The sequence below is a fragment of the Globicephala melas genome, chromosome 1 (assembly GCF_963455315.2).
Source record: "Globicephala melas chromosome 1, mGloMel1.2, whole genome shotgun sequence".
Lineage (NCBI taxonomy): Eukaryota > Metazoa > Chordata > Mammalia > Artiodactyla > Delphinidae > Globicephala > Globicephala melas.
In genome coordinates, this window is record NC_083314.1 from 130275581 (window position 1) to 130338138 (window position 62558).

At 37.7% G+C, this 62558-nt stretch overlaps 1 protein-coding gene across 1 annotated transcript; it reads left to right on the top strand.

Annotated features, from left to right (window-relative positions):
• The first annotated feature begins 1558 nt into the window (after positions 1-1558).
• Positions 1559-41445, top strand: C1H1orf141 (chromosome 1 C1orf141 homolog). Its single transcript, XM_060287815.1, is given in 8 exon segments — positions 1559-1633; positions 5085-5242; positions 19899-20011; positions 26941-27012; positions 34217-34355; positions 38906-39059; positions 40803-41223; positions 41226-41445. Coding segments are annotated over 8 exon segments (1296 nt in total). The 3' UTR covers positions 41390-41445.
• Positions 41446-62558: the final 21113 nt, after the last annotated feature.

Consider the following 62558-nt stretch of genomic DNA (forward strand, 5'->3'; position numbering starts at 1 on the left):
CCTGTGGGAAATCTGGATTGAGTGAGGTATATAGGTTTGGAACTCAGAAGAGAGATTTTCTTTAGAAATAAATGGTATTTACTTCCAAACCCATGGTTTGGGTTTGGAAGCTCATCCTGGAAGAATATATGGAATAGTGGAAAAGATGGCTGAACATTTAGGAACACTAGTATTTAGGAAGCGGTCTGAGAAAGAAGAGCAAGTTGAAGACATTGGCAAGGAATGTTCAGAGAAGGCAAGAAGATGTGGCTGTTGTCACAGAAACCAAGAGAAGGGAGACCCATAGAAAGGGGTGGTCAACATTAGCAAAATTTATAAAAATTCAAATAAGGTAAATAAGAGCAGAAAAGTGCCCACCTATGTATAAGATGGTGACCCTGGTGACTTATGAGAGCAGATTTAGAGGAATAGTTTAAGAGGAAGTCAAATGATGGCTGACTGAGAAGGACAAGGAATGTAAAAAATTAGAAAACCTAAGTATAGACAACTAGCTTAAGAAATTTGGCAATAAAGGGAAGATGGGAGAGAATAATGGCTAGTGAGGTTAGAGGAGGAATTTTTTCCTTTTTTCCTTTTTTAAATAGAAGAGACTTAAGCATGCTAAGGAGAAGAAATTGGGGAAGAAAACCAATGAAAGAGGAAAGAGGTGATAAAAAATGGAAGTAATTCTTTTAGGAGGCCAGAGGTAGTAGAACCTAGAGTATTTGGGAAGGATTAGCTTTGGATGGGAGAGGAAACACTTCTATTAAAATTAAAATACAGGTGAGATGGGAATGGATGCCGATGAGACTCTGGTATAAGAAGTGGAAGTTGAAGAAGTTCTTACCTGAAATAGGAGAGACTATTTGCCTTGCCTAGGAAGATGGGTGTCACAAGAAAAATGTCTGCCAGGTGCCAACTTACTCAATAAATTTGGTAGAATACCTAGCACAGTGTCTTTCATGTAATAGAGTTAGTAGCTGGAGGCCAAATGAAATGTTTATCATTAAATGAAAATGTATGCTCATAGAAATAGGACAATGAAGCAGAATTTATGCCCATAGAAGTATAAATATGAAGCAGAAGTATGAAGCCAATATGCTGGTTTAAAATAGACATTAAGGGCTTCCCTGGTGGCGCAGTGGTTGAGAGTCCGCCTGCCGATGCAGGCGACACGGGTTCGTGCCCCGGTCCGGGAAGATTCCACGTGCCGCGAAGTGGCTGGGCCCCTGAGCCATGGCCGCTGAGCTTGCGCGTCCGGAGCCTGTGCTCGGCAACGGGAGAGGCCACAGCAGTGAGAGGCCCGCGTACCGGAAAAAAAAAAAAAAAAAAAATTCCTGGGGCCCACATGCTTCCGGGAATTCTGATCATATGAGCTTCTATCTAAAAAACTTGGGTACCTCTACAATTCTGTGGTTTATTCCATGATCTATACAGTTCTTTTCTTTACCTAAAACAGTATTGTAAAAGTGGATCTCTTAATTTATGCCTAAATAATTGATTATATGTTTAAATTTAATTGCTTTGGAGATTTATTATTTTTTCCCCTACTTTTAAAATAGGAATTTACTGACTGACAATGGCAAAAAAAATCTTAGAGAAGTTAGATATCCTGGATGAGCAAGCAAAGACACTCTTGGCCATAAGAGCAAAGGTTTGTAAAATATAGGCTAAAATTCAATTTTCCATTAAATGGTTATCATTTCAAATGTGAACGATTTTTACTTCTTAGTTAATGATGCATTAGTATAAGGCTACAAACCAATTTGTAAAAAACAATTATATTAGTTGAAAGAGTCATCTATGTAATACTATAAATAATTAATTAAATATACAAGGTAACTTTTAGCTAGCTGCTGTATTTGGTTGTGATGTATCTAACCTGCTTAAAAAAAAAAAAAATCCTGGGTTTCCCTGGTGGTGCAGTGGTTAAGAATCCGCCTGCCAATGTAGGGGACATGGGTTTGAGCCCTGGTCCGGGAAGATCCCATGTGCCGGGGAGCAACTAAGCCCATGCGTCACAACTACTGAGCCTGTGCTCTAGAGCCCACGAACCGCAACTACTGAAGCCTGTGTGCCTAGAGCCTGTGCTCCACAACAAGAGAAGCCACCGCAGTGAGAAGCCCACGCACCGCAACCAAGAGTAGCCCCCACTTGCTGCAACTAGAGAAAGCCCACGTGCAGCAACAATGACCCAACGCAGCCAAAAATAAATAAATAAAATAGGTAAATTTAAACAAAAGAATCCTAAGCAGTCAAACAGTAAATGTGACTACTCCTATAGTTCTTACTAACCTGTTAAACATAAAGACTTGTTTAGCTGGTTCATTAAAAGGACGAACATATTTGGTATAGCTACCAAATTAGAAATAAAGTTCATAGAAAATAATTAAACTAAAAAGGGTGAGTCTCTTATAAAATCCAATATAAAATATTAATAAAGAATACAGTTCTGAAACACCGGATTTTTTACCATATGTGAGCAATTTAATTTGGTTGCAAAAAGACTTGTAAAATAATATAACAATGTGAATAAATGAGGCATATATAAGGAACAATAGAGTCTGAGAAATCAAGGAACACATCACAGAGAGGAACTCTTAAGTAAATGAACATATTTGTAATTTGAAAATGAAAACGTTGGTGTTTGAATAATAATTTGGTTTCTTTTTAATTTTTCATAATTATCTCCTTTCATTCAGAAAATAAAGGAATACTGAAAATGGAATAAATTAATTCTGTTATAGCTATCAAAATTTTGAATAGCAAACCAGGGGTAACTTAACTAAAGCTAACCTTTTAGACTTTGACACCCCAAAGTTTATTGCTTTTTTATTTTTTGTTTAAAATGAATTGTAATATACTTTAAAAAATATAATCAGAGATAAATCTATTAAATTTGTCACGAAATTCCCTTTTACATAAAATTTTAAGTTATAATTAGTAATAATAATTCTTACTTTTCCTGGGAGCTTCGTTTGGGCAAAGCACTTCTACATATTTTCTCATTTTGTGTTACTATTCTTGTGTTACTGATAGAAAATTCTCTGGAGATTCTTCTGAAAGTATATATAATCATTTTTAAAACCTTTTCTTAATTTTCAAATTATACTTTTGGAAACAAGTTAAGCAACATATAGATATGTATAAAGAAAATTATACAAAAGGAAAATTATATAAAGAAATATTAATAGTCTTTGGCCTCTTCCCTCTAATCCTTTCCTCTGAGACAGACACATTTTAGCAGTTGAGGTTTATTCATCCACATCTTTTGTACTCTTACAAAGATATACAAGTATGAATATCTGTATGTATACATACATTTATCTTTACTTACAAATATCCATAATATAAATATACATGTACATATATACATTTATGAAGGTGGATTATCTATTTTTTTCTATTGACAAAAACATGAAATACAGTATATAAATCACTTTGGTAATTGTTTTTTAATCTTTTAAAAACTTTTATTTTAAAATAATCATAGACTCACAGGAAGTTGCAGAAATAGTACAAAGAGTTCCAGGTACCTTTCACCCAGTAGACCCTGTCGGTGACATCTTACAGAGTTGTAGTTCAATAGCAAAACCAGTATGAGTTACATCCAATATTGACACGGGTGTATTACTGTTAACTAGACTACAGACTTTATTGAGTTGTCACCATTTTTTAACCTTCATTCGTTTGGGTCTGTAGTTTTATGCAATTTTATCCCACTCCAGATTTACGGAAATCACCGCAATCAAGACACAGGACACTTCCATCCTATAAAAGTACTCCCTCATGTTACTTCTTTATATTTGTATCCATGCCCTCACCTCAATTCTCTGTCTCTAACCCCAGCAAGGATGAATCTGTTCTCCATATCTATAATTTTGTAATTTTGAGAATGGTATATAAATGGAATTATTCAGTGTGTAAAATTTTGAGATTGAATATTTCACTATGCCCCTGAGGTCCATCTAAGTTTTTGCATGAAGCAATAGCTTTTATATGATAAATAATATATAAATTTTATTGCTGAGTAGTATTCCATTATATGGATGTACAGAGTTTCAACTGCTCACCCATTGAAGGACATTGGGTTGTTTTCAATATCTTGCTTTTAAAAATGCTTGCTTTTAAAAATGAAGCTGCTAAAAAAAATAAGATGAAGTAAGACTGCTATGAATATTTGTGTACAGGTTTTTGTATGAACGTAAGTTTTCATTTCTCTGGGGTGAATGCCCAAGAGTGTGACTGCTGGTGCAGGGTCTGTCTCTCCAACTCAACAAGGTCAGAGCCACAAGCTTTGGTTTAATTTCCCCCTCCTTGTGCGTCAGTCCAGAAACTGCCTCCAAGAAGTAAGCTAGGCTATTGTAGGGTTTACCTAATTTGTTTCCCTTTCTTCAGGGATCATAGTCCTGCTCTGCCTGTTTCCTCATGCCTGATTGTAGTTGTTTTCACATACTTTGGCTGGTTTTACTACTTGTGTATAGCAGGACAATTCCTGTAGCACTTAATCCCTCACTGGCAGAAACAGAAGTTCCCATATCCTTTGACTTCTTTTTCAAGTTTTTATCTCTTTATGCCTCTGTGCTGTGCTCTGAGAGAATGTTTTAAAGAAGATTTTCGGCTCCTTAACTCACTCTTTAGCTTTACGCTTTTGCCTCTTCAGTCCATCTGTATAAATATTTGAACAAAGTTCTCTTTCGATTGCTTTCTTAACTCTATTTCTGGCTTATGTTCCACCATGTGTGTGGCTCCAGGGAGAAGAGCAGGTTGGAGAGAGCTGCCAGCTATAGTTCCAATAACTCTATGTATCAATATTGTCTTTGCTAAATATATAGGTCATTCTTAAATTCTGGACTTTGGATTTTGGAGGGAGCCTTCATGATCATCTAGTCCAACACCCTCATTTCATAGATAGAAAAAGAGTTGGTACACAAGGCCTCCAATTTTCAGTCTGCATTATTTTTCCATTGTTGCCTGCCACATAAATTCTGTGTGTGAGTGTGTGTATGTATGAAGTGAGATTAATTTTGTCCTTTCCATACCGGATTTGCCTTCTATGAAAAGTGCTCCCTTTTTCACTGAGTTATGTTTTGGATTTGCTGCAGAAAAACTGGCTTCAGAGTGAAGTAAAGAAAAAGATTTCAGTGATACCCCTGACATTTGATTTTCAGTTGGAATTTGAAAAGGATATTGCTACCTCCATATCTGAGGCAGAATCAAAGATCACAAAAGACAGATCATATGGCATTAAAAAAACAAAAAGGTAATCATCATAACTACCTCAAACTTTCAGTTTGAACTTTTAAAGCATTATTTTATATTTGTCTTAGATTATGCAATCTATATTAAATGTAAGCTTTGTCAAGCATGTATATTTCATAATGGTTATGAGTTACAATATGCTAGATTAGCATTCTGAATATTCCTAGTTTATAAAATATTAATTACAATATTTCACTATTGCAGATGATAATTGTATATAGTAATTATAATTCCAGATTTTTAAAGAAAGACTTCTTGAGCTTTACTATATCGCCCCAAATTAATGTCAGGATTTATTTCAAACTTTAACCAATATACTGCAAAAAAAAGTAGGCCTAGAAAACTAAGTAAGGCAGTTTCTCTGTGTACTTACAAGGGGTAGCCTGAATATGTAATAATTGGTCTTTCACTGGCATTGTGTATGTATGTAATGCTATATAATTTTCTAGGCATCAGAAATGTGGAGGAGAGCCCAGACAAAAGAAATACTCAGGTACAGAATCAATAGGACTTCAAATCAGTTGGACATTGGTGGTAGTGTGTTCTTACCTCATTTATTCTGTAGTAAATCATTGTATTAAGTGCAGTTTTACAGATGCCAAACCCAAGTCTTGATGAGGTAAAATAACTTGCCCAAAGTCACAAAGCTAACACGTGGCAGAAGCTGGATTTAGACATAGCAGTCTGATTTCCGAGCCTATGCTTTTATCACTACCACATTCAACAGAATGATTTCCAGCTTTTGGTCTTGGTGACTAGATGTACTTTGGTGTTTTGTACTTAGGTGGAGATCATAGGATGAAAAGCAGATTGGAGTGGATAAGAGATTAGAGTGAGAAATGCTGAGCTTTATTTTGGATATGTTAAGTTTTAGATGCCTGTGGGGCATCCAGGTGATGGTGTCCAGAAGACAATTGGACAAATATGTCTTAATCTAAAGTAAAACAAGATCATTTGGACTCAAAATACAGTTTACTCAGATTTTTGTTGTGTATGATTTACCAGGATGTCAGAACATGTTTCCATTGTGCAGCCATAAGAAAAAGGAGTTTGTTCCTAACACAAATAAATATTAGTGGTTTATGTAATTCAGCTTTATCACAAACTTCTTTTACTACTATTTTGTTTTTATGTACAGCCGATAAAAGCCAATACTTTTACTTTGAAATCATTTATAGAACTATCCATGTTAAAATAGAATATTTTAATAATACATAGAAAAAGTTGCATAAAATGGAAGTTGGGCATGTAGAGAAGGGAAAAATAATGTCTTATTATATATTATGTATTATATAATTTTAATTATATATATTTTATATTTGTATATATTTATATTTTTGAATTTATATATATGTATACCATTATGTGATAGCATAATATATGGCTAATGACCCATTAGACACATTTAAAGATAACATGCAGTGTGTTTTATGACAGTATTTTCTAGGATGATACTGTTGCTTTCCCTTTTCTTTCTGTAGTTTATAAAGGCATCATTGATCCTGTCTTTAGTGAGGATATCAATAGCTGAGTAATGTTCCTTTTGAGTTGCTTAAGTCTGGCTAAGTTGAAGTTTGAAATCAGAGTCCAAAATAAAGACAAACAGGCACATAGTTTCAAGATTCAAAGACCAAGTAAATTTTGCTTGCTCGGTGCTCAGAGGACCAAAACTATCACACACACACACACACACACACACACACACACACAGACACACACAAGTACAGGAAAATGTCAAGAATTTACATAAGAATTAGGGTGTAACCTAGGCCAAAAGAAAGAAAATTTGGTTGAAGAAATTAAGAGGATCTAATACATACAGATAAGTCCAACTGGCAGCATACCTAGGCTCCGAGTTTTGCTTTTAAGACCACTTCTAACAGTTGCCTCTCTTCAAGTAGCTTTGTGGCAATTCTGTACTGTCACTCATGCTTGAATGATTGGCCCTAAACCAAGTTCAAATAAAGAATTCTTACAGACAACTTCATTTTAATTTTTGTTAACAGTAGCTCTGCTATCCCATACAACTGTAATTTTAATTTATTGATTTTATTCTACAAATGTTTACTGAATGACTACTATACTCTAGGCATATGACAGCAAGAGTGAAATATTATCTCTTCAATGGAGATTCAGATAAGCGAACGGGCAAACACCAGTTGCCACAGAGAGATTCCTAATGTGAGGATCTACAAGTTTCCTAGAGGAGGTGGCCCCTCAGGTGAGACCCAGAGAGTTAGTGAAGAGGCAACAAGATTTAAGAGAGAGAAATTGATTCCAGGCCAAGGCAATAACATGAACAAAGGGTCAGCCAGAGGCAAAGGAAAGCCCAGCTCATTTGAGGAACCAAAAGTAGTTCAGTGTTGCTAGACTTGAAAGGGATATGGGGTAGAGACTGGAGATGGATTGGTAAGAAATGAGGCTAAAGGGGTAAATAAAGGCCAGATCACCAAGGCCTTATGAGCCAAGTAAAGCACTGTGGCCAATCTCCTTCAGTGAGGAGCTGCTGCAGGGTTTAAACAGGGCAGTGCATACTCAGATTTGGATTTTAGAAGTATCATTAAATAGCAAAAGAGGTCATTAAAAATTATGGGGGCTCCTCAGAGAACCGAACCTTTTATTAGAATTTATAGTATCTCCAGAAACTGCCTGTTCTAGGAAGCCAATCATCTTGCAGTGAGTCCTTTTTCAGCCATAGAGGAACGATTACTTAAATAACAGAGCGTAAGGCGGTAAGTTTTTTCCCCATATCAACAATGATATGCTGATTACACTGGCTATATTGCACAGATTTAATTCCTCCAAATCTTGAGATGCAGCTCCTGGTCTTATAAGTTACGTTAATTATAACAGGATACCAGCCTCCACCAGTGCTCACAAACCTCACTCCTACACTACGCCAAGATGTCAGATCTGAGTCACACAGCTTTCAGCTTAGCCTAAACCTTCCATCATAACCACCACCACCAGTACCATAGTAACTCCTGGTAACTGCATGCCTCTTTCATTTTTGATCTCTGGTCTCTTGCTATTCAAAGTGTTGTCTTCCATCCAGCAGCACTGGCATCATCCAGCAGCATTGGCATCACCTGGCAGCTTGTTTGAAATGCAGAATCTCTGACCTCATCCCAGATGACAGCTGCAGTTAACAAGATCCCCCAGGTGATTCCCATGGACAGTAATGATGGAGAAACCCTGCTCTAGCCCAGTGGTTCTCAAACATGGAGGACTAGTTAAAACACAGATTGGGGGCCCCCACTGGCAGAGTTTTGATTCTGTAGGTCTGGGCTGGGGCCTAATAATTTGCATGTCTAGTAAGTTTCCAGGTGATGCTGACACTGATGGTCCAGGGTCATCATCCTCTAGCTGGATGAGTCCCTCCTCTAGCTGTGTCCCACTATAACCATGCTGCCCAACACTGACATCGGTTCCATGTTTCTCCTTGGCTTGCTTAATATCATAGCAACGCTCAACCTGGTGCTACCTGATTTGTAGCTGAGCTTTGTTTTCAGAGCAGTGGTTTTCAACCCACCTGCATGTTAGTATTACCTGGGAAGCTTTAAAGTAATTGGATTCAACTTTAATTAGTTTGGAGTAGGTCCTAGGCATTACTATTTTAAAGATTTTCCCAGATGATTCTTACATAAAGCTAGGATTGAAAACCATTAAAATGCATAGGGCTTCTTTTTCAGTTACTCCCAGAGACATCTTTTCCATGTAACTATTATCTCAGGATTTCTGCATTTTTCTCGGATAAAAGGGAACTGATAAAGGTGATGGCCACAAATACCCAGAATTTGCTGGAAGGACTTTCCTAAGATTACTTTCCTGATACAGAGAGAGTTTTATAATCATTCAAAAATCTCAGTCTTTTGCCTTTCATTTGTATATAGTCTTTAAGATTTGTCAATAAACACCAAATCTACTCTTCTTTGCAACTTTTCATAATTGGACCTTTTACAGAAGAGCCATACTTCGGCTTCCCTGGTGGCGCAGTGGTTGAGAGTCTGCCTGCCAATGCAGGGGACATGGGTTCATGCCCTGGTCTGGGAAGATCCCACGTGCCGCGGAGCGGCTGGGCCCGTGAGCCATGGCCGCTGAGCCTGTGCGTCCGGAGCCTGTGCTCCGCAACGGGAGAGGCCACAACAGTGAGAGGCCCGCGTACCGCAAAAAAAAAAAAGAAGAGCCATACTCATTTTAGAAAATTACCTGGAACATAAGAAATGTTTAAAGAGAAACAGAGTGAGTTCTTCAACACCTAAGCATTCAGTACTGGATTATCAGATGAAAATGGCAAATTTACCATTTATTAAGTGGTAAGAAATAGGAAACAATTTAGGAGTAAGTAGACAGATTTAGATTAATAGGGTCTTCTCATTAGAAGAATTATTTTCCTAAAAATAAATTCAAAATAATATTCCTTTCAGAAATATTTTTACGACAGAAGGATAAACTTGCATAAGGAAAGATAATGAAATATAGAGAATATGGTAAGAGCCTATAGTGAAATTTAATTGGTCAAATTCCACATGAGAAGCCCGCACACCGCAACGAAGAGTAGCCCCCGCTCGCTGCAACTAGGGAAAGCCCGCGTGCAGCAACAAAGACCCAACACAGCCAAAACTGAATAAATAAATAAATAAGATAGTAATGAGATACACGAGCCATGTTTACATATGGCAATCATTTCGACGATAAAATCCTAGGTAAAGTGTGACTTATAATAGGTAGGTGGGTTGGGGAGGGACAGGAGCAGAAAGGAGAAGGAGGCATTTAAGTAAGTGAAAACAGAGATTCATGCCTTGCTTGCTGCTACCCACACAACTTCTCCCTTACCTGGGCACAGGTTCTTTAAAGGCCCAACGAGGATTCTGGGCAGGTAACAGCCCTGCCTCCTCTAGCTCTCTGTGGCGAGAGCTTCACTTCTGGGCTGGATGGTTCCTCTTCCCTCCAGCTGGAAGAGGACTCCCACTTATTGCTCATACCTGGAGAAACCTGAGACTCTCCCGCAAAGCTTCTCAGCAGTGGCTGCTCACTTCAGAGTATTTGGAAAATGCACTGAGCCCTGCCCTAGAGATTGTGATTTAACTAGTAGGGAAGAGTCTGGGCATAGGTAATTTTTCAGAGCACCCCGGATGGTTCTAATATACAACTAGAGGTTTGAGAACCATTTCTGGAGGCCTCTTCATTTCTCACTCCCTCAGCTGCCATGTGAGACCCTCTCATGACAGCTTGTTTACCACTGGTCACTGCAAAAGAATCTTCTCTCACTGCCTGATACTATCTGAGTCCCAAATAGCCTGACCTTCATAGGTGCTGCAAGAACCCACACTCACTGAAATGAGTAAAGAGAAACCACAGGTCATTTAAGGGGACTCACATGAAGGATAGAGATGAAGCCAAACAATCAGAACAGGTACCTGACTCCTAACGAGGCAGACTTATGGGAGGAAACAGAAGAGAACTTTAGAAAATATCTCTCTTAAGGACAGTAAACAGGAGAAAAGGGTATTTGAAAAATAATAGACATTTTTGAATCAAAAACTGAGTAGGGAAATTAAAAATAGAATACAGATGAAGACTGAATTGGTAATCTAGAAGATCAAATAAAGGCACAATCTTATAAAAACACCAAAAAATGGAAATCAGAAGAGAGACATGTAGATACATTCAGGATACTCAGTATGAAAATATATATTTAATACATAAAGCAGGAGAGTAAGAAACAGATGGTGAGGAAATAATCAAAGAAATATAAGAAAAAAGTGCCCTTTGTTTAAGACAGACTTGAATCTTCAAATCAAAAGTGTTACTAAGTGCTAGACTTATGGTAAAATTACCCAATTCCAAAGGCACAGGAAAAAAGCAGTTAATTACAAAGGAAAGGATAGCAAATCAGTTTCACATGTCTCATCTGCATCTCTGAGGCTAGAAAATAGTAAGCCATTTTCAACTTCTAACAAAATGGCAATCCAGGAATCTGCTATTCGGATGAATCATCATTTATATTTGAGAACAAAAGAAAGACAAGTTTTTGGACATGAAAGACTTTAGAATGTAAACTGCTTATTTATTCTTTCTGAGGGACTTGGAGAAATATTTTTATCCAAATTTAAATTAAATATGAATAAAATAAAGATCCAAACTGGGTATCTTTATTACACAAAAATGCATTTGAAATTTTCCCATGGTGTCTGAATGAAATTCTGGACTTCCACCTCAAAGTGGCTGTTCTATAAAAACATAAAACATTCCATAGATTACCATGTAAGTGGTCCATAAGAGATTTCAAGTTGGGAAGAGGCAGCTTTAGCTCAACCCCCATCCTCCCATCTGAGCTGTACTTTTCTCTGGGTTTCTTCCTTTGTTTGCCAGTGGCACTTCAATGGTCCATCCCAGACACATGCAGCAGCCTTCCTTTAATTCCAGCCCATGCAGCACAAATCAAGGCCTTTACTTGTATTCCCTTTAAGTCAACTGCAACAGGATGTAATTTCACAGGGAATTTTTCTAACTATAAGACAAAAAAAGTGGGAGAGGGAAAAGGATGAATTTTTAAACATTCAAGCAGCCCCAAACCAATACAACTTACAAAAACCAGATTTATAAATTTATGCTAGTGAACTAACCTACCAAATTTATAACTCCAGTTTCATTCCTCATATTGTATGAAAACCCAGTGCTGGGCTTCCCTGGTGGCACAGTGGTTGAGAGTCCACCTGCCGATGCAGGGGACACAGGTTTGTGCCCCGGTCTGTGAAGATCCCACAATGCTATGAGATTAGATATCAATTACGGGAAAAAAATCTGTAAAAAATACAAATACATGGAAGCTAAACAATACACTACTTAATAACCAAGAGATCACTGAAGACATCAAAGAGGAAATAAAAAAATACCTAGAAACAAATGACAATAAAAACACGACGACCCAAAACCTATGGGATGCAGCAAAAGCAGTTCTAAGAGGGAAGTTTATAGCAATACAATCCTACCTCAAGAAACAAGAAACATCTCAAATAAACAACTTAACCTTACACCTAAAGCAATTAGAGAAAGAAGAACAAAAAACCCCAAAGTTAGCAGAAGGAAAGAAATCATAAAGATCAGATTAGAAATAAATGAAAAAGAAATGAAGGAAACAATAGGAAAGATCAATAAAACTAAAAGCTGGTTCTTTGAGATGATAAACAAAATTGATAAACCATTAGCCAGACTCATCAAGAAAAAAAGGGAGAAGACTCAAAACAACAGAATTAGAAATGAAAAAGGAGAAGAAACAACTGACACTGCAGAAATACAAAGGATCATGAGAGATTACTGCAAGCAACTGTAGCCAATAAAATGGATAACCTGGAAGAAATGGACAAATTCTTAGAAAAGTACAAACTTCCAAGACTGAACCAGGAAGAAATAGAAAATATAAACAGACCAGTCATAAGTACTGAAATTGAGACTGCGATTAAAAATCTTCCAACAAAAAAAAGCCAAGGACCAGATGGCTTCACAGGCGAATTACACCAAACATTTAGAGAAGAGATAACACCTATCCTTCTTAAAGTCTTCCAAAATATAGCAGAGGGAGGAACACTCCCCAACTCATTCTACCATCCATCACCCTGATACCACCATCACCCTGATACCAAAACCAGACAAAGATGTCACAAAGAAAGAAAACTACAGGCCAATATCACTGATGAACATAGATGCAAAAATCCTCAACAAAATACTAGCAAACAGAACCCAACAGCACATTAAAAGGAGCAGACACCATGACGAAGTGGGGTTTATCCCAGGAATGCAAGCATTCTTCAATATATGCAAATCAACCAATGTGATACACCATCTTAACAAATTGAAGGAGAAAAACCATATGATCATCTCAATAGATGCAGAAAAAGCTTTTGACAAAATTCAACACCCACTTATGATAAAACCCCACAGAAAGTAGGCATAGAGGGAACTTTCCTCAACATAATAAAGGCCATATATGACAAACCCACAGCCAACATCATTCTCAATGGTGAAAAACTGAAACCATTTCCTCTAAGATCAGGAACAAGACAAAGTTGCCCACTCTCACCACTATTATTCAACATAGTTTTGGAAGTTTTAGCCATAGCAATCAGACAAGAAAAAGAAATAAAAGGAATCCAAATCAGAAAAGAAGTAAAGCTGTCACTGTTTGCAGATGACATGATACTATACATAGAGAACCCTAAAGATGCTACCAGAAAACTACTAGAGCTAATCAATGAATGTGGTAAAGTAGCAGGATACAAAATTATTGCACAGAATTCTCTTGCATTCCTATATACTAATGATAAAAAATCTAAAAGAGAAATTAAGGAAACACTCCCATTTACCATTGCAACAAAAAGAATAAAATACCAGAAATAAACCTACTTAAGGAGACAAAAGACCTGTATGCAGTAAACTATAAGACACTGATGAAAGGAATTAAAGATGATACAAACAGATGGAGAGATATACCATGTTCTTGGATTGGAAGAATCAACATTGTGAAAATTACTACCCAAAGCAATTTACAGATTCAGTGCAATCCCTATCAAACTACCAGTGGCATTTTTCACAGAACTAGAACAAAAAAAAAATCACAATTTGTATGGAAACACAAAAGACCCTGAATAGCCAAAGCAATCTTGAGAAAGAAAAACAGAGCTGGAAGAATCAGGCTCCTGGACTTCAAACTATACTACAAAGCTACAGGAATCAAGACAGTATGGTACTGGCACAAAAAAAGGAATATAGATCAATGGAATAGGATAGAAATCCCAGAGATTAAACCCACACACATATGGTCACCTTATTTTTGATAAAGCAGGCGAGAATATACAATGGAGAAAAGACAGCCTCTTTTCTGGTAAAACTGGACAGCTACATGTAAAAGAATGAAGTTAGGGACTGCCCTTGTGGCACAGTGGTTGAGAGTCTGCCTGCCAATGCAGGGGACACAGGTTAGATCCCTGGTCTAGGAAGATCCCACATGCCGCGGAGCAACTAAGCCCATGTGCCACAACTACTGAGCCTGCTCTCTAGAGCCCGTGAGCCACAGCTTCTGAACCCACATGCCACAACTACTGAAGTCCTCACGCCTAGAGCCAGTGCTCCACAACAAGAGAAGCCAGTGCGATGAGAAGCCCGTGCGCCACAACAAAGAGTAGCCCCACTTGCGGCAACTGGAGAAAGCCTGCGCGCAGCAACAAAGACCGAAAGCAGCCAAAAATAAATAAATAAAAATTTAAAAAAAAAGAATGAAGTTAGAAACCTCCCTAACACCATACACAAAAATAAACTCAAAATGGATTAAAGGCCTAGATGTAAGGCCAGACACTATAAAACTCTTAGAGGAAAACATAGGCAGAACAGTCTATGACATAAATCACAACAAGATCCTTTTTGACCCACCTCCTAGAGAAATGGAAATAAAAACAAAAATAAACAAATGGGACCCAATGAAACTTAAAAGCTTTTGCACAGCAAAGGAAACTGTAAACAAGATGAAAAGACAACCCTCAGAATGGGAGAAAATATTTGCTAATGAAGCAGCTGACAAAGGATTAATCTCTAAATTTTACAAGCAGCTCATGCAGCTCAATATCAAAAAAACAAACAACCCAATCCAAAAATGGGCAGAAGACCTAAATAGACATTTCTCCAAAGAAGATATACAGATTGCCAACAAATGCGTGAAAGGATGCTCAATATCACTAATCATTAGAGAAATGCAAATCAAAACTACAATGAGGTATCACCTCACATCAGTCAGAATGGCCATCATCAAAAAATCTACAAACAATAAATGCTGGAGAGGGTGTGGAGAAAAGGGAACCCTCTTTCACTGTTGGTGGGAATGTAAATTGATACAGCCACTATGGAGAACAGTATGGAAGTTCCTTAAAAAACTGAAAATAGAACTACCATATGACCCAGCAATCCCATTACTGGGCATATGCCCTGAGAAAACCATAATTCAAAAAGAGTCATGTACTACAATGTTCATTGCAGCACTATTTACAATAGGCAGGACATGGAAGCAACTTAAGTGTCCATCATTGTATGAATGGATAAAGAAGATGTGGCACATATATACAATGGACTATTACTCAGCCATAAAAAGAAATGAAATTGAGTTATTTGTAGTGAAGTTGATGGACGTAGAGACTGTCACAGTGTGAAGTAAGTCATAAAGGGAAAAACAAATGCCATATGCTAACACATATATATGGATTCTAGAGAAAAGAAAAAGGTTCTGAAGAGCCTAGGGGCAGAACAGGTATAAAGACGCAGACGTAGAGAATGGACTTGAGTACACAGGGAGGGGGAAGGGTAAGCTGGGACGAAGTGAGATGGCATGGACATATATACACTATCAAATATAAAATAGAAAGCTAGTGGGAAGCAGCTGCATAGCACAGGGAGATCAGCTTGGTGCTTTGTGACCACCTAGAGGGGTGGGATAGAGAGGATGGGAGGGAGATGCAAGATTGAGGAGATATGGGGATATATGTATATGTATAGCTGATTCACTTTGTTATAAAGCAGAAACCAACACACCACTGTAAAGCAATTATACTTCAATAAAGATGTAAAAAAAAACAAAGCTGTCATCTCCCAGTACTTCCACCAGACTTTGGCTTTCCTCTCATAAGCACACTGAATCTTTAAGAACATTTTGCAAAATTAGCATGTTTAAGACCTCCCCAAAGAATGTTAAAATGACCATAATTTAAGAAATTGAAGAGAAGAAACAGACAACATAAAGGCACAATATTAGTAATGAGAAAGGAGCTATGACGATGGACGTAGAAGAAATTAAAATAATTATAATGAGTACTTCATATAACTGAGCTGCTTTGAAACATGAGTCTGTTAGTGGATAATCTGGGAAAATATGAATGGTGAAAATAGAATCAAGAAGAAAAAGAAAATGTAACTAAATCAATAACTAGAAAATTTTGAGAAATTGTCAAAGAACTGTCTTTTACAAAAGCAGTGTCTTGGATTTCCCTGGTGGTGCAGTGGTTAAGAATCTGCCTGCCAATGCAGGGGACACGGGTTCAAGCCCTGGTCCGGGAAGATGCTGCGGAGCAACTAAGCCCGTGTGCCACAACTACTGAGCCTGGGTTCTAGAGCCCGTGAGCCACAACTACTGAGCCCACGTTCCACAACTACTGAAGCCCACGTGCCTAGAGCCCATGCTCCACTGCAATGAGATGCCTGCACACCGCAACGAAGAGTAACCCCCACTCACCACAACTAGAGAAAGCCCATGCGCAGCAAGGAAGACCCAACACAGCCAAAAATAAATAAAATAATTTATTAAGAAAAAACAAGAAAAAGCAGAGTCTTGAAGCTGTGTCAGGGTGACTACAACGTTTCAAAGAAGTATTTAAATGGTTTCTGAGCATAGAGATGGAATAGTTCCAATTCTTTTTATAAAGATAGCTTTGAACCTCAAGTCTGACCACAAGAATATAAAACCATTGCAGTATCTCGTTTATAAATATAGATTTTTTTTAAATCTAAAATAAAAATATTAGCTTAACTGTTTCACTGCCTTTCTGAACTTGGGAACATAAAACATAAAGCAGTTTTATGTTTATTTCTCCAATTTCACTCTGATCATTTTTGGTTATTAAAAGTCTGACCAGTTTAGTATTTTGATCCTACGTTTTAGTTGTGGTTTCCCCTTCCCCCATATCAGCCAGTTTAGTGACCTGAAATGAAAAGGGGTATGGCCAGTAATTTGATTCTTCCTGTCCTGACCTGTAAGTGGGAGATGAGTGTGGTCTTCCTCTAGCGCACCTCCTCTTCTTCCCTCTTTTAATCTTTTTTTTTCTTCTGGTATGGGATCATTGGTGTGCTAGAGCCAGCTCCCAACAATTTGTTAGAGCTGATTGTTGAATCTTCAGGGATTTTGTTAGATGGTTATTAAACACAGTCATTATTTAAATTAAATATGTAAGCTAAAAATTCAGTGACATACTAAAAAAGATAAAACTCATCACCTCCTAATTATTTTATTACATTTCACTATTATCTAATGTTTTTTGTTTGTTTGTTTGTTATTTGAAAGCCCAGTGTTTGATTTTATTTCATCCAACAGAAGGTTCTATTTGTGGTAGTGAACAGACAGTGGGGATTAGGGCTGAGAGGGGGCAGAAAAAGGAAAAAAAAGCCACATCCACTACCACGCATAGGTTTTCCCCTGAATTGCCGCGTGGGGATGAATGAGTGATTCTGGAATTTATCACCTTCTCTCTCCTCCCTTCCTCTGGCTTCCGCTGGGTCTCGATAATGCCCATGTCTTCAACAGGAGGTCCCAAGGCGCGGGGCAGTGGGGAGATCCCTGGGGCAAAAGGCGTCACCCCGCGGCTGCAGTGAGCAGCGGGTGCCTATCGAATGTAAATAATTCTTATAACAACCCCAAGAGGTAAATACTACCCTCAGTTGGCATATGAGGGACTGAGATTCAGAGAAACTCAATATTCTGCAGAAGTTTACATAGAGTTTAGATGCAAAGTATGGTCTAACCTCAAAGCCCATGCTCTTTGGTTCACTGTAAGGAAATCCATATCTGAACATCTCTATATATTCTGCAAATGTATTTGAAAAAATACCTTAGTAAGATAAGGATAAAAAAATCATCTCCTTAACAAGACTATGTAGCCAACAACATTAGGGTGGAATCTTTGACACATTCCCATTTAAATTAGAAACAGAGGGATGCCCGTTCTCACTAGTATACCAAACTATTCTGGAAGTACTTGCCAATGATATTAAATAACAACATAATATACAAATTTAAATGTTTTGAAAGGAACAGATAAATTATTTTATGAAGATTAAATGATTGTTTATTGAAAAACCTAAAGAGAATAAACTGAAAACTCATTGGAAATTGTAAGATTGTAAGAGAGTTCAATCAAAATTTACCAAAACAATTCATACATTCAACAAATATTTATTGTATGTGTACTATGTGCCAGTCACTGTTCTAGGTGCTAGGAATACAACAGTGACTAAAACAAAGACCCTGCCCTCAATTTGCATTCTAGGATAAGGTGGAGAGACAGATAACAAATAAACAAGCAAATGAATGTATAATATACATTCACTAGTGATAAATGCTATGAAGAAAAATATAGTAAATTAACGGAATGAAGATTGATTCCCATAATTTACTATATTAGATGAGAGGGGGCACAAAAAGACCTTTCTGGAGAGATGGAAATTTGAGTAAAGATTTATGAAATACATCTCTTATGATTTAAGTGAGTAAACCTTGCAATACCTAGGGGAAGAATATTACAGGCAGAGGGGAGAGCAAGGGCCAAGGTACTTACGTGGGAGCATAAGTTCCTTTCCTTAAGCCAAACAGCCAAAAAACTCACTCTGCTTCCATGTGGAGGAGAGGGGTAAAGGGACGCACAGAGAGAGGCCTGGAGGGGCATTTAATGGAAGCTCCTCTACTTGGAAATACAAGAATTGGGAGGAAAGTTTCTGTCTTACAATGAGAATTGTGAATTTCATTCAGTGTGACAGGAAACAGTTGGAGGGAAATGACAGTCTCATTTATATTTTACAGGTGCCACCATGGTTGCATTGGGAAAATACTGCTGGGCACAAGAGTGATAGCAGAGAGAGCAGATAGAAGAAGACGAGGGATGTAGAGAAGTAGTTCAGATGAGAGATGAAGGGGCCTTGGACTAGGGTAGATGTGATGAGGAAAGAAGTGGTTGGATTTGGAATGTATTTCAAAGAAAGGTCCAATGAGATGTGCTGAGATATCGGGAGCGAGATATGGGGAACGAGAGAAAGAAAAGTCAAAGATGATTGCAGAGTTTTTGGCCTAAGCCTCTGGCTGAATGGAAATGAGAAAACCTGGGGAAGGAACAGATTGGAAAGGAAGTGGAAGCAAACATTTGGTTTTGAATATGTTTGAAATTCCCATGATATATCTAACTGCAGAAATCATGTAGCAGTGGGATATGTAAATCTGGAGCTCAGGGAAGAGTTTGGGGTCTGTACTATAAATCTGGAGGACATCAACCTACAGATAATAAAAGGTGGGAGACTGGATGACATAAACTAAAGGTGAGTGTCTGAGGTCTGAGTCATAGCATTTAGAGGTCAGAAATATCATAAATTATATAATTATTATAATTACATACCCTCAATAGTCAGTTAAAGAATTTAGTGGAGAAAAATTTCTGTTTACAGTAAATGGATTCTGTGATCCTATCTGGTATACTATTCTGGAATCTGAGCTGACCCTAACTGCATAAACCACCACTATGACTAGGCTTGGCAATGTCCCCAGTATCTCATTTAACAAATTTCCAATGTAGTTTTCTAAAAGTGTTAATTAGCTTGTGAACAATAGTTTCCTGAGTGCCCTCAATTCTATGACAACAGCACTTTTCTCTCTCTGTTTCCAGTGATTACCACTAATATTTTTAGCTCCTGCTTAATCAGTCCCAATCTTTTACACTTTGTACTATAATATATTAAAACAATAACATTCAAATCTATATAACTGGGACTTGACCACATTTCTCCAAATTTATTTTTTAGATTAGTTTTGTAAATTTTCTGATTATTTTAATTTAGATTAATTTTATTTCTTTCAGATATGTCTCCTTCAAAAATATGCCTGAATCTAAAAAGAGTGATTTTGAAAAGTCAAATTTAAGACCACACTTTGCACCAACAAAAATAAAAATTCAAGAAATCAAGTCAATAGGTAATGCTTTGTATATTTATCTCTGTTTTGATGTATTAATGAAGTTCTTTTATTAAATACTTTATTATTTATTAATGTTTGTCTTATAAGTTCTTATAATTTGATGTTTCTGTTGAAAGCATTTGCTTGAAAGCCTATGGGTTATAACTGAAGTGTGAAAGATGTCAGTGAGCTATAAAGAAGAATTTCCTAAGAGAAAGAGATGATAAATGTCAGAATAGACATTTGTACAATTCACAAATTAAGAATATATCTTTATGTTTACTTTTCCGGAAAGAAAATCTCTGGATTTCCTTTCAGCTCAACCCTGAGTTTTCTTGTAATTGTTTTAAAAAAATCACTCAAGCTTGTACATCTTACTTAGTAGAAATTTACTTTACAGGGACTGTAAAGGAACTCACTTTCCTAGAAACTTCAGGAATCTGTGAGCTAGGATACAGCGTTATAGAGCCTCAGAAAATTTGAGTGTTTTATGTTGTCTTTGTTTTTCTTTCCCTGGCATTATCAAAAAACCCATCTAATTGTGTCATGCTCATCAACAGCCCTGACTGAGGCTCCTTGAATCCACATTGCCCCATATTGCCTCATTTCTGTGACTCTTCGTAATCTAATTCCTCAAAAGATTTGTTTACATATACTGTCTCTACTCCCTCAACATTTTTTTTTTTTTTTTTTTTTTTGCGGTACATGGGCCTCTCACTGTTGTGGCCTCTCCCGTTGCGGAGCACAGGCTCCAGACGCACAGGCTCAGCGGCCATGGCTCACGGGCCTAGCCACTCTGTGGCATGTGGGATTTTCCCGGACCGGGGCACGAACCCGTGTACCCTGCATCGGCAGGCAGACTCTCAACCACTGCGCCACCAGGGAAGCCCACTCTGTCAACTTTTGTTCAAACTTCAGCCTACTCCAAATTGGTCTTGCCTCCACCACTCTACTGAAGTTACACTGATTAAGAGTACCAGTGATCTCCATGTTGCTAAATCCAAAGGATATTTTTCTGCCACCTCTCAGTCCCACTATAGTTAGTTGATCACTCCCTTCTGCTTAAAACTCTGTTTTTCTGCTATCTCACCCTTTCTCAGTCTCTCTTTTTAATTTCTCTTCTCCATCCTTAAAATACTGTATTTGCTCAGAGCTCAATCCTGAGCCTGCCTCTGCTTCTACATTCTTTCTCCTTGGGTGATCTAATCCAGTCTTACAGATTAGATCACCCAACTGTATTTTAAATCTCTATGGTTTAAAATACCGTAGAGATATCGTTAAATCCTTCATTTATATCTCAATCCAGACTAATGCTCTGAAGGGCAGGTACCTACACTGAACTACCTATTTGATATCTCCACTCAAACTTCTCATTACATCTTAAACCTAATATCCAGAACTGGTCTCATGATTCCCTATCCTAGCCATCCTCTCAAACTTTCTCTCCCATCCCCTCCCCACAACAGCATTCCATTCTCAGTACATTGGACCAATTTACTCCAACTGGCTCAAGTCTAAAACCTAGAAGCAATCCTTGATCTCTCCTTTCCCTCCTCCCCAAAGTTCAATATGTCAACAAGCTCTTTTCATGCTAACTCATCTTGAATTAATCTATTTTCACCATATCTGCTGTCACCACCCTAATCCAAATCATCATCATCTTTGTGTGTCAACTATAGTAGCTTGCCGACAGGTATTTTTCCTTTCATTCTTGCCCTCTTTATAATCACTTTCCTTTTTTATTAAACCATTTAAAATTATGAAATAACATACATTATGAAAAGTGAATATAGCATAAAATGTACAGTATAATAACCAATTATTAAAAAAACACCTATATAACCATATTGCACATCAAGAAATAGAGCATTGCCAACGTCACCACTTGACCTTTCCCAAATCACCTCTCCCTTCCTTGTCCCTGGGAGTTACTACTGTCCTGATTTCTGTGGTAATCACTTCCTTACTTTTCTTTACATTTTTACCATCTATTATTTGCATCTCTAAAGAATATTGTTTAGTTTGCTTGCTTTTCACTGTATATGAATGTAATCATGCTGTATGCATTCTTTTTTTTTTTTTTCTTAGCATTGTTTGTAAGATTCACTCATATTGTGCTGTGGAGGTGTAGTTGCTTCATTTTCATTGCTGTTAAGTATTCCATTGCATGAATATATCACACTTTGTACTACTCTTGAAATTTAGGGTTTTTAGTTTGTCAGTCATTGCAATGCTGAAATGAATATTTTTGTTTAGGCATCCTGCTGCATCTGTGTAAAAGTCTCTTGAGAGTGTATATCCAGCATTTACATTACCGGGGATGCTTACCTTCAACTATAATAGATAATGTCAACTTTCCAAAGTGTTTTTACCAATTTATGCTCCCATCAGATTTGTGAGGGTTCTTTTTGTCCTGCTTCCTAACACTTGGAATTGTCAGTTTTCCATTTTAGCAATCTACTGGGTATATAATAATATATCATTATGGTTTAATTTGCATTTCTGTGATTACTAATAGGTTTGAGAACTTTTTCATAGACTATTGACAAATTGGATTTATACTTTTGGAAATCATCCAAGTTTTACCTTATTTTAAAATTAGTTTTTTATCCTTTTCTTGTTGATTTTTAAATATATTCTTTTTATTAGTTCTTTGTTGGTTTGGCGTGTTGTGAATATCTTCCCCTTTTCTATGGGTTTTCTTTTCACTCTCTTTATGGTGTCTTTTTGATGAACAAAAATTCTTCCACTTTAATAAGGTCAAATATACCAAATCTTTTCTTATTTGATAAGTACTTTTTGTACCATATCTAAGAAATCTTTTCCTACTCTGTGGTCATGAATATCTTTTTCTATTTATCTTGCAAAAGATTTTAGTTCTTCTTTTTACCTTTAGGTCTAAAGTCTACCTGGAATTACATTTTGAGTGAGGTAAGAGTCAAGTTTAGTTTTTGTTCATGTGAATACCCAGCTATCCCAGTGTGGTATTAAAAAGGCTATTCTTGGGCTTCCCTGGTGGTGCAGTGGTTGGGAGTCTGCCTGCTGATGCAGGGTACACAGGTTCGTGCCCCGGTCCGGGAAGATCCCACATGCCGCAGAGCGGCTGGGCCCGTGAGCCATGGCCGCTGAGCCTGCGCGTCTGGAGCCTGTGCTCCGCAACGGGAGAGGCCACAACAGTGAGAGGCCCATGTACCGCAAAAAAAAAAAAAAAAGAAAAAAAAGGCTATTCTTTCCCTAATACTCTGGGCTCTTTGTTCTGGAGTTCTTATTATGTTTCATTATATTATTTATCCATTTCAATATCAATACCAAACAACATTAATTTCTGTAGCTTAAAATAACCCTTGATATCTGGTAGAGCAAGTCTTCCCACCTTGTTCTTCAAGAGTATCATGGTTATTTTCTGTTTTCCATTATGATTACTTCTTCTGACACATTGGTTATTTGGGAGTTTATGTCTTAATTCAAAATATATTGGACTTTTCTAATTATCTTTTGGTTATAAATTTTTAGCACAATTACATTGTAGTTTGAGGATGTAATCCATAGGATTTCAGTCCTTTGTAATTAGTTAACGCTTGTATTTTCACCCAGTATATGGTCGATTGTTGTAAATGTTCAGTATGTGCTTGAAAATAAAGTATATTCCGCAGCTGTTGGGTGCAGTGTTCTACATATGTCTTTTAGGTCAAATTTCTTCATTGTTTTTCAACTCTTCTATATCCTTTTTTATTTCTCTGCTTGCTTATTCTGTCAATTGCTGAGAAATTTCAGACTCATTTATTTTTTTCCTTGTAGAATTATCAAATTTTGCTTTACAGATCTTTAATATAGTTTAGGCTGTGTTATTAATTGCATAAAATTTTAGAATTATTATATATTTCTAGTGAATTGAACCCTTTTTAATTACAAAGTGATTGTTTTATTATCCAGTATTACTGTAGTTACCCCAGCTTTCTTTTGGCTAACATTTACATGGTATATCTTTTTCCATCATCTTGTTGCCACATTTCTGTAACATTATGATCTCTTACATAAGAGTCTTATCTCTTGTAAATATCAAATTGTTAGATTTTTAAATCTACTCTGTAATCTTTGTCTTTGAAATGGAGCATTTAGTCCATTTATACTTAATGTAACTACTTATATCTTTGGATTTAAATCTGCCATCTTATTTTGTTCTTTCTCTCCTGTTGATTCTGTGTTTCTTCTTCTGTCCTCTTATGTCTTATTTAGGATTGACTTTTTAAAATTTAAACTTTTCCCCTTTACTAATTTGGTAGTCATGCATTCTGTTTCTATTCTTTAAATGATTACCCTAGAAATTACAATATTCATCCTTTCAAAATATATTGTTACCCTCCTTCTGGACAATAAAGGAATCCTAGAACATGTTAATTATTTTCCTACCGTACTGAGTTTTATGTTATCACTAAAGTCCAAAGTCTTACCTAAATATCATCTAAATCAGCTATGGTGAGACTCAAGGTATGATTGATCCTGAGGCAAAATTCCTCTCCAGCTTGAACCTGTGGAATCAAACAAATTGTGTGCTTCCAAAATACAGTTGGGACAGGAATAAGATAGACATTCTCATTCCAAAAGGGAGAAATAGGAAAGAAGAATGGAGTAATGGGTCCCAAGGAAGTTTAAAACCTACTAAGACAAACTTCATGAGATCTTAAGGCTCAAGGATAATCCTCTTTGGCTTGATGCTCTGCCTTCCTGACCCACTGGGGCAGAGGTCCTGCTCTCACAACTCTGCTGAGTGGGGGGGTCACATCTCCCCCACTTCCCCACTGGGACTCTGCTAGGCCAGGATTTCATCCCCAGGACTATCTAGTGAGAGCGTTGGCCCAACCCCAAGGGCTCCATAGGCAGAAACTGAGGCAGTGGCCTCTGATTTTGATACTGAGGCAGGCCTGATGATCTTTGAGTCACCTTCATGGTCATTCTTCCCTTGTCTTGAGGAATAGCATGTTTGCAGTGCATAGCTCTGTGGTCCTATCCTGTAAAACCCAAGAAGTCCGACAGCCTTCCTTCATTTTATCCTGTCTCTATCCCCTTCACTTCAAACTGGCAGTGTCTCTCCTGGGATGGCTGATTAGGTCCATGTTTCACACCCATACCAATCTCCTTATCTCCTTATCAGATGGTCAGTGCACCACAGCCTTAGTGTTCTCTTTTGAACGTGCTTTCTCAGTTATTGTAATATGAGAATTTTCTAAATTCTTAAGTTCTGGTTCCATTTTGCTTAACAATTTTGTCTTCAATTCATTTCTCTCGTCTTGCATTTTTACTACAAGCAGTCAGGAGAAATCAAGCCTCTTCTTTAACACTTTGCTTAGAAATCTCAGCTAACTATCCAATTTCATCACTCACAAGTTCTACCTTCTACAACAAAACCAGAACACAAACACAAGTCAGCCAAGTTCTTTGCCACTTTATAACGAGGATCACCTTTGCTCCATTGTCCAATAGCGTGTTCCCCATTTCTGTCTGAGACCTCATCAGAATGGCCTTAACATCCGTATTTCTACCAACATTTCTGCATATGGTTATTCATGTATTCTCAGTGAAAATGAAAGCTTCCTCAATGGCTCTCCTCTTTCTTTCTGAGTTCTCACCAGAATTGCCTTTAAAATCTCTTCATGGGCATATTAGCTTTTTCTAGCATGCACCTCACAACTCTTTCGGCCTCTACCCACTACCCAGTTCCAAAGGTTCTTTTATATTTTTAGGTATTTGTTACAGCAGCACCCCACCTCTCAGTCCCAATTTCTCTCTTATTCAGGCTGCTATAACAAAGTACTATAAACTGGGTGGCTTAAACAACAAATATTTATTTCTCACAGTTCTCACTGGAGGCTGGAAGCCTGAGATCAGTAGGATCAGGTTCTGTTGAGAGTCTTCTTCTTCGTTTGCAGACAGCCACCTTCTTACTTTATTCTCACATGGTGGAGAGAGCATTATTCTCATCATGGACATTCTACCCTTATCACCTCATCTAAACCTAATTACCTCCCCAAAGCCCAACTCCCAAAACCACCACACTGAAAATTAGAGCTTCAACATATGAATTGTGGGAGAGACACAAACATTCAATCCCTAGCAACTACCCTATCTAAATTATACCTCCCTCTCATGCTGTCCCTCACCAAAATCTGTCTATGTCTGTCACGGCATGCATCTCAATTTATAATTGTTCACTCCTTTGTTTCTTTACTTAATTCTTTTCTGTACTATCCAATAAAATGTGTGCATCATTGGGCAGAAATCACAATTCCAGAGTCCAACACCAGGCACTGGCCTGGCACATTGCAGGTGATCAACAAATAACTGTTGATTGAAGGAATACCAGATGTAAGTTTGTTACATCTATTATCTCATTTAATCCTCACAGCATCCCTGTTACATAAGTACTATTATTTCCACTTAACAGATGGGGAAGCTAAAGCTCAGAGGGGTTAAACGATTTTCCTAAAGCTACATAACTCACAAACAGAAAAGTAGTTTTTGGTCCCAGGCTACCTACATCCAAAGTCTGCATGCTTGACCATACATTATACCTACTTAAAAAAAAAAATCCATTAAATGATAATACAAATTAGTAAAACTCATAATTGGAGATGGGGGATTCAGGTTGAGGGGAATCTTTCTCTTTTCAAAGGAATTAATGAGAAGATTTATTTGACTATCAAGTATGATTCTGTTTTATTTAGAAATCTTTTTTTCTAAGAAAACACAGCTTTATTGTACAATAGTAATTGAATGTTATATTCTGTTAATAGAAATTCTTTTTAAAAGCAAATTATTCTAGAATATATTTAGCTCTAACAAACTACATTTCTAAAAAGTTTACAAGTAGAGAAAATGGTTTGTTGAGTTAAATTAGAAGTAGTCTAACAGTATAGAAATATCATTTATGTTTGGATTTCTTTCTTTAGAGCCAGTAGAAGAATATCTAAAATCAAGATCTATTAGATCTTTTCATTATCTTAAGGATACAACTGAGGTAGGTTTAATTTGCATGCTTACAATTATTTAATAGAAATCCAGATTATCCCTAAAAGTTTTATATATTTTTCTACAAATCCCAAATTCAAATGAATTTTAGGATTCAGAAGCATAAAATTTTAAAGTGATTTCATCTCTGATATTATGCAAAACTTTATATATGGCAATAATAGAGAAAATAATATGTTATCTGTTGGACAGGCAATACAGTGGAAATTATTTATTGAATGTTATCATAAAGTTATCAAAGTTAAGACAGGGCCTCATAGAAAATTATATGTGCATAATTTAAATATTTTATTTTAATTTAGAATATAAAAATATACATCCATTTGTTAATCTTTTGATGTGTAGCCAAGACCATTTTTTTTTCTTTTTGCGGTTCACGTGCCTCTCACTGTTGTGGCCTCTCCCATTGCGGAGCACAGGCTCCGGACGCGCAGGTTCAGCGGCCGCGGCTCACGGGCCCAGCCGCTCCGCGGCACGTGGGATCTTCCCGGACCATGGCACGAACCCGTTTACCCTGCATCGGCAGGCGGACTCTCAACCACTGCGCCACCAGGGAAGCCCCAAGACCATTTTGGTTATAGTTATTTAACTCACATAATTACAATAACAATGATTATAACAGGTTTAGCACCAATACTATTGGAAACATTTTTAAAAATTTTATTTTATTGAAGTATAGTTGATTTACAATGTTGTGTTCATTTCTGCTGTATAGCAAAATGATTCAGTTATACATATATATACATTCTTTCATATTCTTTTGCATTATGGTTTATCACAAGATATTGAATATAGTTCTCAGTACTATGCAGTAAGACCTTGTTGTTTATCCATTCTACATATAATAGTTTGCATCTGCTAATCCTAAACTCCTAATCCATCCCTCCCCCACACCTCTCCCTCTTGGCAACCCCAAGTCTGTTCTCTATGTCTGTAGCACCAGAACTATTGACTCTTGCTAACAACCTGAGCAGAGGTACATGGGCATCCTGAAAAGTGACCAACCAGCCTTGACCATTGAGCATGCCTGGATATTATTCAGGAGGTTTTATCTAGGAGACTAGAGAGAGAAATTAATACAGAGAATCAGCAAAGGGAAGTCATTTAAGAGAGTCTCTTAGGTGTTAATTTACTTCTTCTTATTATTATTATTATATTTATTTATTTATTAAACACAAAAGGCAATTTATCGGCTCATGTACATGAAATGTCTATCTTCAGGCATAGCTGGATCCAGGGGCTGATATGATGCCATCATGGGTCAGTCTCCATCTCTCAACAATGGTTTCCTGCCTTGGTTTTCCACTCTGTGGCAAGATGGCAGCTGAAGTGCTGGACCTCCTTCCCCTCTTCTCAGCAGGCTCTTTCTTTCTTTCTTTCTTTTTTAACATCTTTATTGGAGTATAATTGTTTTACAGTGGTGTGTTAGTTTCTGGTTTAGAACAAAGTGAATCAGCTATACATATACATATATCCTCATACCTCCTCCCTCTTGCGGCTCCCTCCCACCCTCCCTATCCCACCCCTCTAGGTGATCACAAAGCACCAAGCTGATCTCCCTGTGCTATGTGGCCGCTTCCCACTAGCTATCTATTTTATATTTGGTAGTACTTGTAAGTCCATGACACTCTCTCACTTGATTTACTTATTATTAACCCTGTTTATTGCTAATCTGGAGAATGAAACATGAAGAAATACATACTTTGCACCATAATTAATAACATGTTATCATTTTATTGCAAATTTATACCTTTTATACTTTTTAAAAATATTGACAAAATACACTGTCTGGCTTATTAGTTTTATCCTCATCTACATGTTTTAAATAGGTTTGTGTTTAATAAAAATCTCCCAAGAAATATAAATATATTGTAACTTCATCATAAGATTACTCATCATAATAAATTTACTAGCATCTTATATAAAACATTTTAATTTTTAAAAAACAAATTAAAATATACATATGCCTTTTTAAATTAAATAATACAGAAAGGCTAATAAGAACACAAAGCCCTTGTACCCGTTCTTCCTGTTCTAATTTCCTCTTTTCAGAAGCAACCATGTTTAACCTTTTGGGGTTTCAATTCCTCTTATGATTAACTCTATAATTCTAAAGAATGAGCTTCTACTGCTAATTTTTTATTTATCAACTTTAAGCATTATCTACTGCATAATCAAAAACAAAGATTTGAATTAGTTTATTTACACTACATCTCACTTCTCTCCCTCTTTCCTCTTCTGTATCTTTTTTTTTTTTTTGGCTGTACGCGGGCTTCTCACTGTTGTGGCCTCTCCCATTGCGGAGCACAGGCTCCAGACGCACAGGCTCAGCGGCCATGGCTCACGGGCCCAGCCGCTCCGCGGCATGTGGGATCCTCCCGGACCGGGCCACAAACCCGTGTCCCCTGCATCGGCAGGCGGACTCTCAACCACTGTGCCACCAGGGAAGCCCCCTCTTCTGTATCTTTGATAGTTACTTTTCTGCTTTTTCTGTTTTAACATTGAAATAATATATCTAAATACTTTTTTCTTTCCTATCAACTTTAATCACTAACTCCTGATTCCTCTTTACTTAAGATGAAAGATCTTAACAGTTTTAGCCTTTCCTCCACATCTTCTTCCCTAGGTCAAGTATATCTTTATTTTTACACTTTTGAGGTCAATGATTATACTCACTTTGTAACTCTGATTAAACCTTTATGTTTTGTCTGTAGATTAATTCTAAAGCTAAAAATGCTTTAAACAGCATTTATATTATTACATTTTTGTAAATAATTGTTTATTGTAGAACAAAGTAGTGTGCTAGGACTATGTTTCTTCTCAAGGGGTGCAGTGTAAAAACAATAGGCGCTCTTTTCTTATTCTCCATCAGTTACTAAAAAATAATGCCATATATTAATTTCCCTTATATTTAGATCTTGACTGTCTTGTGTACTTTTTCTGGAGTTCCTAGTTGCCTTTCTTTTTTCTTGTGGTGAATGATAATAATAGCAAACATCTATGTAGTACGTGAGTGTGCCAAGCACTGTTCAAATGCACATATATGCATATATATGCATTCTTCTTTTCCTGCCTTCTTTTGGATAATTTGAATATTTTTTAACATTTTAATTTATTGACTTTTAGCTGTACCTCTTTGTGTCTGGATTTTTTAGTGGTATCTTTAAGGATTAAAATATACATCATCAACTCTTCAAAGCCTACTTAGAGTAAAATTGTACTATTTCACATAAAGATTTAGAAGCCTTTAAATTGTATAAAACCATTTACTAACCCTGTCTTTCATAATATAGTTTTCATGTGTTACTATAAACCCCATAAGACAATATTATAATTTTTGCTTTCAACACTCCTATATGTTTTAAAGAAAGTAACAGAGTAAAAAAACAACCAAATACAACCAGATCTGATGCTCTTCAGTACTTCCTGAAGATATATTTCCATCTGGTATCATTTCCCTTTATCCTGAAGAACTCCCTCAAGTATATTTTGTAGTGAAGGTCTGCTGGCAACAAATTCTCTGTTTTCTTTTACCTGAAAGTGTCTTAAGGATATTCTGAAGGAAATTTTTACTTGACACAAAACTTTGGCTGATAATTGTTTTTTCTTTCAGCATATTGATGATGTTCCAACATCTACTGGCCTTCACAATTCTGACCGCCATAGTTTCTGATGAGAAATCAGGGGTATTTTGAATTGTTCCCCTGTGTGTATAACTTGTTTTTCTCTGGCTGCTTAAAGATGTTTTCCTCATACTTGGTTTTCAGCAGTTTGATTATGTGCTTAAGCATGGTGTTCTTCTTAATTATCCTGCTTAGGGTTCATTAAGCTTCTGGAATTTATAAATTTATGTCTTTCATCAAATTAAGATCATATTTCATCTCACCACTATTTATTTAAATATTTTTCTACCCCATTCTACCTTTCCTGTCCTTCTGGGATTCTTGTTACACATATATCAGACTTTTCTTTTTTGAGTTCAGCAAGTATTTATTGAGTTCCTACAGCAGCCAGCCTCCTGTCCAGAGACTTGTGGCCTGAGATCACAGGGTAGGGGAGCAGGCTCAGACTTTTCATTATTGTTTTCTCACAGGGACACATATGTCTCTGAATCCCTCTAAAAAACAAAAATTCTCCTCTCTTTTTTCATATTGGGTAACTTCTATTGGTCTGTATTAAAGTTCCCTGACTCTTTACTCTGATGTCTCCATTCTGTTTTAAAGTCAACCAGTGAGTTTTTTTACTTCAGGTATTATACATTTTCAGTTCTAGAATTTCCATTTTTAAAAATAGTTTCTATTTCTCTAAGATTTCCTTTTTTCTCATTCACTGTGAACATATTTTACTTTTTTCATTGAGCATAATTATAATAGCTGCCATAAAATCTGATAATTCCAACATCTGGGTCATTTCAAGGTTGGTTTTGATTGATAGCCTTCTCTGTTGAGACTAGGTTTCATTTTCCTGGTCTTTGCATGTTAAGTTGGATTTATCCTGGACACCACAACTGTTATAATGTGGAGACTCCAGAGTCTGTTATATTCCTACGAAGAGTAATGATGTTACTGTTTAGCAGTCAGCTAACTTGGTTGGGCTCGAAATATACTCTGTCTCTATAGAAGCAGCTCAAATTTCAGTTCAGTTGTTATATCCTTAGCTGCACTGCTTGCAGTTTTCCCTAAACATGCATCGTTCATGGGTCAGCAAGAGACTTGGACAGGGTTTATACATAAAAGATGGGGCTATCATCTTTGGCACTCTTCTTTCTATCATTCCCTTCTCATTTCCCAGAAGTTTTGGTCAGCCTGAACTTTTTCCTCTGGTTCTTCTGGCCAGAAAGAACTTAAGTTTTCTATCAGAGTTTTAGATGTCCTATACTTTGGCCTGCCTTCAAACTAAAAGCCATAAAAATAGAAACTTCACTCTACGCAAGTCAGTAATTCCAAGTTTCAATGCTTTTTCTTTGTCACCTGCTTTTGTTCATTCTCCAGGACCTTCAGGCAACTTGTGTGTGTGTGTATGTGTTTGTGTTTTCTAGAGTATTTTGTCTAGAGTTTATAGTTTTTATCTGAGAGAGAGTGGCTCTGATAGAGGCTTACTCAGCCATATTGAAAAAGAATTTTCCAGAGTTTTTACTACTTCCTTTATTTTTTCCTACTGCATTGCTCAATATTTCCTAAACATCTATAAATAATAGTGCTGATAGGTGTCACTATTGTCATGCCACACACTAGTGTATTGTCATTAACCATAATATTAGTTAGTGGTTTTATATGGGTATAATTTTTTAAATTTTGCTAAGATATTCTTTATCATATTAAGAAAGTATTCTCTTTAGTTTTATTACAGTTCTTATCAATGATGGTTACTGAATTTATCAAATGTATTTTAAATATTACAGCTATTAAAATAATTACATTATTTTTCTCCTTTGATCTACTGGGACATAAATTATAATAACTTAGAACTATTAGGAGCTTTTAATTTCTTTTATTTTTTTTTGCGGTACGCGGGCCTCTCACTGTTGTGGCCTCTCCCATTGCGGAGCACAGGCTCCGGATGCGCAGGCTCAGCGGCCATGGCTCACGGGCCCAGCCACTCTGAGGCATGTGGGATCTTCCCGGACCGGGACACGAACCCGTGTCCCCTGCATCAGCAGGCAGACTCTCAACCACTGCTCCACCAGGGAAGCCCAGGAGCTTTTAATTTCTTGATAATTTTGTTTGGCCATTACAAATTGTTCCATTAGTACAGTGTTGAGTAGTATTTTATTTTGAATTTGTGAAATCACCTGAAGTCGTATGTGAAATTAGCTTGTAGGCTTCTTCTGGTGCATCTTTTCAGACTTCGGTGTCAAGACTATGTCAGCTATGAAAAGAACTGAAAAGTCTTTGTTGTTATTTATTTTTTAATTTAACTGACATTATATTGCATAAGAATTGTTTGTTGCATAAAAATTTGAAAGAACCTATGTATAAATCTATTTGGGCTGGGTTACTTTTTTAAAGGTAGTTATTTGAAACTTCTTTACATTTCTTTTAAGAATTTTTGGTATGCTCAAATTTTCTACTTCTTCTCAAGTCAATTTTGGCCATTTTTCTTTACATTGAAGTTTATCTGTTTGACTCTGAAGACATCGATAGTCTATCCCTCTCACAACCATCCTTCTTGACTATTGAAAATTACCCTTTATACACTACAAATGATAAATGCTCCCCTGCCCCACCTGGCTTTGAATATGCTGTTGATTGTCTTAATGAATACCCTGGACATATGTTGTTGGCCTCTCCTGATATGTTCTTATCTCCAAATCCCAGCATTAAGTTCTTCCTCACTGATGAAGTGTTTCCTGTCTAGTCCAGCCCTCTCTTCTAAACTCCTCCGCATTTAAAGATTGTATTGATTGCTTTGGTTCTTAGTGATATTATCTTATTACATTATTTGCCAATGACTCATGTATGCTAATCATATATATTTAGAATGTGAATTCTTTATGGCCTGGATTTTTGTCATATTTAAAATTTTTATCTCATATTATCCAGAATGAAATATATTCTGTTCCTAGTGTGAAAAAAAATTGTAGGTACTAAACAAATATTTGTTTGGTTGGTTGATGGACAGTCACAAGTTACGCAGTTTATACTTACATATGCATGTTTATTTTGGGTATCTAAATAATTATATTTAAATAGAAATATACAGGGACAGTCTGAGACACTAGGTAAAGCTGGATCACTTTTTTCCAGTTTCTCCCCCTTTACTCAGAACTATTCTGCTGTACCTGCTCTGTGTATGAGACAGTAAAGTTTCTGTTTAAACCAAGAGGGCTTTTTTTTCTCAGTACTTAAACTTTAGACTTTCTCTGCATTTGGAGAAATACATTTTATATGAAAATAATGGCTAAGTTTTAGAGACAAAGAAAATAAAATTTAGTAAAAAGTGCGAGCATAGGCAAATTTTTAAATTTCTGTAGACGTGTTCCCTCATCTAAGAAGTGGTAATAACATCTATTTCATAGGGATTTTTTTTTGAGGATTAAATAATCATTATATTTGAAATTATTTAAAGATCTAGTCAGCTGTTAGTTATCATAATTAGCTATTCCAAATATGAATAATCAAGTATAAATTATTTACAATATTGACATGGAAAAAATAATTTCTAAGATAGTTTCCCCTTTTCTTTATGTTTAGGAAGAACATGCTAAACCCTTCCATGAACTGTATTCACAGCATAGACAACAACAACGTAGAAGAACATTGGGATCTACAATCTTTTCTCCTGCACCCAGCATTCAGTCTAATGCTTATAAGAATGAAAAAGACTCTATTTACAGGTATACACATTGTGTGTTTATATTGAAGTAACTGAAAATTAACTGCATCTAACTTCAAGATATAGGCATTAAGAAAATCTTTAGCCAAGGAATATCAGTATCTAATCATATTACCACATTATTTCACTACTTAATAACATCTGAAGACTCTATAACAAAAATGGTAAAGCTTAGATTCCTTAGTATGGCATATAATATCTTTCCAGTCGTCTATTCTGTCCTTTGCTTATACTGAGTCTAATCACAGCAAACAGTTTATTCCAACTACTGTGTGATTGACCCACTCTGTTCTTTATGCTCAGAACATACTTCTCCTGATAGATTCCTATTCATCTTGAATAGTTGGGACACTTTTAGCTGCAATTAAAAGAAAACTAACTACATATGATTTAGACAAAAAAGATATTTATAATCTCAAATAACAAGAAGTCCATCAGTAAGGCAGCTCCAGGTTAATTCAGGGGTTTAATGATGCCATCAAATATCCAGCTTCTCCATCTTTCCTCAACTTGCCTCTACTGTCTCAGCAACTAGCTTGTCCTCCTAGCCTTGCTGTACAAGATGGTGACCACTATTGAAGATAACTGGTAACAGCACCCACTGAAAAGGAGAAAAGCTCTTTGACCCTTTTTTTCTTTTAAAGATTTATTTTATTATTTTTGGCTGCGTGGGGTCTTAGTTGGAACGCAGGATCTTCATTGAGGCATGTGGGATCTTTCGTTGCGGCATGCAGGCTCTTCCTTGTGGTGCGTGGACTTCTCTCTAGTTGTGGTATGCGGGTTTTCTCTCTCTAGTTGTGGTGCACAGGCTCCAGGGCTCAAGGGCTCTGTAGTTTGCAGCACACGGGCTCTAGTCGAGGTGTGCAAGCTCAGTAGCTGTGGCACACTGGCTTAGTTGCACTGTGGCATGTGGGATCTTAGTTCCCTGACGAGGGATGGAACCTGCGTCCCCTACCTTGTGAGGCAGATTCTTTATCACTGGACCACCAGGGAAGTCCCTCTTTGACCCTTTTGTAAGAATGAGGAAAATGCTCCCCAAAGCCCTCCAGCAGACCTCCCCTGGTGTCTCTTTGGCTAGAATAGCTTCATACACTCATATCTAAAAACCAGTAAATCATTATCAGCTTTTAACACAACCCACAGTATGAAATACTTTTTATATCACAATGATTGATATCTATATCAATATCTATATGTATCTATCAATCTATCTGTCTGTGGAGCAGAAGATTCAGATTCATAGACCCCTAATTATTTGTCTTTCTGTTAGTTGAAATTGATTGCAGTATTTTAGTGTTTTGAACAATTGTTACTAAGGATCTATGTGATACACTCTATTCTATTCTACTTTTTAAAATGTTGGTCAGGAGATGCTAAATTGATTATTGTCTAAATTGATGGGTTGTAGCTCACATTTTGAAAAGCACAGGCTTAGATTATTCCAGGTTCATTCCCTTGATTTAGGAAGGCGCTCAGCCTCCCTTGGAGGACAGGGTTGCTTGGAGAAAAATGAATAGGATCGGAGTTCTGTTAGCAAAAAAGGGGGAAAAAAGACTCTTAAGTAGGCAACCCTCTTTTTAACGCATTATCCTTTAAGTTCTACTCAGATGTCACATCTTCTCTGAAATGTTCCTTGATAGCAGTGGCGGGCTGTTCTACGTGTGCCCTTATATGTTTTGGCCCCTGACACCTGTCTCATCTCATCTTACTCCACTCTCCTCATCACTGCACTCCAGCAACACTGGCCTTCCAGTGAGCATTCCAAGCTGGTTTCATACTCAGACCTTTACACTTGCTATTCCCCCAGCTCTTCACCTGGCTGTCTCCTTCCCTTTCTCAGATTTCAACTCAAATATCCCCTTCTGAGAGAGGTCTCCCATAGCCACCTTAGATGAAGTATTATGTTTATATTTTTCTGTAATACTTACAAGTAGTTGAAATTATTTTATATATATGTTTTGTTGGTTGGTTTGTTTGTCTTTTGACTATTTCCTCTCTCTAGAGCAGAGCTTCCTAACCAATAAACTGTGGTAATTTTGTGCTCAGAGAGGGTTATAGGTGTGCTGAAATGCTGATCCTTCAACCTTCAAAACTGTGGAGTTGGCCCCATGGTAGCCAGGCTACAAGTGTTCTCAAGTGTTTATCTCAGTGTACTGAACAAAGACTATTAACTAATATGTTTGTCATTATGTGGAAAAGGTTGGGAAACATTGCACTAAGATACAAACTACTTGAGGATAAGAAAAAAACTGAATTTATTGCCAACAGCATGTGTGTCTGGGAACATGTTTAAGAAAGTAGAGAAATGCTGGAGTGGCCAGCAGGCATATTTGGAAGAGTTCTGCCCTGGACACTTTATTCATGCCAGGTGGCAAAGTCTGTTTGGCATGTGCTAACTGACCTCTCTCCATACCAAGTGTTTAACCATTTGAGGCTTCCTACTGGCTAATGATGACTTTACATTTTAGAGAGATTTGGGAATGCCTTTCTTCAACAAAAATCCCCCAAGACCAGTTTTATGTTAGCCAAACATTAGATCCTTGATCTCAGTCTTTTCCAGTTCTATCTTGTTCACTTAAGAAGTTTTTACTGGGCTTCCCTGGTGATGCAGTGGTTGAGAGTCCGCCTGCCAATGCAGGGGACATGGGTTCGTGTCCCGGTCTGGGAGGATCCCACATGCCGCGGAGCAACTAGGCCTGTGAGCCATGGCTGCTGAGCCTGTGCTCCACAACGGGAGAGGCCACAACAGTGAGAGGCCCGCGTACTGCAAAAAAAAAAAGAGAAGTTTTTACTGAATAGCTACTACAGATCAAGCACAATACCAAGTACTTTCCATGTTATTTTACATTGAAAAATATTTTATACAAAGTATTTTCTAAATGCCATAATATATATGTGTCTTTTGTGAAAATCTTTTATAATTTCAGCTCAAACTGAAAAAAAAAACCTAGGGGATCATTTGATTTGGTTGGTCACTTAGAAGATTAAGTTAATAAAAGGTAATTTATTTAATTTTTTTAATTTTATTTTGTTCAAAGATGTTTCTAAGAAGAAGAGTTCTGCCTTTTATTTTCTTGTAGACCAGAATGAATTTATTCTGTCTTATTATGGACATCTAGGCCCGTACTACAATCCAATGACCGTTCTAAGACTGCTCAGCTAGTCACATTCACATTCAGACAAGGTCATACACATGTGACACAAGGTCACATTCAGACCTTGAGCACATGCTCTATCTGCTGCAAGTTCACAGTCAAATGGAGAGGAAGACAATGAAAAATGAATGGAGAGAATACAATTGCATTTTTATAGTAGATACAAATTTAATTACACTACAACATGGATGTGAAAAAAAGGTAGCTTTTTATTTTTATATAGTTCTGATACTTCTCATGAGATCCTCAAACCCTGTGTAATGAAAAAAATTCATATTAATCCATTGTGTTTTAAACTTTGTTTGGAGTAAAAATGCACAGCCTCTTTAGGCTTAACACAGTCTTTCTGTTTCTTTCTACCATGGTGTCTTAGTATATGAGTGAGGCGCTCACTGGACTTTGTGACATTGAGGAAAAGGTACTTGGCCAGGGATCTTGGTCAGTGCCCTTGTACTGCTGACCTCATTCCTAGATGTTCTGTGGCTACTGACATTTGTGCTTCATGAACACATAGTCTGTTCTCTGTGAACCTGGATAGGGTCCACTCTCAACTATCACTAGTATGGTAGAACTCATTTAGTTCTTGTCATGTCTTCATCTCTTCTTAGACCGTCTATTTATACCTCACCCAAGTCAAGCCTTTGCTATGGGTCACTGCACCCCTGCAATGACAAGCTTGTTGCAAGCCTAATCTCAGTGTCCATGTCACGTGTGGACCAAGGGAGATCTGGAATGAAAACTATATCCTCTCTCTGCCTAACCACACCATTTCATCCTGATAACAAAGCTAGGGTCACCCTGTGTTGGCAGGAAGCTGCCCTGCAAAGCACTTTCATCCCAGAATCTCAACAAAGGATGTGGCAAATATATCTCTCTTCCTTTGTTGTTCTCCTCAACCTACATAATATACTTCCTCTCCACTCAAAAACCAAAGAGGCACACATACTACGGTCTTGCTTCCACCCCTGCTTTTGCTATTTTCCCCCACAAACCAAGCAGGAAAGGATGGTCTTGTCAGGTTGAAAGTATGGCAGAGGGTTTGAGGGAGATGTTAGCAGTAGTGATTTTTTTTTTAATTGGGGTATAGCTGTTTTACAATGTTCTGTTAGTTTCTACTGTACAATGAAGTGGAGTTCCCTGTGCTATACAGCAGGTTCTAATTAGTTATCTATTTTATACATATTAGTGTATATATGTCAATCCCAATTCATCCCACCCACCCCATGCCCCCGCTTTCCCCCCTTGGTGTCCATACGTTTGTTCTATAGCAGTAATGACGTTGAGGAATGGGAAAGGCAGACAAGAACAGACAAGCTGAAATCAGCCCTATAAACATTTATGCTGAACTTGTGTTCATTTTCAGAATAGAATCTCCTCCAGAGATGAATGATTTTAGTACAAAAGACAATAAATCCATCAGAAATGATCAATTAAATGAGTATTCAGTAAGAAAGAAAAGCTTGCCCCCCTTGTGCTTTGAGGATGAACTGAAAAAGTCAAATGCCAAGATAATCGACATTAGTCCAGCAAAGACAGCAACTTCTTACACGGTAATAAAAACATCTACTACTGTTCAGTAAAAATGTGTATTATTACTCCTTGTGGGAATGTCATACTCCAGTGCCCAGAATCTTTGATAAATTCTCCTTCCCTCTTGGCTTCATATTCTGAAGTGACAACAACACAAGTTCTTAGTGTTCTTTTTAGAACCTCCACCCCAAATCTGGGGATTCCTCTGCACCAGCTGAAAATTTTGTGTTTTTCTTTATAAAGAACGATTTATCAAATTTTCTTGATTATAAAAGAAATATAAAGATGGTATTTTTTTAATGACTGGATTATGTTTCACTTTTCTATCAATCTATTTTAACTATTTCAACCAGAAAATACATTTATCAAAGGCCATCTGGTAGCTCAGAGTCTCTGGGATGCTGGAGAGACAATCTGGCTTGAAAGCTCTCCAATCAGGACTAACCCTGTTACAGCCCCACGTTGCTCCACTGGGGCCCATGCTGTTGTCACAGATAAAAGTTTACAACTCTGACTCTGGGCAGGGGACACTGTTTCTAAGATCTTTGCCAGTGCTGCCCTTCCGCTAGATATATCTACCACCATCCTCACTAGAATAGTTTTCACAGTGCCTACTTTTCAAAATGCTTGCTTTTTCTGAACTGAAGACTGTCTTAGGTGTGTCTGAGTGGCAGAGCCTAGGTCACACACCTACGCCCTAACCTCAAGCGAGGCTGATAAAGTGAGTTTTTGCCTCTACCTAAGTGTACTTTGACTCGGAAGGTGGAAAATTCCCTAAGGTATTGATTAGACAGACCAAAAATTTGACAGACCGCTACTCCTATCACTAAATAGGTAACATGGGCATCACCAGTGGATTGCAAAACTAGATCTTTTGTAATTTTTTCAGTGATCGTATGCATTAATATGCCTTTCACACTAAGGACACTAATATACAATGAGATGATCCTAATTTCTTACTTCATTAATTATATTTCTAAAAGAAAAGTAGCAATCATTGACTTAAAGTTTACAGACTAAGTACTAGTTCTACTCATATTTGATGAGTTTCTGTGGAGTTAATCTTTTTTCCTTACAATGGAAATGTGGAAAAGAGTTCAGTGAGTAGCTCATACATACAGATTTTGCTACTACTGTGATAAAAGTAATCTATTTTTAAGTCAATCTATTACTTCGGCTATTTTATTCCACAGATATATATTGAGCACTTTTTATTGGACTAAGTATTGTGCTAAATGTTGGGGTATAGTAATGAATATAATTATTTTAAAGAAAATTTTCCACTGTCTGAACTTACTAGGATACTCAGACTGTAATTTTGGCTTATAATCAGTTATATTTCTTTTGATTTTTGACTCAATCCATTTTTTGGTATGCTGCTTATTTCTGGACATGGAAACCTAAGAAATGACAGAACAATGTTCCATCCCACCAACTATCATATTTCCCAGTGACAACACCAAACATAAAGACTTTATATCTCACTCTATTTCAAAAAGGGTTTTAGGAGGCCAAAAGTTCAGATTTTACTCCTAACATCTGAACAGAGTGTCAAGAGAAAGAAGTGTGTCACATACAAGGACATCTTTTTTGTATGTTTAAATACCATTATTGTTTATATTAAAAACTTCTATGTAGTCATTTCTAGTATGTAGTATTCTAGTATTTCTAGAATACTTTACGATTTTATTTTCATGTTTTAAAAATTATAGCCTTCTTGCCTCAATAGACTGATGACAAATACTCTCTTCTTTAATCCACAGGAAGAAAATGATACAAATCCCATAATTTTCCATGAGACTGGATATGTACAAATGTTACTTTTGACAAAAAACAGGCTTCCTCCCCATTCTATGGAAAATGGGAATGGTTACCCATATAAAAGATCAAATATTGTTTTAGAAAGAAATTGTGGAATGCTCAAATCTGTAGCTAGAGGTCAATTTACTACTCCTTCCAAACCCAAAATAACTCTGCCTACAACACAGAAGAAAGCTATACAAGCAGTATCTTTTGAAGTAAGCCGTAGAGTTGTAGATGATAAACTAAGGAAGAAAACTAGCAAGCAGATATTTGAAAACGTATCTTGGAATAAACTTTATAACTTTTCACAGACTTTTTCCAGCCTAACAAAAAAATCTGTGGGTTTCCTTGATAAAACTGTTATTCAAGAAATGAGTGCTAAAACGGCAAATTTGAAAAAACGTTTTCTACAGTAAAAATAATGAGCAAATTGAGTGCCTCGCCTGTCAAATATTGCTCAAAGCCTTCAAAAAATATACTCAAAGTCCATAAAATAAATAATGTAACACCATTGGATGATTTGTTAAACTTGTCAAGTAAAAATTAAGCACCTCATAAAATATTGTTTATACAGCAAAATTTGGGTAACAGGAAGCAAATAAAGTTCCAAGATCACAGAAGAAATCCTTGTCTAAATGGTAATGTTCTAGTGGATGGTAGAAGAAAACAAAGTATAGAAATTGGAATTACAAACCAACAGTGGTATACTATTTTTAGTAAATAAGAGGACAAAATTAGGAAATAATGATCAACAAGAGGAACTAGTTCAGGAATTTCTCTTATCTCAATTAGATCCCTCAATCATCAGCATTCCTGCAGTAAAGTAGATTCAGGACCAAGAATGGCACAGACTGACTCTGGAAATTTGCTGTCGGAAGCCAAATAACATCAATAACCTTGCTCCATAATTGGATATCAAACAAGACAAATATACCATTAACTTGATGCATGTGGAATTAATCGTTGTAGCAGCATTTTGGATAATCATTAGAAACCAGTATTACATTAGCAATTCATGCAATTAAAAGACTTTGTAAAATTTCAAATACCTTTTTGTTAGTAAACATTGGAACTTCTTTACTATATAATGCCTTTACCAAGTATAACTTTGACTTTTTTCTGAATTGCTAAATAATTTAAAAGAATAATTTATCTTTAATAAGATAAATAATTTTGGCAGCAAATCCTTAAAGGATTAAAAGTTCTAAATATATTATTATATTGCTATTTTATCTACTCATTAACTTCTCGTGAACCCAAACACTATAAAGACGGAATTCACCTTAGAAACAAGTTGCATTTGAAGAGTTCATTGGCAATCCGCTAGTTTAAGGACTTTGAAAAAAAAAAATCTTAACTGTTAGTACTTGAGGAGAAGTAGGTTAATTAGAAGCATTTCAGTTAAAGGAAGGTTTTGGAGGTCTTTTGGAAACTTTCCAGGGTAAGGAGGTAAACTTGTTCAGGCTTCTCTGTTTCCACTGACTGGAGGTTTTCTTTATTGTGCGTCATCAGTGTTACTCTTGGACATCTTTTCACAGTAGAGGCAGATTTTGGCTCTCAAATAGGATGACAAGTAGAGAAAATGGAGATGAAGGAAAGATAGTGTAACTGGAGACTTTGTAAATGAGGGAAGAGCAAGAGAAAAAGGGTTCAAGATAAGGTGGTGGGTTCAGGTATGTAGGAAGTAGTAGGGTGGAAACACACAAGCTTTCCCTGGCTCTTTACCTTTCTTTTTGTTACTGGCTGGGGAGGAGAAGCAGCAGCTGCAGCAACTCAAAGTCATGAAGTCCTCTTTCTTTCTTTCCAGAAAACAGGGATTGACCCTCTTGCTCTCTTTACTTGCTCTTATCCACTCTCCCCCTACCTCTACCCCACCCCCATATTCACTCCTCCCCTGCTCACTGCAAAGCAAAATAGTTTCCCTAACTACCCTGCTGGCTCAGAAGAGAAAACACAGACTCTTCTTAACCACTAACAATAAAAATGACAAGAAAGAGAAAATATACCTAATAATAGCCCAAGTAATGACGGTAGGGTTTCCTGATATTCAGTACAAGAGAAACAGGTGTAGGCCCTGGGTTTGGGCAGTTATGAGTAAACTTGGGCAAATAATGTAAACTGAGTCTCACTTTTCCGTATCCCTGCCTTAAGATGAAGACAACAATACCTTATTTTACTGTATTATCATTTTTAAGATTAAAACAACAGTGTGGAGTATCTTGAGTATGGTAAGCATTCATTTAAATTTCCCTTTTTATTCCCATCCTTTCTCCTGCTCTTAGTGTAAGCATAACATCTTAAAAGATGTTCCCCCAAGTGTCTTACTACCATCTTTTCTAAATTAAATGCTAAACCTAACTACAATCAGTGTCCAGACTTCAGCCCAAAGTAGACTCAAATTAGAACTGAGGATTTTGTATGTTATTTTTGGAAGTTTCTGCTGGAACTTGTGAGTTTTATCCTTTAGAAAGGCACTAAATCAACGTAAAAATTCCATTTGGCTGAGATTGGCCATTGACATAGCTGGACAGCAGGGAGCAGTGGATTCTGGGAAGATGGTGACATAAACTCAGCACCTTTCTCTTCCACTCTCAGATTTAATCTATTATCTCCTCAGCCAAATAGATGCTGGCATCTGCAAGACGTGGGGTGCAAGATTAGACATGGTTTCTATTCTGATGCTGAGATCTGAATATGGCCCTAGAAACCAGTCTCTGAGTTAGAAGGTAATAATGGAAGTTGTGCTGTATCCAGGGACTAGCTAGCATTTGGGATCTGTGGATTACCCAGGGAAAGGTTGTCTTTGGTCCTGTGTAAGTACGTGTTCCTGGTCTCATTGGTCCCCAGGAGACCAACAAGGAAACTGTGAACCTATGAACAAACTGGGAAGTCAGAGGTCCATGAATTTTCCTTCAGATGCCTCAACAGAGGTCGTGTTCTGCTTGCTCTTATAGTACCAGTCCATAATGGGCAGGATTTTACCTTCTACCATTTACACAACTGTGGTCACTAGATATTGCAAAAAACAGACCTGAGCTTCCCTGAGCCAACTAAGAAAAACAACAAGCCATCTAAAGGGGCACAGCAAGTAGACGGTGGCCAGCCAGGCAGGATGTAATGGAGAAAAGGGCAAAATTATGAGACTTGCCAGAGGTTTCACCTAGGGATGGGGAGGAATAAGCAAACATAGTAATTTTGTAGGATTAACAGTCAGAAAAAAATCTGAAAAAATAAAGTTTTTTCCTGTTTGCTTATCCTGCCAAGTCCTGCTCATTCAGCAATCAGCTATTAAATAAATAGAACAGTTAAAGATGCTAGAGGAGACAGGGATAATTTGACAAGAAAAATAATAAAAGCACTTAAGTTGATTCAAGTGCAGCACGGACACCCCCCCACACACACTCATTACACTATTTGTTATAAAACACTGGTTGTATGTATTACTCTCAATTGTAATCTGGATTGATAGAAGAGTTAACTGTTACCTGAATAGAAAATATAAGAAGACTTCCAAAATAAGGAGAAATGGAATTAATTAAAAAATGTATGGAAAATGAGAAAGAACAAACATAATATCATAAAAACATTGATATCAAGTATCTGTCATACTACATTTGAACTGGTTGAATTTTCTCTTTAAGAAACAGAGACTCTCAGACTGAGTTAAAAATAACACTTAACTATACAATCAGCTCTCTGTATCCATGAGTTCTACATCTGTGGATTCAACCAACCACAGATAGAAAGTAGTCCAAAAAAAAAAAGAATTCTGGAAAATACCAAAAACCAAAACTTGAATTTGCCTAGAACCAGCAACTAGTTACATTTACACTGTATTTATAAATATTTACATAGCATTTACATTGTATTAGGTATTATAAGTGATCTAGAGATTATTTAAAGTATATGGGAGGATGTGTATAGGTTTTATACAAATACTACTCCATTTTATATAAGGAACTTGAGCATGATGGATTTTGGTATCTGTTGGGGGCCTTGGAACCAATCCCCTGTGGATACAAACGGATGACTGTATACTGTTTATAAGAAATATCATTAAAGCAATAAAGAAAGCTTGAAAATAAAGGAGTGAAGATGGAGATATCAGACTAATGAAACAAAAAGAGATTGGAGTGGCATTATTAATATCAGACGTTAAAATTTAGGATTAGAAACAATAAATAAGACAAAGAAGGACCTTATGCCTTATGTAATAATGAAAACACAATATCTGAAAAAGATATAACAGCATCTTTGGTGCACTATATATGTACCAAACAACAGAACAGTTAGTTATATAAAGCAAAGGCTATTGGAAATCTCAGGAGAACTTAAAAAACATAAAATTATTGTGGAAGACCTCAATTCACCTCTTTCAGAGTTAAACAGGTAAAAAAGAAGTATGAATATGGAGTAATTATATAATGCAATTAATAAAATTGATGTAGTGGATATAAACCCCGTTTCATTGTTTCTTTGAAACAGAGAAAATAAATTTTTGACTTTGTCCATAGAAAATGGATTATGTGCGAGGCTACACAAAAACACTTAACTTTTTTTTTAAATGAATGTAGAGACCTTTTAAAAAAATAACCCAATAAAAAGAAATCAAAATTAAACAGAATCCAAATATATTAACTATTTAAAAATAAAGAAAGGATAAAGAAGAAATCAAAACTCAAACTATAAAGTGAAAAATAATGAAAAGGAAGCCACTTCATTTCAAAGCTTATGGAACAACAGCAAAAGCTGGTTAAAAGAAAAGTGTAGGTCTTATTTTTCTTTCCTCTCTCTCACCCTTCTCCTCCTTCCCATCCTCCCGTCCCCCTCCTCCTCCTCCTCCTTCTTCTTCATTTCTACCTTCTTCCTTCTTCCTCTTTCTTTCTTCTTAGTGAAAAGAGTTCAGTGAAAATGATCCCGAGGTTCTTATTTTGGAAAACAGAAAACATATAAAGCAAACCAAAAGCAATTATGAGTAAGACATTAATACAGATAAACATTAAAAATACTTTAGAAATAAAAATACAGTATAAAAAATAGATAAAAGCAAAAGTTGTTGTTTTGTGTGTTTGTTTTTAAAACACACTAAAATGGATAAGCTCTTCTCAAACCTGATTTAAGGGAAAGGAGCAAAAAAAGCACTATAAGATTATGAATGAGAAAAGAAACAACCATAGACGTAGGAGCGAGCAAAAGAATCATAGGAAATATTACATGCAAATTTATGCCAACACATTTGAAAGTCTAAAAAAAAAAAAAGGTTAATTTCATATCAAAAAAGAAATGCCCAGAATTGACCCCTAGGAATGGATATTTTGAATAAACCAACTTCCTAGAAGACAGTGACAAGCACCAGGACTAAATGAGTTCAAAAATAATTTTTCTTATTTTCTTATTGAAGCCAGTGTGGTAAGTAGAATTTCAAAGATGTCTCTCCACGATTCTTGATCCTTATTTTTCAAACACTAGATACAGTTGTGAATGGACTTTGTAAATGGGTTTAAGTTTATTAACCATCTGACCTCAAATATGGAGATTATTTGGAATTATTGGTGGGCCTGAGGTAATCACATGATCCCTTAGGAGCAGAGGAATGCAGAAGTCAGAGAGATGTGGCAGAAGTGAAGGTAAGAAAGATGGGAGAGAAGTAGAGGTTGGAGACTTTAATTCATAAAGGCAAAACTTTTAAACACTTGTTTACGATATTTTCAATTTGTTCACAATTACTCATTTCCTCCCTACCTTTTCCATGTGTCTCCATAGTTGGAGTGTATCTCCCTACTCCATTGACGTGGGCTTGGCCATGGGACTTACTTTAACCAATAGAATGTGAGTAGACATGACTTACATGATTCAACGTTGCCCCTCTTGCTCCTGTCCTCCACCATGAGATCAGCATGTCTCAAGTAGTGGCCACTCCTTGAACCTGGGTGCCAGTATGAGAAGACATTCGGAACCAAGGCAAGCTGAATCCTGCAAAGCCCAGAAGAGCCTCACCCAACCCATAGGCCTCATGTAACATGATCAAAAAATAATTTTTTGACATTGTAAGTCACTAAGACAATGTACAATTGTTTCCACAACAAAGTCAGACTATTACAATCTCTTTGGGACTTTAATCTTTGAATTTAATTTCTCACAAGAAATTTTATAGTTGAGGGAGTTGTATTCAAAATTGGGCATTTCTGTGTTAGCATTTTATTATTGGAGTGTATTAATCTCATAACAGTGCCTCTGATGACTTATGCTGGTGATGGGCTGGCCATAATTTGAGATGGGAAATAAAATAGGAAATGAAATTTTTACTCTTGACACATCATGGTCTCCAAGTTAATTGAATTAACATAATTGTTACTGAGTCCAAGCTTGTACTGCTCACTGCATGACAGGTCAATAAATCGAGAGACAAGGTGTTGGGGCAAGGAATAGTGACTTTATTCAGAAAGCCAGCAGACCAAGAAGATGGCAGACTAGTGTCCCAAATTGCCTCTTACCTGAGTTAGAATTCAGACTTCTTTTATACTAAGAGTGGAGGGGATGTGGCTGGTTGCTGCACACTGAGGGGATGTGATAATCCTTTGTTCTTGCAGCTGCCCAGGCAGGTCTGGTCATGATGTGCCTATAAACCTCCAACAAGACAACTGTTATTCTGTTTTGCAACTTTATATAAATGAAAAGTGTTACACATTTAAATAAAGGTCAAGGGAGGCAGAGCCTCGAGGATGGGCTGTCCTGTAGTTTTCAGGTTGCAGGCAACACTGTTTTACAAAGGTGCAGAGCCAGCATGACTAGGCGCAGGCAACAGAGCACAAAGGTTGGAGCTAAAGGAATAGATCCAATACAGAATCAGGTTTGTTCTTCTCTGTTAAATAACGATTAATGTGTATTTCAGAGCCTTCTGAACACAAAATTAACACTGTTAACCAATATTCCTAGGAGAATCCAAAAAGGTACACTGCTGGAGCGATCTCATAAAGGTAGGAGCAGGACTTCCCTGATAGCTGCTAAAATCCTCTCCAAAGGGTGCTAGACACACCCCTGATTGAACATAACTTAATGATTAAATTCAAAAGGTAAGGGAAAGTTAGACAAGAGCACGTATTCCCCCTCCCTTCTTGTTGCCCTGTGGACAGAGGGACTTCTCTATGGTAACGCCCATGGTCTCCTGCCCTACACATGGCACCACTTTTCTCCACCGAGGAGTGAGAAGCCTCATTAGGGGTGGAAGCAATTAGCCCAAGTTTCTTGACTGCATGGGACTAATCTGTTAAAAGGCTGTTAACACTAGGGAATTGATTCTTTTCTTCCCTCTTTGACCCAATTCAGAGGGAGCAGCAATATATGGGGTAAATGTGTGCATTCTGCAGACTCCAATATTCCGTTGGGTGGGCAATCCCATCCTTGGAGACAGGGAAGCAGACACAGTCCTAAACAAGTCCATTTAGCTCTCAAACCTAAGCCACACTCTCCAAATAGCTTGAACTGTGTTATGATTGCCATCAAACTACCTGCTGCATCTATTTCCCAGTTACTCCCAAATTTGGGTGGGGAAAATGGACCTTATTCTTTAGCTTCCTCAAATTCCAACATATATTTTCCGATGTACTTTCCCAAAATGCCTCTTGTCAAAGATTACGATTCAATCATGTAACACTGAGTGTGGATATGGAAGGAGTGGCAGGGAGAGAACCACCAGAGCAATTCAAACTGCAAGTCATCAATCTTCCCTTGAGTCCTGAGCCACTGTCCTGGAACTCAGTCTAATAGCCTGGGCTAGCATCAAATAGATCCCAAAATGGCTTAGACCAAAAATGACTTCTCTTATATCAAGAAACCCATGCTTGGTTTTCTTTCTCCGGGGACCCCCTACCTCTCTGCTTACAGTAGTAATAATAAATACCAGAACCTCACTCTCCTCTTGCGCTTTTGTGACTATAATGCTATTGGCTAAAATCAATCTGAAGTCTGGGTTTAAGACAGGCCTGAGACTAGAGTGAGGCTAGAGAAGTGCCTAGGGCACCACATTTAAGGAGGCACTTTCTATCAGGGCCTGAGAGTGAGTGCTTTTTATATGTGTTACCCTAGGTGTCTCTCTTGCCTCATTCTAGTCCCAGCTCTGAGTTAGCAGTGCCCACAAGGTAATCCATAGAAATCAACCTCCCAGGGCACAGAGCTGGGTGGTAAGTAGATTTAAGGATCAATTGGGGGCTTCCCTGGTGGCGCAGTGGTTGGGAGTCCGCCTGCTGATGCAGGGGATGTGGGTTCGTGCCCCGGTCCGGGAGGATCCCACATGCCGCGGAGCGGCTGGGCCTGTGAGCCATGGCCGCTGAGCCTGCGCGTCCAGAGCCTGTGCTCTGCGACGGGAGAGGCCACAACAGTGAGAGGCCCGTGTACCACAAAAAAGAAAAAAAAAAAAAGATCAATTGGAAGGTAGTACACACTGTCAGAAAGTTCTTTACTAATAATAAGTTAAAAATCTATGGGGAATCCCCTGGCGGTCTAGTGGTTAGGACTCAGTCACTGCCAGGGGGCTGGGTTCAATTCCTGGTTGGGGAACTAAGATCCCAAAAGCCGTGCGGCACAGCCAAAAAAAAACAAAAACAAAAAAACACACTGACTTGTGTTTAAAAAAACAAAAAAAGCTGATTAACATCCTATAGGGAAATGAATTTAAAATTTTGAGGTTATCTTTCCCACCAGAGGGAAATCAATTATATCTCTACAGATAAAATTTATTTGCATTGCTGTGAACAAGTCATTTGCATTACAGTTGATTTTCTACAAGTAGAAAGCCCATCAAAGGTGCATACCCCCGGGCTTCCCTGGTGGCGCAGTGGTTGAGAGTCCGCCTGCCGATGCAGGGAACATGGGCTCGAGCCCCAGTCCGCGAAGATCCCACATGCTGCGGAGCGGCTGGGCCTGTGAGTCATGGCCTCTGAACCTGCGTGTCGGGAGCCTGTGCTCCGCAACGGGAGAGGCCACAATGGTGAGAGGCCCGTGTACCGCAAAAAAAAAAAAAAAAAAAAAAAGTGCACACCCCTATAGAATTAATCTACCAAGGATCCATCCAACAATTCCCAGTGCTCCACTGCAAGGACAATCAGTAATCAACTTTCTTATTTCTACAGTTGGATAAATTTTTTAAACATTCCTCCTCTTGCCTGGAAGCCATTCAGATATTTAAAGAGATCAGAGACATCTCATCTTTCTCCAGGAGTCAGGTGCCCAGGATTAAGCACAGATGAGGTATGAGCAACACGGAGTTTTATTTCAATTCCCAAAGGGAGAATCAAAACCACTTATTATTAAAACTGGGGTATATTATTAAATGTAAATCCCACTTACCGCCTATTTCACTCTAAAGAAAGCCTTCATTATATATATTCTCTGCCCAAAAAAGAAGTAGGACAGTACTTGTAGCTAGAGCAGTGGGTTGACAACAGAAAAAAAACAGAACTAGTAAGACAAGTAGTCACAATGTAGATTCCAAAGTGGTGTTTAGTTTGTCAACATGCTTAATTAATTTTAGTCAATAATTAATTTGATCTAAACACTACACTCTGTGTGAAACAATCAAAATATGGCCTGTATGTTTCAGATATGAACTCTCTATGTTTAGTGGCAATAATTGGTAATTGATGCCTCTAAAGGCAATTCTATTTCATTCTGTTGCCTTATTTTTCTTTCTGTTAGCATCCTTACTATCATGTTCTTTTCTTTCATTGATTTGCTTAGGACCTCAGAGGTTAAAAAAGGATCTTGAAAATCTTCTAGACCAGAGCTGTATGGTAGAATGTTCTCCAATGATGGAAAAGTTCTATATTTGTGCTGTTCAATATAGTAACTGCCAGCCACATGTGGCCATTAAACACTTAAAATGTTTCTAGGGCAGGGTTTCTCAAACTCAACACTATCAGTGTTTTGGGCTGAGTATTTCTTTATCGTTGCCAACATTGCTGAGAAAATTCATGCACCATACTGAGTAGGTCCATGCACAGTCATCCTATTTAATTTCAACCTCATTCTCTCAGCTCTCAGCAATCTTCTTATTTAACTCCTGTTGACTTCCCTTTGCGCGTTCCATGGTTGTTGTTCCAAACTCTCCCACTCTGCTCAAACTCATGACTTCACCCTGCCCACCAGTTCCCAGAATAGGAAGAAAGCAAGACCAGTTGCAGCTGTAATATGAGATTACTTCCTGTGTAATCCTGGAGTTTACTTAAAATTTCCACTTCCTATGTGGACAACAGTACTGATCATCTCTGAATTTCTCCATGCTATGAGAAATTCATAGCGGGGTTACTTGTTTTTTTGTTGTTGTTGTTGTTGTTGTTTCTTGCGGTACGCGGGCCTCTCACTGTTGTGGCCTCTCCCGTTGCGGAGCACAGGCTCCGGACGCGCAGGCTCAGCGGCCATGGCTCACGGGCCCAGCCGCTCCGCGGCGTGTGGGATCTTCCCGGACCGGGGCACGAACCCGTGTCCCCTGCATCGGCAGGCGGACTCTCAACCACTGCGCCACCAGGGAAGCCCTATAGCAGGGTTACTTGTATTCTTGGAGCAAAGAGAGGGAGCCCAGTGCAGTGAAAAGAACACTGATGAAGATACAAGAGGCCAGAGTTTTTCAACGGTTCTATTCATAATTCACATGGTTGATTGGGCAAGACTTTCAACCTGTCCAGCCTCAGATTTCCCACTTGCATACGAGAAAACATTTCTAATGATTTTTTTCTCAAGATTTTAGATGACATTTCCAGGTCTAGACCTTTAAGATTCTACCTTCTTCCTCTTTACTGTTCAACTTTTAATCAAAAAATGTTTATTGAGTACTTACTATGTGCATTCACTGTGCTAGTTGCTGAAAATGTAGCAATGACTAGGACAGACTCGGCTTATGCCCTCACATAATTTGATGGGGAAGTAAACTATCTGTTCAGTGCTCTACCCTGAGAAAGCTCAGCCCTAGGGAAAACAATCTAAGCAACAGATTGCTCTGTTCTTAGGCTAATCCACGGGTACCAGGAGGGTGAGACTAGGCCTCCTCTCAGTTCATGATTTCTCCCATGCAGCTATGTCGACTGCTTAGTAGAACCGGGGTTATATGCAGAAGATTTAATAATGAGCACAGTACAGGCACTGGCCAAACTTATGGCTGAAGCAAGGTATTATTCCTAGACTTGGTTGCAGGTTTGTGGGGAGGTCTGAGGGATTTCAGAGGAGGAGCTAAGATGACCATGGCTGTAGGTCAGGTCTCAGAGGATCTGAGGAAGTTACTGTTTACCAGCATTTATAGAAATATTCCTACATTCTAACTGAAGAGTCGCCACACTGGTGTGTTGCTACTGAATATCAGTGCGAAGTAGAATTGATGAGGCAGCATGGACACACAGCTGTGTTACTTATCAACAACTTAGCCTTTCCAAAGTCATCAGGAGAAGCCTTCAGTACCCCAACATTTCTTAGAGGTGCCTCCTTGGGTCTTTATACGTATGTAAACCCTCCATCTTAACTTTAGTTTCTTCTCTTGACTCTACTCAAGTTATCATCCGGGACCTCTTTCTCCTGGGCCATCTCATAGTTCTGCCTACTTCTGAGTCCAAACAGGCCCATCACCTCCTTGTATTGACATATTACTATGTGGAGTGGTTTAGTATCCTAGACTACCTCATTTGGCCCAATGCATTGTCCTTCCTTGGAAATAACTCTAAGGATAGTTATTTTTTGCCGAATGTGGAGAAGCCATATTATGCTTCTGTAATCCAAATTATGCAAAGAGCTACTCCACTTCTCCTCTGTCTCTCTTCCTGCCTTTCTCTCTTTTAACATATATGTATCATATGCCTACTTTATGTAAGACACTCTTCTAGGTATCAAGAATACAGCTGTGAACAAAAAAAAGTCTCCACTCTTATGGACATGGACCTTGAAGTTGATGAAACAAGCTTCAAGCCCCTTTTTCTAAGGCTTGGATTATATTTTATACATTTTATAAAATTTGCAGAAGATGTTTGAGCTGAAATTGGTTAAGAATGTTGTCTCTTTCCACTCCGTTTTTTTTTTACCATCAAATTTCCCCTCATAGCAGATGACACTGAGTGGCAGAAGTAATATTGGGAATCCTTCTAAGGAGAAATTGAATTAGGAATATATCTGGTCTGGGTTTAGTAGGTTGTGTATAGATGGTATGCAGCCACTTCTGTATGAAGTTAAGTTGTTTTAATGTAGGAATGGCTTCCAAGAATATTCCCACCATCTACTGCGCTACTTACATACCATGTGACACAAATTTACAGGTCCAGAGGACATATCGTGAAATAAAATGTGTCCAGTAGTGGCCAATTTCAAAACCTTATGGCTATATGAAGAAACAAGATCTGTAACATACAGAATCTGAAGCTATCTCTGAAACCTTCTTCCAGTCATCAACACAATTATTAGCAGAGGATTTGAGTTTTATCAATACTTAGCCAAAACAGAAATCCTCTCTTGTTGGCAAATACTCGGTAATGTAGTATACACAGTTATAAATGCATTTTTTTTCTGTTTTGATGGGAATCTTGCAAAATAGAACTTATTAGAATTTCTGTGTTTGTAGGGTGTGTATTTGCAATAGAACTACAGTGAGTTTGGGTGTCAAGATGCATATTTATAAATCCCATGTACCAATAACGATAACAAACTGGTCAAACCATGCCAGAAAAAAGACTGAATTATTTTCGTGTTATCTCTATTAAAAACAGCACAGGGAGATCAGCTTGGTGCTTTGTGACCACCTAGAGAGGTGGGATAGGGAGGGTGGGAGGGAGACGCAAGAGGGAGGAGATATGGGGATATATGTATATGTATAGCTGATTCACTTTGTTATAAAGCAGAAATGAACACACCATTGTAAAGCAATTATACTCCAATAAAGGTGTTAAAAAAATTATAAAATTTTATTACATACAGAAGCAGTCAAATAAAAATGCAGCAAAAGTATAGAAAAATTATAGATAGAAATGTGACAAGCAATTAATAACGATATAGTTTCTGTGAATTGTCAAATTTTAAAAAGTTGTTAGTTCTGGTTTCTTATATTAAGTAGATATCCATTTTGGTACCTTATTTTACATGTTTAACTTTGCATTTTTTTCTTAGGAAGGACTCACAAAGCTTCAGGTTTCATAAAACTTCCATCCACCCCTGCTCATGGAGCTAATATTTTATTGGGAGGAGACAGACAATAAGCTAATATAACATAATCAATAAGTGGCAAAGCTGAAAGAAAAGATAAGGTAAGGTTAGAGAACAGTAAGCCATAGGAAGTATGACATTTTAGGTAGATTGGTCAAAGAAGACTCTTAAAAACAAAAAAACTACTAAACTAAGACTTTATTTGAATTTCACCAGTCTTTACACAATGTTATTTTTCTGTTTCAGGATCCAATTCAGGATACCACATTGCATTTCTTCATCTTGTCTTTTAAGTATCCTCTAATCTGTGACAGTTTTCAGTCTTTCCTTGTTTTTTATGATCTTGAGAGTTTTAAAAAACACTGGTCAAGTATTTTATAGAGGCCCTGAACTTAGGTTCGTCTGATGTTTTCTTATGATTAAACTAGGGTTGTGAGTTTCAGGGAAGGATACCACAGAAGTGAAGTGTCTTGCTAATCACATCATATCAGGGAGTACATGTTAACTACATGACAATAGCATCAAGAGGAATAAAATATTTAGCAATAAACTTAACCAAGGAGGTGAAAGACATGTACACTAAAAGCTACAAAACATTGCTAAAAGAAATTAAAGAAGACACAAATTAATGGAAAGATATCTGTGTTCGTGAATTGAAAGACTTAATATTGTTAAAATGAACATACTACCCAAAGAAATCTACAGTTCAATGCAATCCCTATCAAAATTCTATGGAGTTTTTTGCAGAAAGAGGAAGAAAATTCTAAAATTCATATGGAACCACAAAAGCCTCCAAATTACCAAAGAACTCTTGAAAAAGAAGAACAAACCTGGAGGCCTCACACTTCCTGACTTCAAAACATATTACAAAACTACAGCAATCAAAACAGTATGATACTAGCATAAAGACAGACATACAGACCAGTGGAACAGCATAGAGAGCCCCTAAATAAATCCATGTGTGTATGATCGAATGATCTTCAACAGTGGTGCCAAGACTATACAATGGGGAAAGGATAGTCTCTTCAACAGATGGTGCTGGGAAAACTGGATATTCATATGTGAAAGAGCAAAATTAGAGTCTTATATTACACTATGTAGAAAAAAATCAACTCAAAATAGATTAAACACTTAAATGTAAGTCCAGAAATTATGTGATTCTTAGAAGAAAACATAGAAGAAAAATTTCATAACATTTGTCTTAGCAATGATTTCTTAGTTATGACACCAAAAGAACAGGAAACAAAAACAAAAATAGACAAGTGGGACTACATCGAACTAAAAAGCTTCTGCACTACAAAGGAAATGATCAGCAGAGTGAAAAGGCATCCTATGGAATGGGAGAAAATACTTGCAAAGCACATTATGTGATAAGAGATTACTATCCAATATATATGACAAACTCCCACTAATCACTAGCAAAAAAACAAATAACCTGATTTTAAAATGGGCAAAGGACTTGAATAGACATTTCTCCAAAGAAGACATTCAAATGGCCAACAGGTATATGAAAGGGAAAGGCAAATCAAACCACAGTAAGATATTGCCTCATACCTGTTAGGATGGTGATTATAAAAAGTTTGTTTTTATAAAAAACAAAACAAAAACAGAAAATAAGTATCAATGAGGCTATGGAGAAATTGGAAACCTTGTACACTGTTGGTGGGAATGTAAAATGGTGCAGTCACTATGGAAAACAGCATGGAGATTCCTCAAAAAAATTAAAATTAGAACTATCGTGTGAACCAGCAATCCCACTTCTGGTATTTACCCCAAAGGCCTGGAAACGGGATTCCGAAGAAATATTTGCACTACCATGTTCACTGCACCATTATTCACAATAGCCAAGACATGTAAACATCCTAAATGTCCTTCAATGGATGAATGGATAAAGAAAAAGGTATATCAATATAATGAAATATCATTCAGCCTTTTAAAAGAAGGAAATCCTGTAATATGTAATAACATGGATGAAACTTGGACATTAAACCAAGTGAGATTAAGTCAGTCACAGAAGGACAAACTGTAAGATTCCACTTATGTAAGATACCTAAAGTAGACAAACTCAGAAGCAGAAATTAGAATAGTGGTTTCTGGGGGCTGGAGAGAAGGGACAATGAGGAGTTGCTCTTCAATAGATACAGAGTTTCAGTCATGCAAGATGAAAAAGTTCTAGAGACCTGTTGCACAGCAATGTGCATAGGTACAGTTAACTATACGATACTACATACTTAAAAGCTTGCTAAGAGAGTAGATTTCATATTATGTGTTTTTTCCTACAATTAAAAAAAAACACAACTTGCTGCCAAATCCATGATTACAGATTTTCTCCAATGTTTTCTTCTAGACATTTTATACTTTTAGGTTTTATATTTAGATCTATGATCTATTTTGAGTTAATTTTTATATAAGGTATGTGGTATGTGTTGAAGTTCATTTTTATTTGTTTGTTTTTGTTTATGGACATCCAATTGTTCCAGCACTATCAAAAAGACTATTCTTTCTCTATTGAAATTGTGTATCTTAGGCAAAAATCAATTGACTGTATTTGTGTGTTTATTTTGGGACTCTCTATTCTACTCCATTGATCCATATGAATATCTTTATGTTAGTATCACACTGTCTTGATTACTGTGGCTTTATGGCAAGGCTTAAAAATGGGTAGTGTGTGGGCTTCCCTGGTGGCGCAGTGGTTGAGAGTCCGCCTGCCGATGCAGGGGACACGGGTTCATGTCCTGGTCCGGGAAGATCCCACATGCCATGGAGCGGCTGGGCCCATGAGCCATGGCCGCTGAGCCTGCGCGTCCGGAGCCTGTGCTCCACAACGGGAGAGGCCACAAAAGTGAGAGGCCCATGTACCACAAAAAAAAATAAAAAAATAAACAATGGGTAGTGTGGGTCTTCCACCTTTCCTAATTGTTTTGGCCATTCTCATTCATTTACCTTTCCATTTACATTTTAGAATCATCTTGTCAACATCTATAAAAAAAGCTTGCTGGAATTTTGACAGGAATTGCATTAAATCTATAGATAAGTTTTGAGAGAATTAACACCTTAATGATATTGTATTTTCCAACCTATGAACACAGTATAGCTCATCATTTCTTTAGTTCTTCTTTCATTTGTTTCTTCAGGGTTGAGAGAGACCACTTTGATAAGATGAAATTTGAGTTAAGATCTGAATTAAGCGACAGAATAAACAATGGAGATATGTGGAGGAACTCTATTCTAGGCAAAGTACAATAAATTCAAAGGCCCTGAGGCGGAGTGGAATTCAAGGGTTCTAGGAACAGCAAAGGGACCATTGTGGCTGAGTTGACAGAGGTGGAGTGGAAGCGGTAGAGGGTGAAACCACAAAGGTAACAAAAGGCCAGACCACGTAAGGCCTTGTAAACCATTATAATGTTTTGAATTTTATTCAGAATAAGATGGGAAGTGATTGAACAGTTTTGAGCAGTGGTGTGATATTTGACTAATATTTTATGTTACTTTGGGTGCTTTGGGGAGAAAAGATTAATGAGGAATGGTGAGTACAAGATAAAAGCAGGGAAACCATTGAAGAGACAATTACAATATTTTAGCAAGAGCAGATGGTGACTTGGACTAGGGGGCCGGTAGAAGAAGTAATAAATGTTGGAATACGGATGGACAGTTGGCCCTCCATACCTGTGGGCTCCACAACTGCAGATTCAACCAACTGTGGATAGAATATATTAAAAAAAAAAAAATTCCAGAAAGTTCCAAAAAGCAAAACCTGAATTTGCCCACACTGGCAACTATTTACATAGCATTTACCTTGTATTCAGTATTATAAGTAACCTAGAGATAATTTAAAGTATGTGGGAGGGTTAATAGCTTACAAGCAAATACTGTGCCATTTTACATAAGGGATTTGTGCATCTTCGGATTTTGGTTTCCGTGGGGGTCCTAAAACCAATCCCTCTCGGGTACCAAGGGAAGACTGCACTTTAAAGATGTAGTTAATGGAATTGGCTGAAAGTTAGCTATGGGCTGTGAGAGAAAAAGAGGAGTCAGAGATGACTCCAAAGTTTGGACTTAAGCAACTGGAAGAATAGTTTCCAACAACTCAGTTGGGGAAGACTGTGAGAGAAGTTTTGGAAGGTGTTTATCTGGTTTAGAAGGCATGAGCAGGGGAAAAATGATTCTTTCTAAAATCTTTTTCACCTTTGAATTTTAAGCACAGAATCTAAGGATTTGCAGCCTATGATCCACGTACACTGCAATGGCAACCATCTGTAGTAACCAGCAGCCTGTGCATTGTGGTCTGAACATGAATGGTAGGGGGAAGGCAATAGGCAGAGAGTAGGAAAAGACTATTCCAATGAGTAACTCAGTTTATCATGTCTCTTAAAGAGCATGTAGGAGTGGGTGTTACCCGAGTCTGTGGGTAGGGAAGACCTCACTGAAGAGTCTCTCTTTTGAGACCTGAAGAAGTTAGCCAGAGGAGGGAGGTGGGGTTTGTGGGAATGGGGGTTTAATCTGTAAGTCAAGTGATGAGCAGGTGCAAAGATCCAGAAATGAGAGGGTGTATTTGAGGAATTAAAGAAAGTCAACCATGAATTTAGAGCAGGGAGAGCCAAAAGGAGAAAGCTGTGAAGTAAGGCAGGAGATAGATTTTATCCTGATAATTAGATCTGCATTTTACAGAATCGCTGTGGCTGCTGTGTAGCTGCTATGTAGAAAATGAATTATAGACCCACAGTCATCTGGCTGAAGACTAGTGACGATGTCGTTGCAGTAGTCTTGGTGAGGGATGAAGATGACGGCAGTGGGTTCAGACTTGGGAGGTATTTAGGGGACTATATATGGCAGATGAGAAGAGAGAGGCCCTGAGAGTAACTACTAGGCTTCTAAGGTGAGCAACTTGGTGAATGGTGCTTCCTTTTACTAAAATGGGGACGCCAGTTATTAATTGTCTCTCAGCTCCAAACTTTGCACTAGGTTTGGACCACACTTCTCTATTCTGCTTTGTGAAGCTGGTGCTTGTATTTTGCAAACCATGCATCTGCTTTGCCAGCTGGCTCTGTGTTAGGCCCCGTCATAGGTGGTGATGGAGGGAGATAGCAAAGCTGGAGGAGGAAGAAAAAAATGTCCTTTCCAGTCTGCCTTCTGTTAGCAATGCTCCAGCAACAAGTCTTCAGCCCAGGAACAGCAGGGCCTTCGCATAGCAGCGGGTGAAAGCCATTTGCGGTTTTCCCTGAATTTGCAGGGCCAATCTATTAGTGCCTCTCAGAGCCCACAGCATCAGCCAGTTGGTGCTTCCTCCTCAAAGGTCTGGATCCCAGGCTTATGGGGAGCCTTTTCTAAACTAAAGATTCAGGTATCAGCTGAGCAGCATCTCTTCCTCAGAGGTCTGTGTTTTAGCTGCTAGGGTTCCTCCTATAGGTTTTAATAATTCCAGTCTCCTCCCATTATTCCCCCTTCCCTTCCTGCAGTTGCTACCTCCATGATACCTTGGAGGGTTTTTTTTTTAAACCTTGAATTTGATGAATTTATTTTTATTTATATTATTTATTTTTGGTCTCATTGGGTCTTTGTTGCTGCGCGAGGGCTTTCTCTAGTTGCAGCGAGCGGGGGGCTACTCTTCATTGCGGTGCAAGGGCTTCTCAGTGCAGTGGCTTCTCTTGTTGCAGAGCATGGGCTCTAGAGCGCAGGCTCAGTAGTGGGCTTAGCTGCTCCGTAGCATGTGGGATCTTCCCGGACCAGGGCTCGAACCTGTGTCCCATGCATTGGCAGGAGGATTCTTAACCACTGCGCCACCAGGGAAGTCCCTAGTTAATATTTCTTTATATTAGATTCTCTCTAATCAAATAACTAGTGTTATTTCTGTCTCCTAACTGGACTCTGATTGATACAGAAATTGTTACTAGGAGTGGTTCCAGGAAACAGACCCTAAAAGATGGGATTTGGGGATTGGTTTGGATTTGAATGTAGAGCTGAGCACCTTGCTAATGGGAAATGAATACTGGTTACCCATGTCATGCAGAAGTAGCATGATTGATTAAATAATCACCTGTAGTTGATTGTGAGGAAGTGCTTGCTGACCCAAGTGCCCTAGAGCCTGTGCCTGCTGCACTTGACCATCACAGCAGTAATTATGACCATGAAGACTGTGGTGTGGGATAGATTCTTCTGAGCGGACTAAAGCACTTACAGAAAGAAAGTATCAAACTCAGGTCCTTATACTCTCTGCTTCAGTTTCATCAGAGAGCTAGAGAAATTCTATGGCAGCTCTAAAAGAATCTCTCATTTCTTGTAGCTACACGACTGGTAAATAAATAAAACAAGCATAAATATATACTTGTCCAGTTTACAGAATTTACATCAGTTGAATTTACAGCTTTGCCATGTCTCTTATGAAGAAGTTAGGAAAATGATAGGGAAGCAGAGGGACCCTAAATCTTGAAGTGGGGATACATCCGGCTGGATTTAGATCAAGTTGAGAATTTTGAATTCTCAGGTCACTCTGAACCTCTTCTAACAGTAGAAGAAGCCTGTCCTCCTGTGCCTGATATTAGCCTTTCCTTGCTTGAAAACTATCCACTATCCCCATTAGTAGGGTCAGATATCAGTATGCTCCAGGGGAGCAAGTACAAAGTCTGACCCAGGAGGAAGCAGTTTATATACCAAAAAAATTGCAAGATTTTCCTAATTTATATCAATATAAGCCTGGAGAATATGTATAGGGATGAGTTTTAAGGAAGAATGGGCCATATGTATTGACATGAGTGCTCTTACCAGAGGTTCTGGATTTAATGTTTTAACTCATGTAGGTGGAAATATTCTGACAATTTATAGTTAGTTAACTAAGACCTGGCCTTAAAAGTGGCCTCTGTTTAATGAGATCGAGAGACCAAAACTTCCTCCATTATAATGTAGATGAAGGAATGCCAAGGTTTAGGGAGATAGGAATATTGGAGGGCTTTTATCATGAATAATCTACATATCCATCTCTCAACTACATCCTGAGAGGACACGCCCATCATCAACACGTTGAGAAACATCTTTTTGTGTAGAGCATACACATCCTTGAGAAGTTCTGTCATGGCTGTTCTCCATAAGCCAAGCATAAAGGTGGGAAATTTCACTATTGAGGTGGGCTCACTATTTATAATAGAGATGATAGAAGTCTGGAGTATCAGAGGCAAGTAGCAGTTCTTAACCACCAAAGGCGAGATGGGCATATTTACCATAAAAGGAAAGCAGTAACATAGTGGTAACCAGAATATTTTAATCCCCAGGAATCTTTGGCAGTGGCTAATTGATTACAACATCCCTACGAATGTAATAGCAAGGCAACCTACTAAAATGGTGCTTAATCTATATAACAGGAAAAGCCAGACTGACAGCAAAAAAATCTAACTTGAGTTTCTAAAATGGAGACTCACAGACTCTTACTCAGTTTCCAGACATAAGCCAGTTTATAGAACCAGAACCCTTTGCACTGAAGGGGGTGTCAAGTGTCCTTGAGGAAGGCTCCTGTATCATGGTACAAGTATACACCGTATCTTCCTCCGAGTCTTCCTCAAAGGGAACTGCAGTGATTTACTAGAGTGACTTCGTACTGGGGGAAGGGACATACGCAGACCTTTTGGGGATTATGGAACACTGGCTACTTGATACTAATTCCTGGGCACCCATATCACTGTAGACTACCAGTGAAACTGGGGGCTGAGTCAGGTGACAACTAGAGTCTTAGCCCAAATCTGAAACACAGTGGGCCCAGTGGGTCTGTAGAGCCACTGTGTGGTTATTTATCCAATTCTTGAATGTATAATTAGAAGAGATGCATGTTTAGACATAACAGATATACTTGGCAACTAGCAAAATCCTCACAATGGCTCTTTGACTCATGGAATAAAGACCATAATTGTGGAAAGCGAAAGCCTCTGGAACTTTCCCATCCTACCGGAACAGTAACAAGAGGGAATAGCATATCGTTAGGGAAATTGCAGAGATTATTGTCATCATCAAAGACTTGGAAAGATGCATGAGTGGTGATACCTATCACATTTCCATTTAACTCACCTGTTTGTCCAATACAGAAGGCAGATCTTGACAAATATCTGAGAATGATTATAAACTTAATCAGGAGGTGACTCCAATTTTAGATAATGTTTCCCATGTAGCATTTTTACTGAGGCAGATCAACACTACAGCTCCTGACACCTAGTATGCTGTATTGATATGGAAAATCCTTTTTTCTCTTCATCAGTTTATTAGGACTGACTAGAAGCAGTTTACTTCTTAAATGGCAGGGTCAGGAGTACATCATCACAGTCTAGCCTCAGGGTTGCATCAAATCTCCTACTCTCTGCCATAATATAGTCCACAGAGATCTTAATCATCTGAACATTCTCATACAAAATCAACTGGTTCAGTATAGGGATTGAAATATGCTAATTGGATCTGATAAACAGGAAGTAGTAAATTTTTTACATTTATTTTTTTTTGGCCAAACTGTGCAGCATGTGGGATGTTAGTTCCGCGACCAGGGATCGAACCCATGCCCCCTGCACTAGAAG